This window comes from Cucurbita pepo, chromosome 1, assembly GCF_057944985.1.
Source record: "Cucurbita pepo subsp. pepo isolate OVF chromosome 1, ASM5794498v1, whole genome shotgun sequence".
NCBI lineage: Eukaryota > Viridiplantae > Streptophyta > Magnoliopsida > Cucurbitales > Cucurbitaceae > Cucurbita > Cucurbita pepo.
This window is the reverse complement of record NC_141798.1, coordinates 14,865,550-14,937,638: the sequence shown is the minus strand read 5'-3', so window position 1 is coordinate 14,937,638 and position 72,089 is coordinate 14,865,550. Positions and strand designations below refer to the sequence as shown.

The 72,089-nt window shown below is 35.8% G+C and overlaps 2 protein-coding genes across 2 annotated transcripts; one reads left to right on the top strand and one right to left on the bottom strand.

Moving 5' to 3' along the window:
- The first annotated feature begins 46,194 nt into the window (after positions 1-46,194).
- On the top strand, positions 46,195-48,253 carry LOC111799622 (transcription factor HHO2). The gene is made up of 5 exons (XM_023683041.2): positions 46,195-46,594; positions 46,672-46,967; positions 47,045-47,309; positions 47,421-47,497; positions 47,828-48,253. The coding sequence occupies exons 1-5, from the start codon at positions 46,450-46,452 to the stop codon at positions 48,131-48,133; spliced, it is 1,089 nt and encodes a 362-aa protein (XP_023538809.2). The 5' UTR covers positions 46,195-46,449; the 3' UTR covers positions 48,134-48,253.
- An 8,588-nt stretch (positions 48,254-56,841) lies between these two features.
- LOC111799723 (GDT1-like protein 4) lies at positions 56,842-67,331 on the bottom strand. Its single transcript, XM_023683176.2, has 13 exons — positions 67,065-67,331; positions 66,898-66,966; positions 65,726-65,785; positions 65,568-65,615; positions 64,913-65,001; positions 64,752-64,788; positions 64,621-64,668; positions 63,970-64,041; positions 63,839-63,883; positions 63,694-63,755; positions 58,402-58,474; positions 58,220-58,310; positions 56,842-57,119 (listed from the first exon to the last, which is right to left on the bottom strand). The coding sequence occupies exons 1-12, from the start codon at positions 67,083-67,085 to the stop codon at positions 58,239-58,241; spliced, it is 696 nt and encodes a 231-aa protein (XP_023538944.2). The 5' UTR covers positions 67,086-67,331; the 3' UTR covers positions 56,842-57,119; positions 58,220-58,238.
- Between the last annotated feature and the right edge of the window lie 4,758 nt (positions 67,332-72,089).

The following is a 72,089-nucleotide window of genomic DNA, read 5'->3' as shown; positions in this document are numbered from 1 at the left end:
GTTGCATGTTAAGGCTAAGTTTATAATAAACATCTTATTTGTTAGTTATTTTGAAAAGTGGGACAAATAAAAAAATTATAGTTTATTTAGCCTAAATCGTGTGTTAACCATGCAATAGAAATAAAAAAATTAAAATTGTTAATCTCTATCTTCACGTGGCTTTCATGAGTTAGATGAACACGACTCTTCATAATGGTATGATATTGTCCACTTTGAGTATAAACTATTATAGCTTTATTTTGGGTTTCTCCAAAAGACCTCATGCGCTAACGGAAAGAGTATTCCTTGATTATAAATCTATGATAATTTCCTAAATTAGTCGATGTGAGACTTTCATTCAACACCATGCGCGTATGACGTAATTCTAGGATTATTAATAAAAGAAAAATTATGATCTCTTAATCACTTATGAATTTAATATTTTGGAGGTTGCCATCATCATTCGTAGCATCTACTTTTTACCCTTTCACTATTGTTCCTTTTATTTAAAATATATATATATATATATATTGTAATTTATGGGGGGACCTCGAAATGATCTACTCTTTGTGAAGCTGATAAAAAAAAATTTGCCGAAAGAATTGGAGATAGAAATAAAATATGCATTTCTTGTGTTCTCGACCTTATCCATCTTCAACTTGAGGTTTTTAATATCTTTGTTATGTTAATTAGTATTTTAGTATTGTATTATTAGAAGTTAGATAATTTTTAAAATATTATATGATTTGACGTTTAACGTTTCTATCCCGAGTGAAGATTATGACTCTTAACTCCTTTTTTCGATGTAGTAGTGCTTTAAGTTATGAATTATATTCAAGTTGGCCAACCATCTCAATATACCGACCCACCTCTATGTTGAATTAATTATCGTAATTAAATTAGGGATAAATTATTCGTATTTTAACGCTATTAAATTTTCTTTCATTAGAATGTTTAATATATATTATGTTAATTTTTAAAAGTTAATGTAACACTCCGTGTCTAGGATTCGAATCCGATATTTGATTATTTTGGTATTCACTTACATCCTTTGCGGCATTATCTACTTGTTTCGAAGTGCTTCTAAAAGTAAAAATTATACCACAAACAAACATCGGTCTTTTTGGCATAATTTGTCCTTACTCATACGCTTCCTACAAAAATTCTCAAAAGATCTCTCAACATATAATTGCTCTAAGATAAGTATACTTAACTTTGGAAATCCTATGAGCCATGGAAAAGGATTTTGAATCAAAATTCAAAATATGAATTTGGTACCTAGTGGCATCGACATGGGACATGACCACTTTACATATATCATGACCCAATTTTTGAGTTCGCAATTGAGTTCGCAACTAAAGACTAACACACAAAACAGGAAAGATTTTTTTTCATTTAAAGAAAAAATGATATAAAAGATAAATATATTTTATTTACGTATCCAAATTAAAATTATGAGTTTGAATACATTGGGGTTAAAATACAATAGAGTCAAAACAGAGTCAAGTACAATAATTATGAGCCCATTTATATTTATTTTTAGTAAAATGATTTAGGTGTTCTAGAATAAACATAAATTTGTAGGAAAAAAATTTAGATTTTGTGGGAGTACGCTGAGCATGCTCTATAAATACCTCTCCACCCTACCTAGGTTTTCATTCCAAAGAAACCAGTAGTATTCTATATAGTGTTTGTATTCTCTTCTCGATTGATATTAATAAACAGTGCAGTATTAATAAAGAGTGCGAGTGTTTCCCACAGAGAGTTGTGTTCAACAATCTGGTATCAGAGCGAGGTTGATGTAGGTTGTCTGATCTCTTGAAAATCTTAGTATGCTCTATGGTTGCAGCGTTGTCTGATCTTCCACAGTAGAAACGGTTTCTTGCGATTATTAGTGAGTGAGTTTCTTTGTATCGTGAGTAATTCGTGACTCTGCATGTTTTGTGTCGAAAATACTTGTTTAGTATTACTGAGGTATTGCAAACACAATGCGTGACTTCCAAATCGTAGGAGGAATCAATAAACTCAACAACAACAACTATAACACGTGGGCAACTTGCATAATGTCCTATTTACAAGGACAAGACCTCTAGGAGGTCGTTGGCAGGAGTGAAACTACACCGCTAGAGGAGAATTCTAATGGCGCCTTGCGCAAATGGAGAATCAAAGCAGGCAAAACAATGTTTGCCCTTAACACTACAATCGGAGAAGAGATGTTAGAACATATTTGGGATAACAAGACACCAAAAGAAGCATGGACACGTTCGTGATGTTGTTCTCAAAGAAGAATGATACGAGGCTACAACTTCTGGAGAACGAGTTGTTGTCAATTTCACAACGTGACAAGACGATTGCTCAGTACTTCCACAAGGTCAAGTCGATCTGTTGGGAGATTATTGAACTAGATCCGAAGTCCGCCATTGGAGAATCTCAAATGAAGAGAATCATTATCCATGGATTGCAACCAGGATATAGAAGCTTTGTTATTGCTGTATAAGGATGGCTTGCTCAACTATCACTTGTAGAGTTCGAAAATTTGTTAGTCAGTCAAGAAGTCATGACTAGACAAATTGGAGGAATCACATTAAAGGGTGAAGAAGAAACACTCTACTCAAATGAAAGTGGGAGCAACAATAAGTCGTCTACCAAACGTGGATACAAAAATGGTGACACAGGAAGAAACAACCAAGGAACTGCACAATGAGCGAATGCCCAGAAGAACGACAATAATAACTCTTAAGGGAAAAGATTTGAAGGTATTTGCTACAATTGCAGGAGAAAAGGCCACATGTCCAGGGATTGTTGGTCCAAGAAAAAAACTGTTTAAAGTAACGTGGCAACATCCAAAAAGAAGATAGAAGAGAAATGGGATGCATGTTGAAGCTAATAATAGAAAAAGTAGTAATTTGAATTTAGTTACTACGGAGAACGAGGAGGTGAAAGCAATTTCATCCACAAAAATCCCAACCAACTCCGGGAAGCAATAAAATCCCGTCCTATAAAATGATCTCTCTTTCAATCATTCAAATCAATCCTCCCCTCAATCTCACTTCAATTTTTGTTGTCACCAACAACTGGTATCAGAGCGATCTTGCAGCAGCAAGAGTGGAAGCAAAAAAACAAGTTGAGAGCTACGTTCAGCCCGCCATCCCGAGGTTCGATGGTCACTATGATCATTGGGCGATGTTGATGGAAAATTTTCTCAGATCAAAGGAGTTTTTTGATATGGTGGAGACGGGTTATGAAGAGCCAAATGAAGGCGAGGTACTCTCAGCTGGTCAACAGCAACTGTTGGCAGCATCGAAGTTGAAGGACCTGAAGGTCAAGAACTATTTATTTCAGTCCATTGATAGGACTATCTTGGAAACAATGCTTCAGAAGAAGACATCTAAGAAAATTTGGGATTCTATGAGGAGGAAGTATCAAGGCTCAACGAGAGTAAAGCGTGCTCAACTTCAAGCAGTTAGAAGAGACTTTGAAATTCTCCAAATGCAAAAGGGAGAAACGGTGAATGATTATATTGGCAAGGTTATGACTCTTGCAAGTAAAATGAGGATGCATGGTGATTCAATCACGGATGTGGCAGTCGTAGAAAAGATTTTGCGATCACTAACTCCAAAGTTCGATTACATTGTATGTTCTATCGAAGAAGCAAACAATGCCGAAGAGATGCAAATAGATGAACTCCAAAGCTCCCTGTTAGTACATGAGCAGAGGCTCAATCGTACAAGTGCAATAGAGGAGATGACAACCTTAAAGATATCCACACCAAGTGAAACTTCAAGCTCTAGAGGTAGAGGGCAAAGAAGAGGCAGAGGTCGTGGGAGAGGCAGTCGAGAAAGAAGTGGAGATGTTGGCAGGTCAGCAGATCTAGTCAGAAACGATTATGACAACAAAGGCAAGAGACACTTTGACAAGTCTAAGGTGGAATGCTATAGATGTGGACGCCTTGGACATTACAAAAATGAATGCTATACCAGGCTCCAAAAGGAGAAAAGAGATCAATCCAATTTTGTGGAGAGAAGAGAAGAAGCAACATTGTTAATGTCATTCCATGCTATGAAGGTTGCAGATCAAGGTGTATGAGTCGTAGACTCCGGATGCAGCAACCATATGACAGGTTGTTAGGAATTCTTCTCAACTCTGGATGAAAATTTTCATACTACGTTTCTCTTGGCAACAATTCAACTATCCAAGTGATGGAGAAAGGAACCGTAGATATCAAGACTAGAAATGGCTTTGTGGAGTCTATTTCTAATGTATTCTACATCCCTGATCTGAAGGCCAGCTTACTTAGTATCGGTCAGTTACAAGAAAAGGGGTATGTGATCACATTCCAAAATGATGAAAGTTAGATTTATGACTCCAAAAGAGGATCGATTGCTAAGTTGAAGATGACCACCAACCGTCTATATCCGTTGACTTTAAATATCGTCGCCAAAAGTTTGATGGTGAAGAAAGAAGATACCACCTGGCTTTGGCATTTTAGGTATGATCATCTACACTTCAAAGGATTAAAGACGTTGTCTTCAAAGAAGATGGTAACTGGGTTGCAAGATATTACTCCACCAACAGAAATTTGCGAGAGCTGTGTACTAGCAAAACATGAAAGAAATTCTTTTCCATCCGGAAAATCAAGAAGAGCTCAAGCAATTTTAGAGTTGATTCATTCACACATATGTGGTCCCATCTCTCCAGCATCAAATGGTAAAAAGAAATATTTTATGACCCTCATCGATGATTTTAGTTGAAAAACATGGACTTATTTCTTGCACACCAAATCAGAAACCTTTGATTGCTTCAAAAAAATTTGTGCTACTATGAAGACGGGAAACTCGAAGAAGAGTCAAGGCTTTAAGAACTGACAAAGGTGGAGAGTTCTGCTCGAACGAGTTTATTAAATTTTGTGAAGAGAAGGACATAAGGAGGCAGTTAACAACAGCATATACACCACAAAAAAATGGTGTGGCCGAAAGGAAAAACAGGACCATTCTCAACATGGTTCGAAGTTTACTAAATTAAGGAGAACTCTCAAAGGAATTCTGGCGAGAAGCTGTCGTGTGGTCCGTTCACATTCTCAACCGGAGCCCTACTTTTTCTGTTAGAGATATGACTCCACAAGAAACATGGAGCGGAAGAAAACCTGCAGTAGACCACTTTAGAATCTTTGGGTGCATAGCATATGCACACGTTCCTGATGAGAAAAGGAAGAAACTTGAGGACAAGAGTTTGAAGTGTGTGTTCCTTGGAGTAAGCGAGACCTTTAAGGCGTACAAGCTCTATGATCCTTTGACAAAGAAGGTGGTGGTAAGTCGTGATGTAGTCTTTGACGAAAAGAAGACTTGGACATGGGAAGAAAAGATTACTGTGAATTAGCAGATTCTTGTAGATCTTGAAGAAGAGCAAACTGAAGCCCCTATTCAGCCTCACTATGAGCATGGAGAGAGCTCATCACAAGCTCAACAAGAAGAACCAGTAGAAGAAGATCATGATCATAATCAAAGAAATCCAAGAACAAGAAAGAGACCAAATTGGATGATTGATTATGAGATGGACTATGAATCAAGTGATAGTGGTTATTTTGCATTCTTTATGGATAATGATCCAATTGTCTATGAAGAAGCGGTAAATGAGAAGAAATGGAAGGAAGCTATGGACAGTGAAATCAAATCCATAGAGAAGAACAAGACTTGGGAGCTCACTGACCTTTCTAGAGGGCAGAAAACAATCGGAGTAAAATGGGTTTTCAAAATCAAGTTGAATGAAAACGGTGAGGTGGATAAGTACAAGGCGCGACTCGTTGCAAAATGATACAAACAGAAGTATGGAATTGATTATAAGGAGGTATTTGCACCAGTGGCACGTCAAGATATTATCAGGCTCATAATTTCTATTGCAGCATAGAAATCTTGGCCTATTTATCAACTTGATGTGAAATTGGCCTTCTTACATGGAGAGCTTCAGGTACATGTGGAGCAATCAGAAGGTTTTGTTCAAAAAGGCAAAGAGGAAAAAATATACAAGTTGAAGAAAGCTTTGTATGGTTTGAAGCAAGCTCCGAGGGCATGGTACAGTCGCATTGATTCTCATTTTGAAAAGATGGGATTCACTAAATGCCCGTATGAACATACGTTGTATGTGAAAACTGAAAAGGGAGGTAACATTATCATTATTTGCTTATATGTTGATGATTTAATATTTAGTGGCAATAATGAAGAAATGTTTGAATTTTTTAAGAAGAGCATGATGAAGGAATTTGAACTGACAGATCTTGGTTTGATGAGATATTTTCTTGGAGTAGAAGTTATTCAAACTCCTGCAGGTAACTTTATCTGTCAGAAGAAATATGCTCAAGAATTACTTGAAAGATTTAAATTGGATGAGCGCACATTTGGAACTCCATCAGAATTGGGTTTGAAGTTGCACAAGGATATTGAAGGGTGAGAGGTTGATAATAGGTACTTCAAACAAATTGTGGGAAGTTTGATGTACCTAACTTCAACAAGACCAGACATCATGTATGCGGTTAGTATGATAAGTCGTTACATGGAGCATCCAACAGAAAAACATCTCAATGCAGCAAGAAGGATACTTCGTTATGTGAGAGGAACTTTTGATTTGGGGGTATTCTACAAGAAAGGAGATAATCCGAAGATGGTTGGCTATATAGTTAGCGACTATGCAGGTGATATAGATGATCGTAAAAGTACTTCAGGAAGTATTTTCATGATGAGTTCAGGAGCTATTTGCTGGTCTTCAAAGAAACAACCTATTGTAACACACTACAACTACAGAAGCAGAATTTGTGGCAGCAGCAGCATGCTCGTGCCAAGCAATTTGGTTACGAAAAATGCTTGAAATTCTTAATCAGAAGCAACCAGGTACGACAGTTATTTATTGTGATAATATGTCAACTATTAAGTTGTCTAAAAATCCTGTTTTACATGGAAGGAGTAAGCACATCGATGTTCGATTTCATTTCTTGCGTGATTTGTGTAAAGAAGGCATTATTGAAGTCAACTTTTGCCGAAGTGATGAACAAATCGCAGACCTATTCACAAAGCCCTTGAAACAACCATTGTTCGAGAAGCTTAGAAGAAAGATGAGGATGTGCAGAATCCAAGATGTATATCAAGAAGATGAAGTGAAGTCCTAAACTGATTTTTGCAGAATTCAGTTTAAGGGAGGGGTGTTGAAGCTAATAATAGAAAAAGTAGTAATTTGAATTTAGTTACTACGGAGATGGAGGAGGTGAAAGCAATTTCATCCACAAAAATCCCAACCAACTCCGGGAAGCAATAAAATCCCGTCCTATAAAATGACCTCCCTTTCAATCATTCAAATCAATCCTCCCCTCAATCTCACTTCAATTTTTGTTGTCACCAACAACAGAGGCAATATGTGTCATAGAAGAAGACGAGCTAGCGCATATGACGATGATGAAAGAACATATCGATTACGATGATGACTAGATTATTGATTCAGGATGCTCAAACCATGATTGACGATCAACGTGGTGTAATGGAAGCGGGGTGGTCCTCAGAGGAAGTATTATCAGGCTTAGACAACATTGGAAAAAAATTCTTTCATAGAAGGGGGTAGAAAACTGAAGAAATTCGTCCACAAAAGACGGGGGAGCAAATTGTATACATTTGCTTAAATTCTGATGTGCTTGGAGATTTGAGGGACACTGATGTTGATGCGAGGATCCAGCAGGTTTATATGGAGTGTTTGTGGACGTAATAAGGTGGGGGTGAGTGTCCTGTTCTAGCTTGACGAAATAAGCTTATTCCTCACTCGCCCTGCAATAATGCAGTTACCAAAGGAAATGCCACTACGCCTTTGGTGTTGGCACTCAGTGGATGGAGCCTTAATTAAGATTCACTCTCTGATGATATGTTAACAACTACGTCAACCATCACATTCAGAGAGCTCCAACTAAATCTTTTGTAAGGAGTTAGGTGGGAGCTTATTTGTAGTCAAACGTCAAACGTGCGTATCTCTAGCAAGAAGTGACTCAACCAAGTTAACCTAGTGAAAAGGAAATGGCACCTCAACAACTTAGACAATCATAAATAATCCAAAAGCCAAATCTGAGTATGCCAACAGAATTATTATAAAAGACAAAGTTAAAGCGCCAAAGACGTATAAAGAAACAGTACACAATACGGCTTGGCAGCAGGCAATGGATGAAGAAATTATAGCCTTGGAGCAAAATCAGACTTTAGAACTAGTGCCAAAATCAGGAGATGTTAAATCTATCATTTGCAAGTGGCTTTACAAAATAAAGTGTACCCCGGATGGATCAATCGTGAGATACAAAGCTCAGACTGTAGATTCAGGGTTCGCTCAACAATATGGACTAGACTATGATGAAACGTTTAATCCAGTGGCGAAGATCACTATCAACAGATTCCTCTAGTACTTGTAGTAAACAAAGATTGAAAATTTTGGCAAATGGATATGAATGATACAGTGATGCCAACTATGCAGGAGACCACAATACCCTAAGATCAATCACTGGATATGTGTTCAAGCTCGGTTCAAGAATAATTTTTTGGTGTAGCAAAAGACAACCAAGAGTATCATTGTCAACTAGAGAAGTAGAGTACAAAGCAGCGGCTGAAGTAGCTGAGAAAAGTACATGACTGAAACTCTTGATGAAAGATTTGCAACAGAAAATTGACTATTCAATATCACTTCGTGACAATCAATCTGCAATTCGCCTAGCAGAAAATTCGGTGTTTCATGCTAGACAAAGCATGTGGAGATGCATTACCATTCATTAGAGAGAAAGTCCTAAAGGAAGAAATCGAGATGCAGCAGATCAAGACAGATGACCAAGTGGCAGGCTTGTTTACAAAAGGGCTGACATGAGATATTTCGTTGTCAGCTCAACATGGTGCAACGATTGAGGACTAGTGTTGAGGGGGAGTGTTAAAATATCATCACTAGCCCAATAAAGTCAAGCCCAATAATTATACGAGCCCATTTATATTTATTTTAGTAAAATGATTCAAGTGTTTAAGAATAAAGATAACGAGATATTTTAGGAAAGATATCTATATATTTTAGGAGTAGATTGTGTAGGCTCTAGTATAAATACCCCTCCACCCTACCTAGGTTTTCATTCCAAAGAAACACAAAGCAGTAGTATTCTACAAAGTGTCTTGTATTCTCTTCTTGATTGATATTAATAAAAAGTGCGAGTGTTTCCCACAGAGAGTTGTGTTTAGCAATCATACCACTTGTCACAATCGCGTTCTTATGATAGCGGGACAGCAATTGTGCGACACTTGTTCTAACCAAGTGAACAAGTCAGCCTTGAGAAATTTGGATGTTGCGAACAACATCGGTGTATATGCAAGCCTCGAGTCACGTTACGAGAAAAGATTTAGAAAACATGAGCGAGAAAATACATTTGAAACTGGTTTGAAGAATTGAAGAAATCAGTGTTATATGACTATAAGCAAAGAAATGAATATCACGGCTTAAAAAGCATATAACTCAAGGCAGGAAAAAGTGACAACTCTATTGGTATGAGGCTTTTTTGAGAAGCCCAAAGCAAAACCATGAGAGCTTATGCTCAAAGTGGACAATATCATACCATTGTGGAGAGTCGTGATTCCTAACATGGTACCAGAATCATGCCCTTAACTTAGCCATGTCAATAGAATTCTCAAATATCAAACAAAGAAGTTGTGAGACTCGAAGTGTAGTCAAAAGTGACTCAAGTGTCGAACAAAGGGTGTACTTGTTTCGAGAACTCCAGAGAAGGAGTCGAGCCTCGATTAAGGGGAGGCTGTTCGAAGGCTTCATAGGCCTCAGGGGTTTCTCTATAGTGTACTTTGTTCGAGGGGAGGATTTTTAGGAGGTTGTCCCACATTGGCTAATTTAGGGAATGGTTATGGGTTTATAAATAAGGAATACATCTCCATTGGTATGAGGTTTTTTGGGGAAGCCCAAAGCAAAACCATGAGACTTATGCTCAAAGTGGACAATATCATACCATTATAGAGATTCGTGATTCTTAACATTGGGCTCAATAAAAAAACAACTTACAACATTAAAACAGCTGATAACATGGAACTTACAACATTAAAACAGCTGATAACATGATGTAGCCCTATATGACACCTCCATATTTGCTAGAATAAGTACTAAGTAGCCTGCTTGTAGTCTCTTAATTGTATCTATAGTGGATGCTAGGGTACCACGCTCATTTCTTTTCTTGTTCTTGTTTTTGTCATGAGAACTTAGGTCCTTAGGTTTTTTTTTTATTGAGTTCTGATTCTTATCATGGTTTTGGCCCGAGGACCTTGTTCCTGAGTTCTGAGTTCTTTAACATGGCTATGATCTAAGGACCTTGGTTCTACGGTTATAGATTCATAGTTTTGAGAATTTGGATCTCGATACTTGTTTGTGTTCTTGTCCTTGGTACTTGGTTCTTGTCTCTTAGACACTCACTTTGGTACTCACAATCTTGGAGACTTATATTTGGATGTGGACCTCGATTTTAATTTTGGATTTGACCCATGATGGTCCTAACATCCCCTTGAGTTAGAATCTGGATTCGTCCTGTGACTACCTTAGCATCCCCCTTGGGTCGAGATTCGAATTTGGCATATGGTGGACCCGATGTCCGCTTGGATCGAGATACGGATTTGGCCTATAATTGGTGACCCTGGCAATCCTCTGTGTTCCCCATGACATGGTCATATGATTTTTAACTACCATGGTAGATCATAAATTGTTTAGAGTGGCACCTAGTAATCTTCATGACATGATAGGCTTTAAGACTTCGGTTGTGAATTCTTGAATGTCATCCTTCTTGGAATATCCTTGACCATAGAGCATTATTTTAAGTTCATGAGGTCTTAATTCTGGGTCTTAATTCTGTCTCTAAGGGTTCTTAAAAATTAGAGCATAACTAGAACATGAGTTATGACATGAGATTCTTATTTCATGCACTGGTTATTCATAAGTGTCATGTCATTATCATACTTCTTGGAATTCATGTTTTCTCATGAGGGTATTTTTGGCTCATTGCTAATGTAATATATTGTCTTATGCTAACCAAGGATTTATCTTAGTGTCTTAATTTCTTGTATTGTACGTCATAGCATGTAGTAAACCTGGTAGTTGTGCCCATCATTCCCATGACTACCCTCCATGAAGACCTAAAAAGTCACATGAGTAGTGATTAACATGAATGTGACATCTTGCAAAAATGTGCCGAGATATCATAAACATGGGCAGGATGAGAATACAAATATGGGGCAAGTCAAATCTCCAAAGCATAGGAGGACATCCCGTAAATATATGGTGTAAGTTGTCACAATCCATGGTGTGATTGTGCCCCCGAAAAAGTTATCGAGGATGATGACTAGTTTAAATGTAGGAGAATGTTACAACAATACTATAAAAAGAGTAGGTTGTGACCCTCACATAGAATCAGACAAGGTGGCGACCCTCAAGTGTCATGATGAGAATGAGGAAGATTTTGTATCATCCAACACAAAATATAAAATTTGCGTTGAAGCCAAGATGAGGCATATGCAAGATGAAGGCAACAAGTAGATAAGAGGAAAAAAGATAGGTTTGATAAAAGACCATATGACTATTCGCCAAAATCATATTTACTCCCAACATACCAAAAAAGCTGGATAATGTACATTAGTGGGAGGCATGTTGTCCACTTGTTGAACACAATTCTCTGTGAGAAATACTCGCATTCTTTATTAACACAAATTGAGAAGAAAATACAAGACACCTTATAGAATACTATTGCTTACTATTTCTTTCGGATGAAAACCTAGGTAAGTTGGAGAGGTATTTATAGTAGAGGCCACACAATTTATTCTTTAAATTTTTCAACATTTTTCCTAAAATATCTATATCTTTTTCCTAAATAATTAGTATATTTATTCCTAGAATACCTAAATCATTTTCCTAAAATATAGAAGTATCTTTATTCCTAAAATACCTAAATTATTTTCCTAAGATAATATATAATGAGCTCATGCAATTATTGGGCTTGACCGGGCTAGTGCACCTCCTCATGTTTTTGTTCTAGCATGAAACATCAATTTTTTTGCTAGGCGAATAGCATATTGGTTATCACAATCAAATGGTATTGGATAGTCAATTTTCGGGTGTCAATCTTCCATCTAGAGTTTCAGCCATGTATTTTCTTGAGTTGCTCTAGTCACTGCTCTATACTATGCTTCTCTAGTTGACAATGACAGAAAAAAATTATTCTTGAACCGAGCTTGAACACATACCCTTTGGGTATCGTGATATCCTACATAGTTAGCATCACAGTATCCAACTAGCTTGCAGTCTTCACTTCTTTTCTACAAAAGACCATAATCAATTTTATTTTTGACATATCCCAAGATCTGTCGAGCCGCATCCAAATGAGGCTTCTTCAAACTTTGCATGTATTGACTAATGACTCTAACTGCATTCTCAAATTTCTTTGGTTGGTCCATGTAGATCTTTCTATTTAACTTTTTGTAACAGAAAGTATTTTTCATATCCATCTGCCATAATTTCTAATCTTTATTTACCACAAGTGCAGGAGGAACCTGTACGACAGTGATCTTCGCCACTAGACTAAACGTTTCACCATAGTCTAGTCCATATTGTCAAGAGAATTCTCGAGTTACAAGTTGAGTCTTATATCTCTCAATTACTCTATTTGGTCGACGCTTTATTTTGTAGATCCATTTGCAAGAGATGAGTTTTACATCTTCTAGTCATGGCGCTAGTTCCCAAGTTTGATTCTACTCCAGGGCTATAATATCTTTCTTCATTGTTTGCTGCCAAGTCGTATTGTGTGGTGCTTCTTCATACGTCTCTGGCTCTTTAACATCGTCTTCTATAATATTTGTATTGGTATACTTTGGATTTGGCTTTATGATTCCTTCTGACTGTCTAAGTCGTTGAGGTGCCATTTCTTTTTCACCAGGTTCGCTTGGTTGAGTCACTTCTTTCTCACCAACATCAGTGTCACTTGGATATTTAGACACATCAGTACTTAGCAAATGTGTACAGTTTGCTCCCCCATCTTCTGTGTAAAAATTTCTTCAATGCTGCCAAAGCCTGGTAATACTTCCTACTCTGAGAGTCATCCCACTTCCATTGCACCACTCTAATCATAAATCATGTTGTTTGAGCATCCTGAATAACTGATCCAATCATCATCGTAATCGATATGTTCTTCCATCATCGCCATGAGGGCTAACTTGTCTTCTTCTATGACACATATTGCCTCTGCATCCCATTCCTCCTCTATCTCTACGTTGGAGGATGCCACATTGCTTTCGACAAATTTTTCTTGGACCAACAATCTCTGGACATGTGATCCTTCTTCCCGCAATTGTAACAAATACCTTCAAATCTCTTCTTTGGGGAGTTATTGTTGTTGTTCTTCTGGGTTCTCCCTAGTTGTGCAGTTCCTTGGTGGTTTCTTCCTTTGTCACCATTTTTGTATTCACGTTTGGTAGACAACTTATTATTGCTCTGACATTCATTTGTGTAGAGTACTTCTTCTTCACCATTTAATGTGATTCCTCCCATTTGATCAGTCATGGCTTCTTGAATTGCTAACAAATTTTCAAACTCTACAAGGGATGGTTGAGAAGGCCATCCTTGTACAGCAATAATTAACCTTCTATATTCTGGTCGCAATCCATGGATAATGATTCTCTTCATTCAAGATTCTCCCATTGTAAGGACCGGGCTGACTATATGACTCTAAAGGGACGAGTAAATTTTTTGCAAAATAAAACAAAGGAATTAAAACATAATTTACATTATATCAAAATAAGGTTCATACATAAGCATTTAAAACACAACACAATAGTTAAAACACATAATAAGGAACGACACAAAAAAGGTTGAAGGACGACCGGTGAGGTTTGTCTATGGCACCGGCTCCAGAGTCCACTCTTGACCTTGACCAGCTCCTTGTTACCTGAAAAAAATGAAAAATAAGGAATGAGTATAAAGACTCAGTAAGCAGCCTACTTTTAGGCTCTTAATCGTGTCCTTAATATGCTAGGGTACCATACTCTTTCTTTTCTTGTTCTTGTCGTAAGTTCTTGTTCTGTTTCTTAATTTGTCCTCCAAGACACTCCCCTTAGGATATTATGGTATTATTCATAAACCTGTCAACTTGTGTCCGAGGCTTCATGCGCTCAAAGTGACACAGTCTTAATACCTACGCTCAAGGCTTCATCTGTTCCAAGCAGCGTAGTCTAAGTCATGAGCATGATGTACCGTGGGAGGTCTTAGGAGGTTCTTGATTCTTGGCTAAGGTAACTTACTCTCTTCTTGTTCCATCGTGACCTTAGACTACTCCCCATGATAGACCTTAAAGGTCACGTGATCAATGCATGCATGAACAGACATAGACCATAAAGGTTTCGTGATCTATGCATGCATGAACATCGTATCTTGCAAATCTTTGCGTACCCATAACATGGAGCAGGGCATCTCATCTTGGTGAGGAAAACATGAGACCAAACATGACATCCTGCAAGGGAAACATGGTGCAAGTCATCCCACCTAGAAGAGGAAACATGGCCTCTGAAAGCACCGTGTGGTGGGAGGTATGGGCCATAATTGGACCTGCTTAGAGTACTACCTAGCATTCTTTAGTTTTCTAAGTTTGAGAACCTTGGTCCCTTATCCTTGAGTGGTACCTAGCATTCTTCTTGCCTTGGTAGTTAGAGCTTGTTTGATGTTCTTGGTTCTGAATCTTGTAAGTTTCTAAGTTCTTATTTTCTGAGGCATAAGTTGTAGCATGCATTTGTAATCCTATGAACCCATATAACTAACATGAGTTATTCTAGAAAGTCATAGATTCATAATGGATTCCTTAGAGGGTTCTAGAAAGGTCTTGAATCTTGAGGTATTTCCGCGTTTTCTTAAGTTCTATCTTGGTTTAGGTTCCAAATTTGCTCATATCAACTTGAAATCTTGAACTTATCATCATGTCATATAGAATAGGCCTTATAGAAAATATTTGGTCATTTGGAGCATGTCTAGGCCTCGAGCTAAGATATGACTTCTTGTTTCGTTTTTCAAGAACTAAACCTTAGAGGTTGTCATGTCATGTATCGTATTTTAGCCCTGAAAACTTTTCCAAAGTAACCCTCAATTTTCTCCCCATGAGTGCATAGGTGACATCGTCATAATTGTGGCATCCTGCTAGCAAATCGTGATGCAAGGCATCTCATTTAGGTGAGGAAAATAATAAGTCCATCATGACATCCTGCTCATGATACATATAGCAGGGCATCCCACATAAAGAGGAATAGGGGCCTCGTGGTGCCCTTCGTGATGGGAGATCATGGTTACCTCGGGCATGGATCCTAGCAAGTTGTTAAGCATGATATTGACATTAACCTAGGTGTTCACTTGGATTCTTGGTGATCCTAGGTTTTGTGCATAATGTCTTGGGTCAAGCTTGGAACTTAAAAGCTCTTCTTAGGAATAGCTCAACGTGATCTTGTGCACATAGAATCTTATTAGCGACCAAGGGTACAAGTGGGGAATTTCTTATTTCATGGATACCTCGTTAGTCATCCTAGGAGGTAAAGTCATATGGATCGTGAAGAGCATTTTTTCCCATATCTTGGTTTTGCTACCTAACATTTTCCAATGATTCCCAAACTTCATTACCTTATACAACCTCCTAAGATAAGGATTCATAGAACATTTCATAAATATTTGAAGGTCATTTAGGGCTTAACTCGTAGGTAGTCTACCTCAGGGACATTATGGTTATTTTACCCATAGTTCTTGGTTTTGCTACTTAAAAAGTTCCAATGGTTTTCAAACTTCAAAATTTCATCAAAAATCATAAAATAAGACCTACTATAGAGTTTCATAGTATTTCGAGGTCATCTAGGTCATGAACCGAAGGTAAATTACCTTAGGGGCATTAGGGTCATTTTACACCGTTTCTTTGTTTACTACTTATCCTTATCTAATGACCACCAAATTTCATATATAACCTCAGTATACTCAGCATTAAATTTAAATAGAGTGGGTTATTAACCTTACTTAAATCCCGACCAATTTCATTGGTTCAAGGCCTTAACTCACGGTTCTTTGAGTTTTTCTTTCATATATTCTCAGTTCATACTTGGTTTATGGTTCATATGAAAATCCAAGCAATTCCTACAAGTATTTCTTAAGAAAAGTTCTAGGTAGCTACTTACCTTGTCGTTGATGTTCGGGACTTCCATTCTTGAGCTTCCGGTATCCGAACTACTTCAAATTTCCCTCCAAAGACTCCTTATTGTCTCTAGTTTTTGGAACCATAAACATTTTCATGAGAATTGGTCTGGAAGATGGTTAAAATTGAGAAAAATGAAGGAAAGGCCGGATTTTGGGTTGACTTGGCCAGTTTAGTTGAACTGGCCACATCATCGTCTTCTTCCACTCGACAAGAAGAAGACCTGCATTTGCATCTTGCCGCCGTCTGAAACTCAAGCTCCAAAGCTCTCATCATGTTGTTTCTCCCCTCAATTTCTTCAGGAAACTTAAAAATGGTGTTACACTGAAGAGTTAGGGATCGATTTCATACCTTCTCGTGGATCACAGCCTAAGATATTCACCTCTAAAGTTCGTCAAAAAACAGATTTCTCGCCAGAGCTAAAACAAAAGATTTCTTATTGGGTAGTCGATTCTAGGGGTTTTCAAGGTCTGATTTCTTCATGGAACCTCTTCCATATCCTTTCCTCAAGCTAAAGGAATTAATTTTGAGGAACGTCTTTGAGTTTGGGACCTTAATTTCCAGAAATCGTTCTCGGTATGCAACTCACCCGAAACACTAGATTTTTTATCTCTTGGGTAGCTTATTCTACGACGTTTCAGCTCTCGATTCATTCAAGTTACTCAACTTCTTCCTCTGAAGCTAAAAGAATCCAAAATTTGAAGGAAAAGAGGCCGTAGAGAGAAATTCGACACTTCCCCCCAAATTCTACCGGGAACAAATTTCCTTCAATTGGGCACGCTCTCGAGGTTATTTCTCTTCGTGGTCTTCTATGGAAAAACCCCTTGGAGAGGCAGAAACTAATTGGGATTGTCCTTCCTCGACGAATTTTCATGTATCCTCGGATTAGATTTTTTAGTTTTCCTTGAAGCTCTTCAATGGCGGATCGGATTGGGGGAATGGTTTCTAAGCACTTTTAGTACTATATTCTTTCATAGAACTTGTGGGTAATCTTGTTTAGAAATTGTAGGAACAAGTTTGAAGAGAAATGGTGGAGAATTACTCTCGAATTTGGAAGAAATTCAAGAGTATAAGACCCAAAATCTAAACGCTTATTGTCTTCGACTAGGAGCTCAACCTTGCTCGATTCTTGTTCCCTATTATTGCCCCAACTTCAGATAGGAGAAGCTTCCACCGACGTTGAAACCTCCAGAATCGAGATGGAACTTTCTAGATAATCAGTCATAAATACTAGCCACTGGATGTGATGATATGTGCCTGTTCTAGATCATATCTAATTTTGGAGGACATCCAACAGCGTAGATTTGAGTATAAAAGGATTTTGTTCATATGGTCACCGTCCATGCTCTGATTCTGATAAGAGGGGCATTCTGTAACTAGGCTTTTTTCGTAATTTACCACTTTTTAAATATTTTATTATTATTTTTCTTGAAAAATCCATAATTTGTTTTAAAATTCTTCCGTCCGTCATTTTTTCCTTTTTGCATCTTGAAATTCCTTCCAGATAAGAAATTAAAAATCGGGGAAGTTCCTTAAAAATTGGAAAAATGATCTTTTGGCCCTTTTAGCTTACTTTTTTCCTTTCCAATCCTTCTCCATAGGCCTTAACTCTATAAATATAATTGTTAGGGTATAAGAATGACTTGTTTAAGATCCTCGTTCTTGCTTAATCATTTAATTTATTTCTTTGGGTCCCATGAGTCATACATGGATGACTTATTCTCGTTGGAGCTAATTCCATTCATTTTTGGGTATTGCACCAATGGCGTACTTCGGGTCTAGTTCAGTAATCTCCCGGAAGATCAACTTGACTTTGTGGAAGTACTAAGAAATCGTCATGTCACATTGTGAAATTGACAACAACTCGTTCTCTAGAAGTTGTAACCTTGTATCATTCTTCTTTGAGAACAACATCACTAATGTGTCCCATGCTTCTTTCAATGTTTTGTCATCCCAAATGTGCTCTAACATCTCTTCTCCGATTGTGGATATCAAGGCAAACATTGTTTTGCCTGCTTTGATTCTCCATTTGCGCAAAGTGCAGTTAAAATCCTCCTCTGGCAACGTAGTTTCACTCCCGCCAACGATCTCCCAAAGGTCATGTCCTTGTAAATAGGACATCATGCATGTTGCCTTATGTGTTGTAGTTGTTGTTGTTTAGTTTCTTGATTCCTCCAACGATTTGGAAATCAACCATCATGTTGATAATACCTCAGTAATACCAAACAAGCCTTTTCGACATAAAACTTGAAGAGTCACGAAATACTCACGACACAAAGAAACTCACTCACTAATAATCTCAAGAAATCGTTTCTAATGTGGAAGATCAGACAAAGCTGCAACCACAAAACACACTACGAATTCTAAGAGATCAGACAACCTACACAAACCTCGCTCTATACCAGATTGTTGAACACAACTCTTTGTGAGAAACACTTGCACTCTTTATTAAGACCAATGAGAAGAGAATACAAGACACTTTGCAGAATACTACTACTCCTTTGTATTTCTTGGAATTAGAACCTAAGTAGGGTTGATGGGTATTTATAGTAGAGGCTAGACAAACTTTTTTCCGAAGATATCTAAATCTTTTCCTAAAATAGTTAGATATTTTTATTCCAATACCTAAATCATTTTCCTAAAATAAATATATGATGGGCTCATACAATTATTGGGCTCGACCTTGTTGGGCTATTGGGCTAGGTGATGATTCTGTATCATCCAACACAACATATAAAGTGTACATTGAAGCCAAGATGAGACATATGCTAGATGAAGGCAACAACTAGATAAGAGGAAAAAAGATAGGCTTGGTAAAGGATCGGCGCACTTGTATGGAGGACGGCGGCATCAGAAGCAGAAACTATGGCACGTGCATAGAGTAGACTCATATTTAAATTCCTAGTCTTAGGTTAGAATAGGTTGTTTTGCATTTCATCATTTAAATTTTTTTTTTTATTTTTTTTTTTTTCTCAATTTCAGTATTTCGCATTTTAACACGTAAGACCATGGCTGTGTTTTCCAGAGAAGAAGTTATTTTAAGCGTTTTGGAGTTTATGTTATAAATGATGTTCATTTTAAGAGTTAAATTTCCGCATTAGAGATGAGCATGAGATATTAGTAGCGATTCTGAGTATGTAGAAATTTAAGGTCGTTACAGTTGATATCGGAGCTCGGTTTTAGATTCTGTAGACTAGCGACTATGAGGTAGGCTTAGTACGTTCCATGGTCCCAATGATAATGCCCCGTCACCGTTAGGTATGCCTTACATAAGATAAGAAAACAAAAATGTTTTCAAACTCGCATGCATTTTTCTGTGGATATTACTGAAATTGTTGTGATAGTTCATGTGTTTATTAAAGAGTATGATGTGATGTATAGCATGGAGTGTTTTATTTCTTTGGCGCTATGATCTGATGTTAGCATATGTATTTTATAGTATATATGCGTAGAGATGAGCCTTATACTTAAGTAACCTTACCTTAGTTTCTAGAACCATGTCATCCAGACCACGCGAAAGAAATTATAAAAAAAAACGTGAAAATAATAATAATAATCAGTAAATAAATAACTAAAAATGATTACTTAAAAAATAAAATAAAATAAAATAAAACTTACCAACCCCTCTACCTCTCATCCCAACCCCATAATCTCTTCAACCAACCACCCACAATATTTTCCTACGTAATAAAGAAACACAAAAACAAAAAAACTTCATATCTTAGAAAAATGAAAATGGTTTTCACTAGTGGACTCAATATGATGGAGATTTACTCGGAGAGATTTTCGTCTGTTTTTACTAGAAATCCTATCTCCGAATTCTTTTCCTTCCTTTATCCAATATTTTTACAAGATACTTAAAAGGATCAGATCTCATTTTCCCATATCTAATTAATTAGATTTTTGTTAGCATTTATAAGTTATATGAAATAAGTTTAGAATCAATAAAATTTTAGTTGGCAGTCTTGTAAATCTATAAGATCAGTAGCCCAACATGTTGAAAATAAACGCTCGCTCTTATACTAATTTGTTAAAATAACACTTACAAAACTGTAAAGAAGATGTGGAGAGGGGAGAGACGAGGAGACAAGTAATTCTAAAAAATCCTTTTTTCTATTACACTCATACTTAAATGACACAATTCTCTCTGCTGCTCTCCTCCTTACTTACAAGGTAAAACAAGGTTTTTTAAAGGCTAAAAATGGCTATCATCATTATGCCATCATTTTCTAACTCACTATTTGGTAAATAATTCTTATCGTAAAACAACCCCATTTATACGTTTTTCTAAAGCTAAAAATGGCTATCCATCATTTTCTAACCCACTATTCCATAAATAATTCCCACTATTTCTTAAATAGTTCTTTCAATTTTCAGCCTTACTCTTTAACGACAAGTTTGAAAGCATACTAAAATTAACAAAAATTAAAACTATCCTCTTCATCTGAGTTTATTTCAACAAAACTCCCCCATAAACTTAAATGATATATTCAATGACTCCTCCTGCGCCGTTTTCATTTTCTTAAGCTCAGTCGTGGTTTCTTCAATTTCCTCTCCTTATTCTCGAGCCGCAAACTGAGCTTGTCCTTTTCTGATAAGACTTCATTGGGAGCTTCTTGAGAACAACCCATTTGAGACATCAACTCCTCAATTCTCCCGTTCTCAGCCACGCTCGACTCAGACGTCATACCTTCGTTCAGTTTACTCAATTCCCTTCGCAAGTCATCAATGACATTTTCAACTTCCATTTTTGCTTCCTCCATTTCGGCTTTATCACGAGTGAGTATCTCAATCGTATGTCATAAATTCATTGTCTCCTTTTGGACTCGATTCAGGTTCACGTCGAGTGAGTCTCTCTGTTGAGTCAGCATCTCTATATCTTTCTCCTTCCTCACTAGCTCGTCCACTAGAGCATCAATCTCCATTAACAAGTCATTCTCTTTCTCCACACCTTCTTCAACTTTCTTCACAAGTTCAGAGATTACCTTCCCATTCTCTTCCTTCTCCTATTTGAGATAAGAGGAACTCTCACTCAGCTCTCAGCAATTTCCTTCTCTAATCTTTCAACCTTCATTTCTAACTCTTTCTTTTCTTCTTTCATTTTCTCTTCCATTCTCATCCTCTTTCTTCTTTCCTCCTCAAATTTCCTTTCCAGCCATTGGAGCTCTCTCTCTTCGAGCTTGGGCTCTCTGTTATCCGGTTGTTCATCTATCTTCGATTTTCTCGTCTCTGCCATCAGGATTTCGCCACATCCGTTGTGTATCACCTCATTTCCAATAGTTTCCACCATCTCACGACTATCGTCATCGTCTTTCGCGCTGCCGTGTCCTGGGCCATCAAGATAATGTCTCCATTTGTTGCGTCCTCCTGTAGAAAATAACAATCCGCTCTGATACCAATTTGTAGAAAATAACAATCCGCTATGATACCAATTTGTAGAAATAAACGCTCGCTCTAAAACTAACTTGTTAAATTAACACTCACAAGGCTGTGAAGGAGATGTCGAGAGGGGAGAGACAATGAGACAAAATAAATTCTAAAAAGCCCTTTTCTATTACACTCTACTTTCACTCTTGCTCTCCTTTTTACCATGGAAAAGAAATTAGTTTAATGGGCAATCCCATGACCCACTCTCTACTAAAATGATTAATTATTGGCCATTCATTTTTTTCTTTGGTCTTTTCCTCCTTACCACTCAATTTCAAAAACCTTACTAAAATTAACAAAATTAAAACTACCATCTTTTTCATTTAAGTTTATTCCCAACAAAACTCCCCCATAAACTTAAATGTTCTATTCAATGATTCCACCTGCGTCGCTTTCGTTTTCTCGAGCTCAGTCGTGGTTTCTTCAATTTCCTCTCCTTGTCCTCGAGCGGCAAACTAAGTTTGTCCTTTTTTTATGAGACTTCATTTGGAGCTTCTCGAGAACAGCCCATTTGAGATACCAACTCCTCATTTCTCCCGTTCTCAGTCACGCTCGATTCAGATGTCATAGCTTCGTTCAGTTTACTCAATTCCCTTCGCAAGTCCACAACGACATTTTCAACTTCCATTTTTGCTTCCTCCATTTCGACTTTATCACGAGTGAGTATCTCAATCGTGTGTCGTAAATTCACTACCTCCTGTTGGACTCGATTCAGGTTTACGTCGAGTGAGTCTCTCTGTTGAGTCAGCATCTCTATATCTTTCTCCTCCCTCACTAGCTCATCCACTAGAGCATCAATCTCCATTAACAGGTCATTCTCTTTCTTCACACCTTCTTCAACTTTCTTCACAAGTTTAGAGATTACCAGCCCAGTCTCCTCCTTCTCCTATTTGAGATAGGAGGAACTCTCACTCAGCTCAGCAATTTCCTTTTCTAACCTTTTAACCTTTATTTCTAACTCTTTCTTTTCTGCTTCCATTTTCATCCTCTTTCCCGCCATTGGAGCTCTCTTTCTTCGAGTTCGAGCTCTCTGTTATCCAGTTGTTCATCTTTCTTTGATTTTCTCGTCTCCGCTATCAGGATTTCGCCACATCCGCTGCGCATCACCTCATTTCCAACAGTTTCCACCGTCTCACGACTATCGCCATCATCTTTCACGCCGTCGTCTCCTTTTATTTTCAGCTCTTCATTTTGGGTCATCAAGAGAATGTCTCCGTTTGTTGTGTCATCCAAGGCTAGGTTGATCATTTCTTCCACCTTTTCCTCGGCTCGACAATCTCTTGCATAGTGACCCATTATGCCACAATTGTAACATTTGTCGGGGTTACAATTATTTGCATAGTGGCCATATTTTTTACATTTGTAACACTAGACGTTGGAATTATATTCTTGACCGCATCCTTGATTGCGTCCTCCTTTACGCCAATTTGATTCGCTCGATAGTCTCTTCTCCTTATAATTTTCTTCATAAATGTTGCCTTGACTACCTCGACCATTCCTGCGATTTCCTCGAACTCTACCTTGAGTATTTTGATAGTAGAGTACCTTTTCATCCTTTATTAATGCCTTAGTCTGATGCGCTTGATCAAGTGTCCCCTCCTTCTTTTTCTTACGATGCTCATATGCCTCGATAGAAAATAACAATTCGCTCTGATACCAATTTGTAGAAAATAACAATCCGCTCTCATACCAATATTCCTCGAACTCTACCTTGAGTATTTTGATAGTTGAGTACCTTTTCATCCTTTATTGATGCCTTAGTCGATGCGCTTGATCAAGTGTCTCCTCCTTCTTTTTCTTACGTTGCTCATGTGCCTCGATAGAAAATAACAATCCGCTCTGATACCAATTTGTAGAAAATAACAATCCGCTTTCATACCAATTTGTAGAAATAAACTCTCGCTCTGAAACTAACATATTAAAATAACACTCACGAGGCTGTGAAGGAGATGTCGAAAGGGGAGAGACAAGGAGACAAGAAATTCTGAAAAGTTCTTTTCTATTACACCGTACTTTAACTCTTATACTCTTGCTCTACTTTTTACAATGGAAAACGAATTAATTTCTAGGTTTTCTAAAATCTAAAATTGGCTATCCCATAACCCACTCTCTCCTAAAATGATTATTACCCTTCATTTTTTCGTTGGCCTTTTACTTCTTACTACTCAGTTTCAAAAACCTTACTAAAGTTAACAAAATTAAAACTACATTTTACTTCTTACTACTCAGTTTCAAAAACCTTACTAAAGTTAACAAAATTAAAACTACCTTTTTTTCATTCAAGTTTATTCCCAACACATCCAAGCCTACGTTGATGGTTTCTTCCACCTTTTCCTCCGCTTGACAATCTCTTGTATAATGACCGATTCTATAACAATTATAACATTTGTCGGAGTTACAATTATTCGCATAGTGACCATATTTTTTACATTTATAACATTGGATGTTGGAATAATATCCTTGATTGCATCCTCTTCCACACCAATTTGCTTGGCTCGACTATCTCTTCTCCTTATAATTTTCTTCATTTCTGCTGTCTTGACCACCTTGACAATTCTCGCGACTTCCTCGACCTCTACCTTGAATATTTTGAGAGTAGAGTACCTTTTCATCTTTTATTGATGCCTTGGTCTAAAGCGCTTGATCGAGTGTCTCCTCCTTCTTCTTCTTATGTTGCTCGTGTGCCTCGAGAGAACCGGCGAGCTCATTGACCGTGAACTCTATCGCACATACAAAATTCTCGAAGTTCTCAGTTAATGACCTCAAGATCTTCTCCACAACTCGCGTCTCGAGTAACATTTCTCCGTTTCGATTTAGTTGATTTGCCACGGTCTGTGCGCGTAATGTAGTCATATACATTTTTTGACTCCTTCATCTTCATGCTCTCCAACTCGCCATGCAGAGTTTGGAGACGCACTTGCTTGACTCGGTCGGTTCCTTTGAACACCTTTTCTAAAGTGTCCCACGCTTCTTTTGAAGTAGTTTCCCTTGCAATATTCTCAAAGCTCGACTCGTCAACAGCCCGGAACAGCATGTATAATGCTGCCTTATCCTTTGATCGCAATTCTTTTAACACCTTGTTCTACGGTGCCGTATAACTTGTGGTATCCTTTGGTTCTTCGAAACCTTCTTCGACCACCTCCCATGCGTCTTGTGAACTGAGAAGAGCTTTCATTTGGAAGCTCCAATTCTTGTAGTTTGTCTTCATTAATCGCGGTAGCGGCATTTGACCCATCACATTCGCCATCGGCTCTGATACCAATTTGTTAAAAATAACGCTCGCTCTGATACTAATTTGTTAAAATAACACTCACGAAACTGTGGAGGAGATGTGGAGAGGGGAGAGACAAGGAATTCTGAAAAGCCTTTTTTTTCTATTACACTATCAATTCTCTCTACTTGCTCTCTTGATCTCCTCTCTGCCAAAACAAACTATAGGTTTTTGTAAAGGCTAAAAATGGCTATGTCATCTTTCTCTAACCAACTGTTCCTAAAATAATTCCCACAATCACTGCAATAGTGTTATTGGCCTTTCACTTCTCATTTTGTCCTTTTTCCTGTAACGTCTATATTTGTTTAGAGAATGAAAATCATTACAAAGGAGGGAAGATTGTGGGAAGATTAAGTAAACATAACTTAATAAAACCGGAAATACCAGAGAGCAAGGAACTCCATCAAATTTTGTCCGCAAACAATATATTCCCACAATTGTAAGAATAGAAAATAAGATATTCAGCGAAAATAGCATTATATATATATATATATACACACACAACATTTCCATACTTTTACATTGGTCCACAAAATATATATATATATATATACACACAACATTTTCATACTTTTATAGAGTTCAAACTTAAAACTGATGCCATAAGCTCACATAGGTTGACTTGGATTTCCAAGGATAGAATCGAACTTTCATTACAGTGTGATGTCTTCAATGATATGTTTCAGATATGATACGAGAAGGATACACTAAACGTAATGTAATGATAGAAGTAAGATATGTTCACGAAACGTTAAGGTTAGGTTACGTCTCGAATTGCTATGGATATGAGACATTGATAAAAGAATATGGTTAGGATATGGGTAGAAAGGAATGAGATTATGATAGATTAATAGAACGATAGCGTTAGGGTACATTCATGTAATGATATGACTGTGATAGGTATAAGAATGTTAAGCCTATGATAAGTTAGGGGACGATATGACCATGAAGTATTTACGATATGATGTGATTATGATACGACATGTGAATGATGGATGTGAATAATGGATGTATATATACTGTGATATGATAGGAAGACGATATGAAATATGTTATGGTATGATAAATTGACATGTTTATGATATGATATATTGTGATGCGATATGTTATGGTATGATATGTATATGATGAAAATTATTATGTTCGGAAGCATGGAATGTTATGATATGATACACTTATGTAATTTGGATGATATGATATGATTGACATGCAAAACGGCGATCTAGCATGAAATAGAACTCCAGCGTATGCATGAAAGACATGGTAAGTGATATGAAAAATGATATGAGATGTACGGAACGCTAGCGGAGTTGTATTAAATGATAATGAAAATGAAAAAATGTTGGGACTTCATGCATTATTGTGTGCTCATCCATTGGGGGATACCCCTTACCCTTCACGATAGTACGGATGCGTACGTTACGAGGCAGGAATACGATCATTATGGTTATCATAATGCTGCGATGACCGAGCAGGAATACGATCATTATGTTTATCATAATGCTCCGATGTTGAGGTAGGGGTACGATTATTATGGTTAACCTAATGCTACCGTGACGGTTACTAGTTCTAACGGGTGTCTAGCCTAAGAAGCTCTCGGAGTATGCTCGCCTGACAAGAAAGGTGGTCCAGCGGTGTGTGAACTGACTAATGAGTCCATACTCGCACGTATGGGCTATGTATGGAGTATATGGTACACATCCAAATTACCTGTTAGGACAGTACCGTAGGAAAATAGATTTAAATGATAGGTCCTGTCATTGCATTCGCATGTCCTTGCATTTAACCCCAATAGTAGGGTCACTTACAGAGTATTTCTTTAAATACTCAAGTCATGTGCTACTACATTTTTCAGGTTAAGGCAAGGCATTTCTGTACGGGTGACGACGACATCGCAACTCGAGACCATGACACATGCCTAGGGTAGTCATAATTATTATTTAGACTTAGTTTAGAATATGATATTTTTAATTTAAACGTGTATTTATTTTATTTAGCCTTTTGTTGTGTCGTTTTTAAATATGTTTTCAAAATATGTAAGTTCATGGCTGTGTTTTAAGCTTGAAGGTTATGTTTTATGAAAGTTTAAATGAAGTATTTTCGCATTCAATGTTTATGATATGTATACAGTAGCGACCATAAATTAAGTAAAAAAATTTGGGTCGTTACATGAAGGGAGCCCGCCACGAGATCAGAAACAGGGTTCGAATTAGAACCCTTATTTCACGTATTGTTGGTAAGCACCCCTGCGAGGGGAGACCTAGTAACTAAGCATAGAGTAAAGAATGATCAAGCAGTAGTAGCCGACCACTAAGCATAGACCTAATAGTAGTAAAGATGATCGATTTCAACGTAGTAGTATGCATGAATTGGCTAGTTGAAAACCGTGCTAGTATAGACGGTTGCAAAAATATATATATTTTTTCACCACGAGTGTGTCCTACTTTTACTACTCACCAAATCCTAATAATAAGATAAAATATAATATACTATTAACCAAATCCTGAAAATAAGGGAAAAATCCTAACTAATTACAGCTAAATAAAATTTTATATCTTAAATCAAATTTCATAATACTACCAGGTGGGGGTGAGGAGGAGTGTATGTCAATCACAACCTAACTTATCTTTCAGAAAATCAAATCAAGATAACTCTAAACAAGTATTTGTTGATGATCAGGACACACTAGTTTTCTTTATACATTCCCAAGAAATAATTGAATTTTCCAGTAAGATGCAAAACTCAGAAATAGATCGACTGGTAGTTCGACAACCACCCCGATCAAAATCGCAATATGCTTGTAATCTTAAGTTGTTTTCAGAGGGTAGTAAAAGTCCTTGACAAGGAGTACCATTGATGTATCTCAGAACTCGAAGAGTTGCCTCTCAATGTAGTTTTCTTGGTTCATGCATAAATGATTTACTCCAGGCCTTTTCCATTTATTTCATTGGAACAAGTGAATATCCTGGTTGATCACTTCTTCGTTCATGCATAAATGATTTACTCCAGGATTGGTAACCTATCCCATTTAATTTGATTGGAACAAGTGAATATCCTGGTTGTTAGAACAAGTGAATATCATGCGGATCAAAAGGGTGAATGTAATAAGGATGTGTTAAATCAACCTCCAAAATTTGGAAGCTAAATTTAGTTGATTCTGTCAAAAAGAAAATTTTGATGTTTAAGAACACCAAGATGGATGTTCCCCTTGAATCACCTAAGAGGTTTATGCACATGAGTTACTCTAAGCATCAAGTTCTTGATTCCTTTAAAGAAGTTTCAGATGATAACACGAACAAAGATATCTCATCACTTTGGCCAGCAGTCTTATGTCACCTTCATAAAGATCTTGTTTACAGTCAAGTAGAAGCAGTTGGAAGGAAAAATAGGTCTTGAAGCAGTTGGAAGGAAAAATAGGTTGACGGGTATTTCTAATGATGAGCATGTGCCAAAGATAGTTGTTAGTGATAATGGAGAGAGGTCTTTTAACTTGAGGGCTTGCTCATCATCTAATCATTCTATTACTGAATCTCGTAAAGATGTTGTAAAAGAAAATACGAACATATTGAGCATGTCACCTTTGAGCTTTGGTGAGAAATTTGAAGACGCTTATAACATAGTTTTGGTATTGGACAACCGAGAACTGTTTGTCGACCACAGTTCTCGGTCTAGGAGAATGATTGAGAATATATGTAGCCAATTAAGACCCAGATTTAGATTAGGAGTCTACCTATAGGTGACGGAATATGGATAGCTCGCCACAAACATCTTGATAATGAATATGTTCTTGATTTTATTGTCGAGAGGAAAAATATGGATGATTTGTAGTGCTCAATTAGGACCAATCACTACAAAGACTAGAAATTAAAACTTTTGAGATGTGTGGGCTTAAAAGGATGATATATCTTGTGAAAAGTGATCCCAATTCATCTGTCGTCCTCTGTTCCGATCTCTATCATTTTTTCTTTGCTCGATACCATGTTAAGGATGAGAAATAAAATTGGGAAAGAAAGTCCAATCTATATTAATGTTTACAAAGTATAATAGGATACAAGCTCCCAACTAACTCCTACAAATAAGAGAAAATATGACAAAATTCTCAAACTAAGATAAAATATAATATACTACTAACCAAATCATGATAACGAAGGAAAAAATCCTAATTGATTAGGGCTCTATAAAATATATTCCACAACTAACTTTCTATCCTAAATCAAATTTCATAATAGAAGGTTCTATAACTAGGACAAACGCACAAAAGCAACTGTGCAACCTCCATGATATGTGAATCATTTTAGACCATGATGGTCACTCAGCAAGCCAACAACTCGCAATCTACGAGAGGGTTGAGATATTTAGAGGACTTTAAACGGTAATACCCGCGTCCATTCACTGAAACCATCGGAGACCCAATAGAAGCCCAAATGTGAATTTCGTCCATGGAGATGATATTTTTGCTTATGAAATGTTTAGATGATCAGAAGGTGTCTTGCCCGTCTTTTATGCTGGAAAACGATGAGAAAGTATGGTGGACAAACAATAGGGATAGTCTCAATCCCGATGGGGGAATCATGCCTTGGACAAGGTTTAAGGAGGCTTTCTTAAAATAGTACTATCGCAAGGTGGCCCGACTCAGAAAACAGCAGGAGTTCATCCATTTGATACAAGGTGGATATTCAGTAGACAACTATGATCAGGAGTTTATGAGACTGAAAAGGTTTGCACCATCACTAGTAAACACTGAAGAGAAGATGGATGAGAAATTCGTCATGGGTCTAGACTCAGGGATTCGCCACATGGTGGAAGCTATATACCCGAAGACATATGAAGAAGCGCTGAGAAGGACCAAAGTCCTAGAGAAGCCCAAAGATGAGGTACGTCGAGAGAAAACAGTTATGGTTGGACACAAATGGTCATATGACTCGAGGGACTCAGATCGTTGGCCACCACCGAGTAAACCTCACTACGCCAACCGACCTGCTCCTCAACAAGTTGAGAGGTATCCAACCCAATGTACGGACAAACACCCCAGAAACCAGGATGGGGTTAGAGGAAAGGGAGAGATAGGGTTCAAGATTTGTAGGAAACTACATGGAGGGAGATGTAAGGCCAAAACTAGGGCTTGTTTTCAATGTAGCCAAAAGGGTTACATAGCCATCAACATCACGGCCAAGAATACTGAAAAATCCACCTAATCCACCAAGAGCATTGGAAGAGGTTGACAAACGTGTGCATACTCATGCTCAAGCTAGGACATATGCATTCACCAGCAGAGAATGTGGGAGGTTCGACACCATGGTGACAAGTACACTATCAGTATTAGGACATTACACTATATTTGATTTCCGTTCTACGAATTCTTTTATATATGTTCCTTTTGTTACACAAGCAGGTTTCGAACTAGAATCCTTATTGCATGTATTTTCTATAAGTACCCCCAAGGGGATAAACTTAATAGCGAAGGATAGTAAAAGATGGTCATGTAAACGTAGCTGATCGAACCCTAAGCGTAGAACTGATTGTAGTTAGCATGAAAGACTTCAATGTAATGCTACTATGGATTGGTTAACTGAAGACAATGCTAGTATAGACTGTCATAAAAAAGAAGTAATATTTTTACCGCTGTCTAGACCCAATTTTAAGTTTAAGGGTATATACACCGAGACTACCCTGAAGATAGTCTCGATGACGAAAGCTAAGAGACTAGTTCAAGAAGGGGGGTTAGGTTATATTAGCATGTGTCATAGATTTAAGAGGAAAAGAAAGAACCTTAGAAATAATACCAGTAGTGAATAAATTTTTGGACGTTTTTTTGGAAAACCAACCAGGAATACCCTCTTCCCGAGCTATAGATTTCGCCATAGAAATCAAGTCGGGATCTTGGCCTATTTTCAAAGCACCATATCGCATGGCGCACCTAGAGTTGAAAGAACTCAAGGCGTAGTTACAAGACCTACTGGACAAGGGCTTCATCCATCTTAGTGTATCCCTCTGGGGCACGCCAGTGTTGTTTGTTAAAAAGAATGATGGCTCGATGCACCTGTGCACATCAATTATAGAGAACTGAATAAGAGGACGATAAAGAACAAGTACCCCCTCCCTCATATTGAAGACCTATTTGACCAGCTCATAAAGGTGACGGTATTTTCCAAAATAGACCTTCGATCAGCGTACCACCACATTAAGATTAAAGAAGGAGATGCACCAAAAACAGTATTTAGGACAAGGTACGGTCACTACGAGTTTGTAGTGATGTCGTTTTGCCTCACCAATGCCCTAGATTTGTTTATGGAATTAATGAATCGAGTATTTAAGAAATGTCTAGATATGCTTATTATTGTGTTCATAGATACATCTTAGTATAATAAAAAAAACGGACCAAGAACACCAAGAGCACCTCCAAAAAGTCTTAACCAGCTTTAGAGAGAACAAGTTGTATGCCAAATTCTCCAAGTACGAATTTTGGCTACAAAAAGTCTCGTTACTGGGACCTATGGTATCAAAGTGGGAACATTCAACTACTGTTACAAAGGTGCGGAGTTTTCTGGAATTAGTGGGATACTATCGAATATTCGTACAGGACTTCGCTAAAATAGCATCATAACTTACCCAACTCACGTGAAAGGGTGTACATTTATACAAAATGATGTGTGTGAGACAAGCTTTCAAAGATCTAAAACAAAGGTTGATAACAGCCCCAGTGCTTACAGTACCAGAGAATTCAGAAGGATACGTAATTTATAGTGATGCTTCCAAGATGGGACTAAGATGTGTGTTGCCTACGCGTCCCGTCAGTTAAAGGAATAGGAGAAGAAATATCTCACACATGACCTAGAGTTGGTCGTGTAGTGTTGGCATTAAAAAATTGGCAACACTACTTATATGAAGAGAAGACCCAAATTTACACCAACCACAAGAGTTTGAAATATTTTTTAACCTAGAAAGAGCTAAACATGAAGTAACGGAGGTGGTTGGAACTGGTGAAGGATTACGACATAGACATCCAATACCACCTTGGCAAAGAAATCTGGTCGTTGATGCCCTAAGTCGAAAGATGGCACACTCGTCGGCCTTCATTACTAGAGAGGTATGAGTCCAAAGAGGTTTTGAGCGAGCTAACATAGTTGTAGTGACTGAGGGAGTCATAGCACAGATGACTCGACTCACAGTACAACCCACACTCAGACAAAAAATTATTGAGTCCCAACGAGAGAGCCCTAGCCTACATAAGATTCTGAGTCAGCTAACAGAAGGTCAAGTGGACGGGTTCTCAAAATCCTCAAATGACAGACTATTGTGTCAGGGGCACCTATGTATCCCAGCAATAGAGGAATTAAGGAAGGAGATATTGACGGAGGCTCATAACTCGCCATTTCATATGCATCTAGGTGGTACTAAGATGTACTAAGATTTAAAACAGCATTTCTGGTGGCGGAGCGTGAAGAAGTACATAGCAAAGTTTGTAATCAAGTACCTAGTATGCCATAGGTAAAATCTCCCAGAAAAAAGACGGTGGGGATGTTACAACCTTTGAGTATACTAGAGTGAAAGTGAAAAAATATAGTCATGGACTTCATCGTAGGACTACCCAGAATGCTGAAGGATTGTACGATAATCTAGGTAATTGTCAACAGATTGATAAAGTCGACACACTTTCTACCAAGAAAAACAACATATACAATTGATGACTGGGCTCAGCTGTATGTGAAAAAGATAGTAAGGTTGCATGAAGTCCCAGTATCGATAGTTCGGATTGAGATCCACGCTTTAGGTCAACATTTTGGCACAAACTTCAGAAAGCGTTGGGTACTCGCCTCGATTTCAGCACTACCTTTCACTCTCAAACAGATAGTCAAACAGAGCGTTTGAATTAGATCCTAGGGGACATGCCACATGCTTGCGTACTAGACTTCAAGGGGAGTTGGGATTCCAAACTACATCTAGTGGAATTTTCATATAACAATAATTATGAAGCAACCATTGAGATAACAAATTCGAGGTAGGGGACCTAGTATTCCTGGGAGTGGCACTAATGAAGGGTGTCTTGAGGTTCGCGCGTAACAAACTAAGTCCTCAATTCATTGGGCACTTTAAGATTCTGAGCAATTCGGCCCATGGCCTATAGACTAGCCCTACCACCCTCCCTCTCTGGTATACACAATGTATTCCATGCGTCAATGCTAAGGAAGTACATAACGGACCCTATCCACATAATAGATTACAAGCAACTTTAGGGATATATGAGTTGCATGATAGGTTCCTAGAGGCCACCCTTACGATTGTTTTAACGATAGGTTTAATTATTTTTAATAATAATAATAATAATAATAAAGAAAAAACCTATTAAATAAGCTAATTTTTAATTGTCAGAATTTTTGAACGAGTCGTATATTATTTAAGACTTCAAAAAAGCTAAGACGAAATTTTTTTTTTTTCTCATAGGTCAAATATCAAAAATTTGAAAACAATATCAAACCTAATTTATTAATTCTAGATGGAAATGATCTTTCTTTGCTTTTTTTTTTTTTTTTATTGAATAAAAGTGTGGTAGATAGAAGTCAATATTAAGCATAGGAGATTTAGAAAAATGAGGCAAATGAGGATGAGTGTATGTACAAATTTTGTGTTACAGGTGGGTATAATGTCATCATCTTTTCATCTATGATGATCCAGAACTAACTAAGGTCAGGTCAATCATGAACTCACACCCTCTTTAACTAAATCGTAGGAGAAAGATTCTTTAATACGATGTGAATTTCAATTCCTTTTCAAATAAATGATACCCCTTTATTTCCAAAGTCAAATATTGTTGGTGTTGGATTAGATGGACCTTTCTCATACCAATTCATTAATCATGTTTAAATTGACATTTGCATGTAACCCATAAAAGTATTTGAATTCACATTTTTAAGATAAATTATATAAACTTAATGTAATTCTTTTTCTTTTAATTACTAGAGTTCAAATATATCTACCTCACTAATAAATACTATATTGTAGTTATTTAATTTGATTTGTGCTCAAATTAGATGATGAAAACTTACTTCATTTATGACTCTTTTGTGATGGCGGAGAACTATAATATGATTAAGACTTAAAGATACTCCCCATTGAAGTTTTATATTAGAGTATTATTCAATACGCTTACCGACTAAAAAGATTGTAAATTATTTTTAAAAAAAGTTGATTTAAGGATATCATCAACTACCACGAAAACTTTAGGTCACATCTTAATAAAAAATGTCTTTGAAAATGATGGATAGAACAATATTTAAGTTTGTTAATGAGAAACAGAGGAAAGCTTATTTAAAATTCCAACCATAGATCACTATTTAAACTATAGCCTTTTGTTCTCCGACTTTATCTTAAATTATATTTAATTGATTTAATATTGGTCATACTTATCATAATATGATGTAACCTATAATGAAAACTATTGGATATTAATTAAATATATCACTAGCGATATCTCTGTCAATGCATGCCCACACACGTCGGCTTAGAGATGTTTGTGTGTGTATATATATTAAAGGATAGTTTTAGTTGACACGAATATTTCTTTAGTTTGTGGAATTTATAAATTGTACCCTTACATTTTAATTTGTAGGCATGTAAATTAAAAATTAAGTACCTATACAAGACAAGAGATGTATTATTTGTTTGTGAGCTTCTGTCTGACTCGATTTTCGAGGCTTTGATCTTGAACTGTAAATAAAAAGACAAAAGACCAAAAATAAATAAAATAAAATATGAAATTTTGATAAAATTTAAATTAAAATTAAATAAAAATCAAATTCAATTAAAAGATAGTAAGGAAAAAAATGGGTTTGTGATAAAAATATAAAAGACTCAAATACAAGATGGACTAACGTTCCGGAACGATCTCTTTTGTAACTGCACATCTCTAAGCGCTCTCCCACCTTGATTAGCAATCTATGAATACCTGAACAAAAAAGGGGTGAGTATAAAAATATACTCAGTAAGTAACATATTTGTAGGCTCTTATTGCATCCTTCCATAACCTAGTAAGTAACAATGGTTTTTTTTTTTTTTTAAGCTTTGTCCCATTTTTCTATTCAATAGAAGCACTCCCTCGTGTGTCTACCCATGTAGTCCCCAGTCTATTCCAAGACCAGTTAATAGAGTTGCAGCGTCAGACTTATCTCATTCCTATACTCAATAGGCACCTTCGCCTAAACACATCTACCTATATAGACAATAGTCCCATTTCAAGACTAGTTTACAGAGTCGAGGCGTCAATCATAACTCGTTTCTACACACAATAGAAATACTCTCTCATAATATCTACTCATGTAGTCCCTAATTGATTTTCAAAATTTGTTTATGGATTCGCAACTTCCGTCTTTATCTGTTTCTACACACAATAGATTAACTTACTGCCCGTGTAGTCCCTATGCACTTTTCAGACCGATTTATAGAATCGTAGCTTTCGCTCTGATTCGTTTCTACACAATGGTCTTAGGGGTTCAAGTGAAATTGTTAACCCTACTATCATGCTTATTGGGCTTTCTTAGTTATCTTTGTTGATGAAGTCTACTAGATTCTTTGGGTGTCCAAGCAGTGTAAATCTCGTTTCTCATTTCTAGCATGTTTGGGATGAACTCTTCAGGACTAATCCCCTCTCTAGGTGCACTCGAGTGTATATCTCTGATCAACACTCACGATCCTATGATGCTTAGTCAACTAGAAACATATTGACCTAAGTCAACTCTATAACGCTCTAGCGCCCAACATTTAGTTCATGCATGCTTTACTAGAAAGATATTTTATAAATCTCCTAGAGCATGGAAATGTTATTCTAAACATTCATGCATGCTTATTAGAGATATTTTATCAATCACTTAAGTGAAGAGTGTAACACTCGAAATAAGAATAAATCGCTCATTTGAGACTCAAAAGATCCAAAGAAAAGAATTAAAGGATTTAAGCAAGAACCAGGGTGTTAAGCAAGTGGTTTCTATAGTAAGTAATAAGTAATTTTAGGGACTTGGCCTCCAGAGATGGATAGGAAAAAAAAAAGTCTAAATGCCAAAAAAGTTCATTTTTCCAATTTTTAAGTAATTTTTCAGATTTTTAATTTCTTATCTAAAAGGAATTTCAAGATGTTAGAGTAGAGAAAAATAACGATGAAAAACTTTTAGAAAAAATATAATTTTTTTAAGAAATAATATTAAAATATTTCGAAAATATCCCTAAACTTCGAGATAATTACGAAATTGCCACAGATCAAAAAATCATATTCGCTAGAGAGGTAAGAAAATTCTTCGAATCTTCAAATCCAACCGTTGGATATTTTCCAAATTTGAGTATGTTCTAGAGGCACACAACTCACCACATTCAACGGCTAGAATTCAAAATGAAAGTCGGTAGCTCACTAATCACAGATGATATTTTTGACAGATAATCCAGAAAACTCATTCTCAAAATCACGAAGATTCTAGAGGTTTCAATGTCAGTTTAAGTTTCCCCTATAGTATGGAACAAGAATCAAGCTGAGTTGAGCTCCCAATCACAAGTAATAACCATTTAGATTTTGAATCTCCTACTCTCGAATTTCTTCTAAATTTGAGAGTAATTGTCCACCATTTTTCTTCAAGTTTATTCCTACAGTTTCTAAACCAGATTACCCACAAGTTTTATGAAGGAACCGAGCGCTAACAAAGACTAGAACATATTCCCCTAATTGTGGCTGCCATTAAAGAGCTTCAAATGAAACTTAAAAAATATAATCTGAGCGTACAAGTTGATTCATCAAGTGAAACCGATTCCAATCAGTTTTTGCACCTCTAAGGAGTATTTCTATATAAGAACACAAAGATAAATAACCCAAAGAACGTGCTCAATTGAAGAAGATCAGTTTTGGGTAGAATTTGAGGGTTAAGTATCGATTCCTATCTACGGTTCTTTTTTCTTCAAATTGAAGATTTCTTTAGTTTCAGAGGATCAAGTTGAGTGACTTTGATGAAAGAATCGAAAGCTAGAACGTTGTAGAACAACTACCCAAGATAAGGAATTTTTGCATTTTCGGGTGAGTTGTAGACCAAAGACGATTTCTGAAAAATTAAGGTTCCACGCTTAAAGATGATCCCCCAAAATAATTCATTTAGCTTCTGGGAAGGGTAAGGAAGAGATTTTATAAGAAATCGAGTCTTGAAAATCTCTAGAAATGGCTACCTAATAAAAAATCCTCTATTTTGAACTTGGGTAAGAAATCAAATTTCTCATGAACTTTGTAGGAAAATATCTTAGGCTACGGCACGAGAAGGTATGAAATCAATCCCAAGCTCTCCCTTGTAATGCCATCTTTAAGTTTCATAAAAAAATTGAGGGGAGAAACGTCGTGATCTAAGGACAAGCCCTAGATGCGGGTTCAGACTACGTCGCTTGGAATGCATGAAATCTTGAACGTATAAAGCCTTGGACATAGGTTATCAGGTTCATGACTAATATCGTAAATCTGAGGGGTAGTGTCTTGGAGTAACGAACCAAAAACAGAACAAAAACCTAGAAAGTAACAAAGAATGAGACAACAATCAAGGGCTAGAACATGGATCAAGATCCATGTTCTAGAGAAAAGAACCTAGAACCATAGTACGAGGCCCTTAGATCAGAACCAAGGTTTCAGAAACAAAGGACCAAGGTTCTCAGGATAGATCATGATAAGAACCCACAAGTCAAGAACCAAAAGGTCCAAGTACTTGCAATAAGAGCAAGTCAAGAACGTGTGTGGTACCCTAGTATATCAAGAATACGATTAAGAGCCTACAAGTAGGCTACTTGGTCCTTGTACTCACTACAAATTTTTCATGTTTTTTAGGTAAATAAGGAGCTGATCGAGATCGGAGCGGACTCTAGAGCAGGTGTCATAGACAAGCTAAACCCGTTGTCCTCTACGTCTTGTTATTTTAAATATTTTGTGTTGTAACTATTCTGTCGTGTTTTAACTACTTATGTATGAACACTATTTTATTATAATATAAATATATTTTAAATTACGTTTTAAATTCTACGTGTTTATTTCCCAAAAAATTTGCCCTTTTTTTAGTCATCAAGTCCCCGTTATATACAAGTATTCACCTGCATCTAGCTTAAATCAATAAATGCAATTCAAACATGTTCAACGGTGTGATAACGTCCATCAAAAACTTGGACCACACATCACATGATTTTTTCATCCTCCTTTCTAGCATAGCGGAAAGCATTAAATAGGCATATTTCATCAATTCTCATTCTATGGGCATTTTCATAATTTTTCATAACATGCATAATCATTCATCCATAACTGTCCATTAGAGTGGATGAAGGATGACATGAGTAGATAACATGGCGAACTACTACTCTGTGTAAAACCCCCTCTTGAGAGGGTATGAGAGATTGTCTAAGTAGATAACATGAGAAACCACTATTATATGTAGAATATAAATCCACCCTGAAAGAGGACGAGAGACTATATAAGTAAATGGCATAATTAGAAGACATGAGGAACTACTATTGTGTGTAGAATAAACTCTCCTTGAGAAGAGAAGAGAAAATACACCAGTAGAAAGCATGAGGAGCTAATATTGTATGTAGGATAAACTCGTTTTGAGAGGGCACGAAGAACTACATAAGTAAATAATTCAAAAGATACTATTGTATGTAGAATAAATCCGCCCTAACCGGAGATGAACTACTACATAAATAGTTCAGCTCATGAGAGGTACCACTAGTAGGAGGATTCTTGAAGTAGGCCCAAACTTCTTAAAGCTCAAAGAAAATTTGTGGCAACTTACTAGGTTGGATGAGATGAGTGTAACGACCCTAAATTTCCACATATCTAGAGTCGCCACTAACGTCTCATGCTCATCCCTAATGCAGAATAAAAATCTAAGCATGCTCATCTTTATTAGCGGAAAAATTTAAAAACTTCAGAATACATTAAAACATTGGAAAACACTGTCGGACTTACGTGTTTCAAATATCGTGCTGGAGTTCAAAAAGATAAAATAAAACGATTACAAATTAATTAATATAAATGAATGAAATGCAACGCCCTATCCTAACCAAGACTAGGAATAAAATATGCAACTATCCTATGCACGCGCCACAGTCTCTGATCACGATGCCACCGTCAACCGTACATGGGAGCCTTGCCTTTACCTGAAAAACAATATGGCACACGGCCTGAGTATTTCGAAGAAATACTCTGTAAGTGACCCCACTATAGGGGCCATGCTAATGCAAACACATGCAATCATGAATAGGGACCTATCTCTAATCATCTTAGGGGTGGCCTCCAGTCTCGGACAAATTGGATGTGTAGTACTTCCCTACACACGACTCACACGTGCGAGTGTGAGTCCCCAGGGCGCTCGCACACCCCCTGGACCCTCTGGTCATGCTAATCTGTAGCGACGTCCGGAGGTCAGCGGAACCCCATAGTGTCATGCGCCTCATGAACACCCTCATCTGTGTGCTTTCGCACCTGTGCGCATTCGCGCTCATCATAAGGTGCGCGTCTGCACTCATCATCTCTAGGGGAAGTAGCCCTATGCTTATGAACATACAAAATGCATGAGGTCCCTCTGAATCCATCGTAATGTCTCTTCGGACACAACCCTCTAGTCTCATCTCTTTGTTACTCTAGGTAACGTATATCGTGGATATTTATATTAATATCATTTTCATGCTCTTAGGGTTGTGTCCTACGTCGATCTAACGACATGATGCAGTATGGCACTCATCATCATCTAGCATGCTCAATATGAAAAACATCATCATATTAAGGTAAAAATCATGCAATCATCATGCTCATCATAATGCCACAACGTGCGTCAAACATATTAAGCGTCACTCAACAAAATATGTATAAACTGGCACATATCATCAAGCATCATACAATCTATTTAGCCTATCCTATAGTAAGGCCACTTACTTGGTTGGCCTCGGCCGAAGTACTCCCTAAATAGCTAAACGTAAGCTCCCGTTCCGTGAGAGCTGCTTCCTACTTCGCTGGGTTTGTTTCCTATCACGCCGTTCACCACTTTCCGTTAGTATTTCACAATTAATTTACCTATAATTTAATAAATGTGAAATACGGCTCTAAAACGGCCTCGGATACCTTAATCGGGGCCGAAAATAGATCCGGGAGGGTCGAAACAGTGGAAACCGGGCTGAAAACAGGTGAGCCGAGCCGAACAGCCGCTGGAGCCGCCGGAGGAGCCGCCGGAGCGTCACCGGAGGGAGCCCGAGCCGTTTGCGCCGAGCCGAGCCGAGGACTGCCGCGCCGCTGTGTGACACGTGGCAGCAGCAAAGAAAGCCACGTCGGGCGGTAGTGTCGGGTCGAAGCGCGGGTCGGAGTCCGGTTCGGGTCGTGGTTCGGGTCGAGGGCTGTGGAAGGCTACTGGGCCAAGGCTAAACGTTGGGCCTCGGCTTACTGGGCTGGGCCGCAAGTGTTTGGTTTGCAGGCCGGCTCAATTGGACCGTGGGTCTAGTCTGGGTTGGTTCAACTGAACCGTAGCTTCTGGGCCGGTTTGAGGTTTGGGCCGCTGTAGTTGGGCTGGGCCGAAGGCAGAGGCCAAGGGAGGAACGGGCTGGCTCTCCCGGGTTCTGGGTTCGGGTTGACCCGGATCCGTGGATCTCGTCTTCCTTACCCGACTTTGGCCGATTTTCCGGCGAGCTTTCTCTCTCCTTCCCGCGGCGTTTCCGTTGCCGATTTCGGTCCTCTTCCTTCCCTTTTTCTCTTTGTTCGTCGTTCTTCTTTCCTTTTTGGGAGTTTTGCGGCCTAAAAGCTCCTAAACGCCATAGATCTAAGAATCGATTAAGAAACCAAACTTTCCGACCTCGGTTACCGACGACGACGCTTACGAAATAACACAAAACGCACCCTGAGTTATTGTGCTTTCGTTAGGGATCTCTCTTACGGTAGTAATAGGTCGTTTGGTGTCGGTTTAAGGGTGGTTTGAGGGCTCGTCGGAGAAATTGGACACTCGCCGACGTTTGTCCAAACTCTCTCTCTCTCGAAATTTTCTCTCTTTTCTCCCTTTGCAGGCGTTCTGAAGATGCTGGGCTGAGGGTGGGCGTGCTGTGGCCGTTGTTTCGCGTGGGTTCCGCGAAACTCGGCGGTCGCCGGAAAACTCGCAGGTTTTCCGGCGACTGAGTTTCTTTTTTTTTTTTTTTTTTTTTCGTTTTCATTTGTGATGTCCCACATTGGTTGGGGAGGAGAACAAATCACCCTTTATAAGGGTGTGGAAACCTTTCCCTAGCAGACGCGTTTTAAAGCCTTGAGGGGAAGCCCGAAAGGGAAAGGTTTAGGTTTAGTTAGGATTATTTTTACTCACCATTTCCTCTTCTTTTCTTTAGGTGTTTGCAAGTTGTTGTTTGAGGTGGAGAATGTTCGAGAACAGCGCAGTTAAAGTGGGGATCATTCCAGAGTGTCAATCCATCTTTGTATTTGGAATCTTATGTAATGGTAAATGTATTACAAATACCCCTTTCTCTTTTGTAATAAGTTTGAACAACATTTTTATAATTGAATTTTGTTTTTTATTTAATTGTGGTTTAAATTTGTTTTTAATAAACAAGATCATCCCTAAAAAAAAAAAAAATTATTCTCAATTAGACCAATTCTTACCAATTAAAACCCAACTTTTTGCTTGGGAGTCATGATACTTGAAAGTAACTCATTTAATGAATTCCTCTACTTATTTAATGGATGACTTATTATGCTATAATAAAATTTATGTAAAGTTTGGCGGACATAAAACATGTTTAGAGCCTAAACCAAAGATATCAGGACCCGATTTTCACAAGCGGTGACTTATTAAAAACTTAAAAACATAAAAAGACACGGTAAAAAGAACAATTTTTTTTCTTTAAAACAAAATATAAGTACATTTATATACAAATCTAAAGTAAAGTTTGAATACATTAGGTCGGTAAAAAAAACAACTTAAAACATTAAAAAAAGTTGAAACATGGTTTGATTTTGTATGGTGCATGCTCTGAATTCACTTCTACCCTTGACTAGCTCCTTCTTGTCACCTAAAAAATGAGAGAATAGGAACGAGTACAATGATTTATAAAGTAACCTACTTGTAGGCTCTTAATCGTGTCATTAAGATGTGCTAGAGTACCATCCTCTTTCTTCTAATGTTTTTGTTCTTGTCTTGAGAACTTAAGCTCTTAGGTTCAATTCTTGAGTTCGTGTCACGATCTAGCCTAAAAACCTGGGTCTTGGGTTCTGAGTTCTCCTTGGTTTTGATCTAAGGGCCTTAGTCTTGAGGTTTTGGGTTCTTAGTTCTAAGAACTCGGATCTTGATCCTTGTTTTAGTTCTTAATTTTGATTCTTGATTCTTGATCCTCGTTCTTGTCCTTGTTCGTAATTCTTGTTTCTCGTTCTATTTTCTATAAAACACTTCCCCTAAAATTTACGGTACAAGCCATAAACCTGATAACATGTGTTCTGCTTCATGTGTTCCAAGTGACAATAATCTGAGAACATACATCCAAAGCTTCATGCATTCCAAGCGATGTACTCTGAATCTACATCCAGAGCTTCATGCATTACCTGCTATACAGTCTGAAACCTACACCCATGGCTTCTCACTCCAAGCGGTGTAGTCTAAAACTTGCATCCAAGACTTCATATGTTCCAAGTGACACAGTTTGAAATTTGCCTCCAAGACTTCTTACGTTCCAAGCTATGTAGTCTGAAACCTACATCCAAGGCTTCTTACGTTCCAAGTGATTTAGTTGAGTTATAAACATGTTGTACCGTGGAGGTTTAGGAGTTCTTGGTTGTTGGCTAAGATAACATACTCTCGTGAGCTAACCATATACTATCTTAGTTTCGTTGTTTTCTATATCGTGAGACATGGCATGTGGTCAACCTAGTAGCTATCCTCATCATATCCCATGACTACTCCCCATGAAAACCCAAAAGATCACATGATTGGTGCATAACATGGATTTGACATCCTCAAAGGTAAATATGGTGTAGGGCATCTCATCTAGGTGAGAGAAAACATGAGGCCAAAGCATGACATCGTGCTAAGAAAGACATGATGTAGAGCATCCCACCTAGAAGAGAAAAACATGGGTCTTGAGAAGCACCAAATGGAAGAGGTCATGGGTCATCTTGAGCATGATTAGAGTATTACCTAACATTCTTTGAGGGTCATGATAACTTTAGAACGTGGAGTGTGTAATGTTTTCTTGTTCATGTTCTTAAAGAAGTAAATCTTGGAATAACATCATGAGTAGACCTAGGGTAATGCATATGTGTGACACACTAACTTAATCCCATGCTTAGAATTCATGGTCCTAGAATAAGCATAAATGTATTATTGATGTAACATATCAACCTCATACCTCAAAGTCATTCATAATATCTTACTTTTCATAACATAACTCTTAAGGTCATGAAAATTTCGTGAATTTTTTTAAAAAGTTCATTAGGGGTATTTTTGTCTTTTATTACTTGAATCTTGAATCATATCCGAACATGTTCTTATCATTGTAATATCATGCATAATTTCCTTGTAACATTTCATGTCATGTTCTAGTGACCTTGGGACTTGCATAGACTCTAGAACACAACCGCGCACAAATCTTATCATATCTTCTTAAACCTTAATCTAATCTCAAAGGTGATGTATATGTGAATTGTCATATTAGTTTGTTCAAGTTTTTATAAGGATCATAGTATGTTTTTGGAAGTACTTAGGCATATGTTTTGAACTTGAGAGAGCATAAGGTTATCCTAGGGGCACTTTAGTCAATTTACCCTCCATCTTACTCTAAAAAAGAGCACGAAACTGAAATACTCAATTATTGCAATAGTTAATGCAACAGCAGCCCACTGCTGAGCCACTCAACCCATTCATTCTGTCAGCCCAGCCCAAATGATTTGGTGCCATCTCCGACCCACTTATCTCCCCAAACCTCTTCATCATAATGCCTCCTATCAAACCCTTTTCAGTTTCCATTATCTCTTCCCAAACTATCTAATTAAGTAAATATCTTATTAACTTATATATCATATCTTCATTCTTCATTTAACAATTTTAATTTAATTTTAAAGTTTTTGTTTTCCCCAAAGTTAAATTAAATATCAGTAAAACCGAAACGAGCATAAAATAATTAAAAAAAAGCAATCCTAATAAATAAATAAATAAATAAAAGAGAAAAAAAAATATACAATCTCTCTCCTTCTTATGGACCGCATCACAACAGATGAAGTTTCGGCCCAAGATTTAGGCCCAAATTTGAAATTTAAATTTAGGGTATTTTTTTCGAAGTATTTTATAAAAAATAATTAGTATAAACTTTAGTTGTATTATATTTAAAAAGTAATTCTACTCACTACAAATATTTTTTATATTACATATTTTTAAATTTTCGATTAATAACTTCAAATTCATTTTTTATAATTAATTTTTAAGTGTTTCTTCCAAAATAGTTTTTAAATTAATCTAATTTTACTATTTTTTTTTTTAAAAGCGATTTTAGTCTTTAAAAGATATTAATAATTATAATAAAATAAAAATAAATAAATGTTAGATACCACCTGACCTAGAAAAAATTGCTAATTCCATTTTGGGTAATATTTTTCTTTATTCAATTTTAAAATGTCTATATTGTAGCCAATAAATGGGACAGAGAGGCTTTTGTTTTATTCTTATTATTATTATGATTATTATTATTAAGAGAGTTAGCCATATTTATTTTATTATGATTATTATTATTATTATTTATGCATTTGGTGTTCAAAAGCCTCACATACATGTAGCCTTTTATATATATACATATTCTTTAGGGTTTTAGTGGAGCATTCAGTCATGGATGCAGCATCAATTGAGTCTAGTCCCTATAACACTTTTGAAATATTTCCCAAAGTACAAAAAAAATAATAGTGAAATAAAAGGGTATTTGTGTAAATATCCCCATAAACAAAATTCTACCATCATTTCCAATCTAAAATTGTCGAGTCAAGCTAGATAGTTACCAAAAAAAGATATATTTTGTTGTTATAGGCATATCTTTAATCTCAATCACTTTTTTTAAATTAATTGTATCTCAATACATATCCACAACACCTGCGCTGCGTTGAATTAGAAGTTTGAATATTTATCTAAATTATAAGTTTGAATATGTAGAAACAGATCTTCGATACATTTAAAAATAGAGACAGCTGTTGCTATATAAATTATTGAATAAGATAGGAAGCATACGAGAATATTGTAATAAATAGGATGATAATGATATAATAAATGTAAACCAATAAAAAGAAGAAGAAGAAGAAGAATTATTAATATTGGTATTAGTATTTTATTTTGTGAAGGGTAAAGAAAGAAAATGGTTGAGAGTGGCTTTGGAGAGCATGAAAGGTCAGAATTAGGAGGGAGAGGAGGGGAGGGGGAAAGGGCCAAAATGAATGATTAGTTGTTGGTGGGTGTGCACGGCCGTACTGGATCACACCCCAAGATTCCTCTATCCTTGTTCGAATCTTCGGTATATTCTCTGGGGGAAAAAGGTCTATACATATTTTCTTTTTTTTTTCTATATATATTTAATTAAAAAAAAGGGCATTGAGGCAGATGGCAGTCATGCTTTTGGGTGGGAAGGCGCTACGTCACCGACACCACATAGATGGGTGACCCAAACGGGATCCAATCGAATATTCACTTTTATTTTATGTTTTCTAATTCTCTTTTTACTTTTAAAATTTTCCATAACCAAATAACTTTCAAAAATATACCATTTCATTAATACCCTTAAATTTAAATTTTAAAAAAATTTAAAAATATATTTTTCATTAATATCATATTTAAAAAATAATGATGAACTTTGAAGAGTAACATTAAAAAGTTTGGAGATAACTTGTGAGAGGGAGATAGATAGTTTCCGTCAATATATTAATATTATGATTTTTTTTTTCAATTTTATTTATAAAAATGAAGAGGCTAATACTACTTTTAATTTATTTTATTTTATTTTTTTTTTTTTTTGTTAAGTTGAAGGGTATTAATTAAATTTTTTTTAAAGCTTAAGAATATTTATATAATGTTAGAAAGTATAGTAGTATTTTGTAAATAATTAATAAAAATTGAATTCACTGTAGAAGTAGTAGATAAGTATTGTTTGAGAAGAATGAGAGCTAAAAAAAAATTGGCGTTGGCTTATTCAAAAGGGCGATGGAATAATAGAGAGATTCGTTCCACTACGCGACGCCCCGACCTCGATATTTTAGTCTCTCATCCCCCCTTTCTCCGATCAGCCTCCCATAAATTCTCCCCTGGGTCCACACCATTCTCTCTCAACCCCCTCTGTTTTTCTTCCTTTTGTTTGTTAGTTCAATGATCCTACAGCTTCCTCCCCCAAGTTTATTCCTTCCAGTGATTCCATCCTAGATCCCATTTTCCTTCTCTAATCCACCCTCCTTCTTCCCATTTCTCTCCCCCTCTCTCCTCATATCAATTTCAGACCCATTTTCGCCACAAACTCTGTTCTGGGTATCATGATTTTCTCCCACAAAATGCAAGAAATTGCATTTAAAATGGGTTTCACTCTCTCCGATTTCGCCCTCACTTTGGAACAAGAGCGCCGTAAAGTCCTCATGTTCCAGCGCGAGCTCCCTCTCTGTTTGGAGATTGTTACTCGCGGTACGACCCGACCCGACTCCATTAACTCCCCCTGTCTTCTTCTTGGTTTTTCTGATTTCTCTTTTGGGTTTTTCCAGCCATTGATTGTTGCAGGCATCACGTGTCGGAGACTACGACGGAGAATCGTCTATCGGAGTGTTCGGAGCAGACTTCCAGTGACGTGGGTCCGGTTCTTGAGGAGTTTATTCCGATTAATAGATATGGGGTTTCTGATTCTGAACAACAACAACAACAACTACAACGACAAGAACAACTGCCCTGTGAAACTCAAACGGAGAACACTGACGACTCTGATCGAAATAATTTGAATTTGTGTCCGTCGGATTGGCTCAGATCTGCCCAGCTTTGGAAGGATCCTTCTGCCTTGAATCAGGTAAATATTTTCCTCTGTTCTACGGATTTCTAAATTAGTCTCGTCGGAACTTTAGAGGTTATTGGGTTTTGGTGCAGGACCTGCCGGAGAAGACGGCTGTTGTTGAGGTCAAGAGTAATGGCGGAGCTTTCCGGCCATTTCAGAAGGAGAAAACCGGTGGCGGAGGAACGTCATCGACTTCGACTCCGGCTGCGACGAGCTCCACTGCGGAAATGGGGTCCGGTGGAAGTAATCGACGGGAAGAAAAAGAAGCGCAGAATCAGAGGAAACAAAGACGGTGCTGGTCACCGGAGCTACACCGGCGATTCCTTCATGCTCTTCAACAGCTCGGAGGTTCCCATGGTAGGGAAGAACATGAAAATGGACTTTCTTTTTTTTTTTTTTTTTTTTTTTTTTTGGGTTCTTTTGAGAAATTGAATTTTTAATTTTTGATTATTGTGAACGGAAATGCAGTGGCGACGCCGAAGCAAATCAGAGAGTTGATGAAGGTGGATGGTCTTACCAACGACGAAGTGAAAAGTCATTTACAGGTTTGGAAATCTAGAATTTTCTTTTTCCCCCTTTTTTTTTTTTTTTTTTTTAATTCTATATTTTCTTTTCTTTAAAAAAAAAAAATTAATTTTATTTATTTGGTGGGTTTGGTTATTGGCTATTTGTACTTTTAAATTTAGGTTAAGATAAGATATCATGAAAGTTTTGTCAGTACTCCCACTTTTATGACCAATTTGTCCTTCATGCAATTATCTCATTCCAATATTTTCATAAATATAACAATTTAATAACTTATGAATTAAGTAAAATTTTAATAAAAAAATTGTAAAATTGGTTGAGGTTAATTATGGAATGAAAAAATTGTTCAGAAATATCGTCTACACACGAGACGCCCAAGTACAACAATGCACCACGACGACACCGCCCAGACGCCGCAGTTCCTGGTTGTGGGCGGCATATGGGTACCGGCTGCGGAGTACGCCACCACATCCACCGGAGAAGAAGTGAGAGCAGCCACCACGAACGGAATGTATGCACCGGTGGTTAGGACGACGGCACAGGCATTAGCGAGTACAGTGGCGAAGGCGAAGGTTATAGTATCTGGGGGTGCGGCGGAGTGTAATTCTGCTACTACATCGTCCTCCACACATACGTCATCAGTTTCACCTGCTTGATGAGGGTGTAATTGGAGTTGGGAATTTTGTGTTTCTTTTTTTATTGTGTGAATGGTGTGTGAAAGTTTTGTTACAGAGCCTGCTCCATAGATAAATAAGAAAATGGTGACACTAATTCAATTTTGTGTTGGTTTTTTTGATCTTTCCCAAAATAATGATACTAATAATGAACAAACATACATGATAAGGCAACAGAATTCATACCTGCTATGCAACAAATCGCCATTTCATTGCCCACACCCTTCACAATCCTCATCATCCCACTGCCAGACACTGTAAATTCCATAGCAGCACACAAAATAAAAATCCATTTCTTCCCTTAATCACTTAAATGGTCTATAGTATAGTATATTGCTATAAATGATTTGATTCAATTTGTTCTAGTGGAGACATGTGAGTGAAGGTATTCTTATACAATGAGTTTGTATAAGAATAGACTATCAAATATTTGATCTCTTAATATTTCACAGGATAATCATACGTGACTTGATCTGAATTACGAACATTTTCTTTAATTTACATTAACTCACTCTGTAATTGTTACAAATGATTTGATTCAGTTTGTTCATGTGAAAAATGACTTTTGTAACTGATTCAATATGCCAAAATATCTCCCATGGGTGAGAATGACTTTTATAGTTGATTCAAAAATGACTTTTGTAACTGATTCAATATGCCAAAATATCTCCCATGGGTGAGAATGACTTTTATAGTTGATTCACTATGCGTAGGGGACTTGATAATTTCACGAGATAGAATTCATTACGGAGCTACTTGACCAAATAGGGAGTTGGGAACATAATTTCATGAGATAAAACCCAAATCCACTCCTTCCCATATAGAATAAGTAGATCAGTACTACTCACTTGTAATCATGAATAACTCGTGAATGATCAAATTGCTGGTAATAATTAACCAATTAACTAATTTGGGACTCCAACAATACATCCTTTGTTCAACATGTGAGTCACTAACAATACACCTTTCAAAGTTCACATGTTCTTCCTTTGATACTTAAAAATGCTATTGATATGGCTAAGTAAAGGCATGTGGCTTTGCTTTTGATTTCCTCTATAGCCATCATACCAATGGAGATAATGTTCCTTATTTATATACTCATGATCTTCCCTTAATTAGCCAATGTGGGACTCTAAAAATCCTCAATCCGGTAACCTCTTGGAAACTTAACCAGTAAGCATGTGAGTGAGAAACGAGAAGTAAGTAACGTGACTGTATTGGAGGGGAATTTCAAGGAACACAAGTGTCAAATCTTGATTCGAAATCCTAATATGAATTCTGGGAATGAGGCATGAGAAGGGGTACATGAATGAACCAATACTATATATGAATGAGAGCAATCCTGAGAATATGTTAACTAAGAAAGGCTCAAAGGAAATGAAACTTACTACCTATATCAGAAGGTGCACCCTATATTAGGTGACCTCTTAGAAATTTTTCTAGGATACATGCGAGTGAGGACAAAATATGGTTAAAGGACTTGTGTTGGTATGTAGAGATAGTCTTCACTCTTAAAAACGAGAAATAGGTAACGTGATCATGTCATAGGGGATTTAGATGAATATCGAGGCCATTATATGCAGAATACGAATTTCGAATTCCAATCTGAATCATGAACATGGATTGTTACATATCATTATAAATAGTGTGAGTGAGTATAAAAATATTAAGTAAGTGGTCCACTTGTAAGATCACAATACAATAAAAATGATAGTCATAGGCTCTTGTTATTTAGTAGTCATTGGAGATCTAAACGCCCATTCATACATGTCATGAAACATAAATGTCATATTTGTAGGCATATCTCCTTCCTATTGAAGTAGTTGACGACCTTCTAAAATTCTATCATAATAATTTCATATGCAACCTAGTTCTTGAACCAATTAAAATACATATAGGCCAAAACTTGGCATAAGAGTAATTTTTAAAGATTAAAAAATCATTTTAGTTTAAATACTACTGAAAGTTATTAAAATATAAGCTATTAAATGGTTTTTGTTTTTAAACAATAAACACTAATTAAAGAGTTTCTAAAATATTATTCAAATTTCGCATGCTAATTTCTAAAACACACCATTTTTATTTAAATTTTAGTATTATAACTATATGGAGTCTAACTTAATAAAAAAAATTCATAACCTTTCTATTAGGTCTGAGATATATCTCTATAAACTTTCAAAAGTTGCAATAACACCTTTAAATATTAAAAAAAAATACCCAGAAAAGTTTAAAAGTTTTATTTTTTATTTTTTATTTTTTTGAAAATTTAAGTCTTTTTTAGATTTTTTAAAAAATTTAAAAATATTAAATGAAACTTTTAAAAGTTTTAGAAATGTTTTTTAAACGAAAGATCAAGAGTATTTTTTTTTTATTATTAATTTGACATATATATTAAATTAGTATCATATTAGTTGACCATGAAAAAGCATGGAAACAACCATATTTAATATGAATATTATAGTTGATGGTCCCCAGAAAAACATTATATGAAAAAAAGAAGAGTGCGCGCAAAAATATAAAGTAGAAAAAAAAAAAAAACATGCTACAATTACAAATACATTTATTTTGTAACAATTTAATACACGTAATTTTTGTCAAAGCACGATCCAACTTTATCTAATTATTTATTTTTTTTTTTTTTAATTGAGTTGACATGATTAATATAATGATACAATTAAAAGAATTGATTAACCCAATAATCTCATACAATATTTTTTTTAACGAAAGTATTTATAAAAAATTGTTCAAATATAAAATCATTCCCAAAATTAAACAATACAATTAAAACTTTGATCTGTAAAGCTCATTAACCCAAGCCATTAACAGCTAAGAACTTTTATTTAAAAAATAAATAAATAAATAGACTCTCCAAAAATTGTTTTTTTTTTTTTTTTAATACATCCATTCAATTACTTAAGAGCCATAGAACTCTTTTCTTTCTTAAAAAAAATTGAAACCCAAGCTACCTAAATTATTAAGAGTTTGTGCAAAAAGACAATTTAATAATCATATCATATGTAACACGATATCAAACTATGATATTTTATATCAATTCATGCGTAGCTCCGCAACTAAGACATTTGTATTCTTGATTAAAGAAATTAAAAGGAAAAAGAAAAAAAATCCAAATCTCACAAAATATTCTAAAACTTTAGAATATATTTTTAAAAGGTTTCTACTTTTTTATATATATAAAAAAAAAAATCAAATTACTTTATGATTATTTTTTAAGATAAAAAGGTGTTAAATAGAGTTTTTTTAATAAAAAAAATCACTAATCTTATTTTTCACGTAAAGACAAAGATCTGGGTGATGCTCATGGCACTGAAAGTGGTAGTGTTAGATTAGGGTTATTTTATTTAGATTTTACTGTTTTCAATTGTAATTGTTTTAAAATTTTTATTATGAACTAGTATATGCATCCTTTGAAATTGATGCAAGTAATAACAATTTAATTTCAATAATAAAAATAGGGTGGTAGGAAAATAATAATAATAGAGTCTAGGTTGTATTGGTAGTATAATATATGTTTATAGAATTAATATAAGTAGGTTGTTTTGTTAGCAGCCTCGAGTGAAAGGTAGAAGAAGTAGTGAATGAGTCCACACCCATTTAAAATATTAGTGCATATGACTTCAAAAACTATACTTTATTGCATGAGAGAGGGGGAGAATGATTCATGAATTAATTTAAATTATCCCATTTCTATGTGATTCAAATATTTTAATATATCTAATTTAAGGTGTTTTTTAAACTGTCATCTTCAATAGATTTGGAACGAAATTGGATAAACTTTGCTTATAAACTTTGAAAATCTAAAAAAAAATCTCAAATACATCACTCCATATTTGAAATAACCCTATAGGAACAAAGATAATCTATACATTTTTGGAAACATAGTAGAGATAATTAAATATTCCTTTACAATATTACCATGTATTCACGACTTAAATAAAATATCTTCTCCAAATAATTAATGTGGTAGATGCGAATAATTGATTTCAGACATGATAACTACTTTCTATATAAATATTTTCTTTTTACTTTTTTTTTTTTAAATAGTTTTTATAACTGTGGTTGTACATAAATTGTTTTGATCTATATGTGTGGCAAATATCTATTAGTGTATAGATATTTCTTGCTTTACGAGTCACGATCTTTTCACTCAAATAAATTCACCATTGTTGTCATGTGAAGGTCCTCTAACTTTTCACTTGTTTGGATTCTAGTAACAATAGTTGACACTATCTGTAAGAGAAAAAAAGTTTGCCGGTAAAATTTGTTAGTCCGATCAAGGATGAGAAGATGATGAAAAGGATCGGTTGTGTTCATACTTCCTCTATTGTTTTGCATGAGTTTGCATATCTAACCCCAACCGTGGTGTGACTTAAGACATGTGCTATCTTAGTTTTTCAGGTAAAGGTAAAGCTCCTACGCACGGATGACGATGAACGCTGAGAAGGTCATGAAAGTCAAAATGGGGCATAATAGGACAGTTGAATGTTTTGAAATTTAAATTAGTAGATGATAGGTCGAGTTGGATTTCAATTAGTCATTGTTTGGTGTTTTTCTAAAGTTTGGTTTACATTTAAAACTATGTTAGGTTGAATTTCATGTTCTGAACTAATTAGGTAAGACTATGGCTTTATTTTAAAGATGTTTATTATGAACTTTCACATTTATATTTTAAGCATGCATGGGTTGATGTCACTAATTAAGTTAAGAAAATTAGGGACGTTATAGACCATTTTCTTCACTCACGCGAAGTTCTACGAGACCTCTATTCCTCCTTTAGATGGGATGTCCTCCACTATGTCTCATGAGTAGGATGTTATGAATGACCTCCAATTTTTCTCATCTAGATGAGATGTCCCGATTAGAATTTACTAATAGGATGTCACGATCAGCACACTCATGTGTTAACAGGGAGAGAATTAAAGGTTATTTTAAGGAATAGTTTTCAAAATTGTCAAGTTATTAAAAACCCAATAAGAGTTAACATCTTAGCTTAAGGTTGCAATTAAGAGCCTACAAATAAATACATATAAATTACATAAACATTCCCCGATTATATACAACTCGAATTTAGTGGTCCTCTACACCAACATTCCCGAACGCTCCCATAGTAAGTAGCCAATTGCGTCCTATTATTTATGTTATGATATCGTAATGAACTATGTGATGCATGTATTTTCTTTTATGTTTTTATTATGATACTATGTTGATGTGACCATTTTTATGTCTGGCGAGACATTATGATGTACCATGTATGATAAGCATAAATAAAGTTACATGAATATGTATGTAAGCTTCAGAAAGAATTTACATCATAATAAATATGGAAGTATTATATGTATCATCTCATTGAACCATGATTTTAATATAGGACCTCATGCATGATGTGTGTGATATTATCATGGATTATTTTTTTAGCATGCTATGCATAGGCACTTATTCGTGTACTTTTTTTCTTTTTTTTCGTTAGTGTTCAGTAGTGCGAGCATGCACTAACCCATAGTCAGACCTAAAGGGAATGAACTTTTTGTCCTTATAACGGAAGCAATGGGAATCATTTTGATTTCATTAAGAATTAAAATAAAGAATTTAACATAAGAGGAAGAACTCCACATTTGTAGAAATTATTGGAGGCAAACCTCCTTGGTTTGTTCCAACGACGAAGAAGTTCCTCATGCAAGCGTGTTCCAACAGTGTAGAAATTCCTCATGCAAACCTTTAATTGTAGCATAAGATGACTAGGAATACAAAATACATCTTGGAACACCCTCATGCAAACCACATGCTTGGAACGCCCACATAAGATGACTCAATTAAATGAACAATTAAGCTCAATTTATGTAAATTGATATTCTTTTCATGTTAAACCATGATAGACGATTCTATGCTTACTAATTAGAATAAATGGAACAATTAATAAGAAAATGGTTTGTATGAGTGCAAAATTGATTACGAAAAAGCTTGGTATAACTATACTTTTGTAGAGCTATCGGTGACCTATCCTTCACTGTTGAGATTTTCTTTCTAGTCAGAATAGGGTTGGATATATAGTACTTTCTTACGCATGACCCACACATGCGCACATGGACGAATCGAGCGGGTTCATATACATACCCCTAAGCCTGGCTCATCAAGCTAGCACATGCTCACACTATCAGACGCCATAGAGGGTAAGGGCCTACAAAATATCATGGCGAACATAGATGTTGTAAGATATGCATTCATACTAAACATTACGGGAAAGTATCCCGATGCATATGTCATACAAAATGCATGAGGTCCCATAACATTAAAACATGACATATATTCTTGAGGTTAGACATACCTCCATTCTTTTTTTAACATACCGTTTCTATGAGACATACATATGTGATACTTTTCATATTATTCATGATTAACATACCTGGCTTTTTGACATTGAATGGTTAATATGACGTGGCACAATAAGGTTCATGCATCATAAAACATCAATAACTTAACATAGTTTCATGATATAACATAATCATATTATAGTATAACTGATAACATAGCATCGTACGCGACATAACATATATCATAGCATAAATATAACATAACGCACATCAATCATAAAACACAACAGGTACAGGGGCCACATAGCAAGTATCATTCATACAACAAACAAGTCATCCAACCAAGCCAACATGTAGTAACAATCTTTATCCAATCCTTTTCCATTTTTAAAATTAATTTCACATACATTTAATTATTCAACAAGTTGGAACAACAAAAAAGAAAAAAACAAAATCATTTCGTTCATTCGTGTTCATAAGAACGAACAAACATAAAGCAATAGGTAGAAAACTTGACAAGATTAGTAATGTCCAAAACATTAGAGTTAAGTGTACAAAGACATTAATAAATTAAACATAACATCGAAGCTATCTTTTAAAATAGAAAAATAGGCGATATGTTCCACAAAATTAATGGCAACATTTGAAAGGAATCTTGTTAGAATATTCGGATATATTTATTTGGAAAGGTCATAGTCATAGGAAAATGAAGCACAATATAGAAGTTTATCCTGAGAAAGAGCCAATTAAAGCCTTCCTAACCCTTAAAAGTATATACCATAGAAGAAGACTTGGGAGCAAAAGAATAATAAAATTGTGATGTCTCAGAATCTTTCATTGTCAAAGATACCCATAGCCCCCACTTGGATCTAATGGTCTCAAGTATATAACTTTTTTTGAGAGAGAAAGGGGAAATGGTCCCTTGGGACAACCAAAAGCCAATTCGCCAAAATGGCTCTTTTTATTCATAAATTATAGCATTTTGGGTTTGATTTCAATGAGGAAGAGAGATTATCCATATGGGAATATGTCCTAATTGGAATAATTAAACCCTTTGTATCCACTTTTTGGGAACGTGCATAGGAACACAAATCAACTATATTGTAATATTATCAAACATGTTGGAATCAATTTAATAATTTTAAATTATGGGCTTAAACCTTTTTTATTTAAAAAATATTGATACATAGTTAAGTCGTATCAATTTGTTAATTTTGATTGAATTGTGGAAACTCTGAGGTCATATCACTTCAAATGGGTAAAAACTAATAATTTAAAAGATTAGAGCTTTAATGTTTTTAGTTTAATGATGAGAATAATAAGAAATAAGAAGAAGAATAGATCTATATGAACTGAACCACATATTCAAAGTTAGGGGACAGCCTTTGTTATGAAACAGACTACAGAAAGCTTCTTTTGTCCATTGCCAAACCCAATCTGGACGTTAACGCAAAGGCACTCATTTCTAGAATTGACCTTCTTTTCTTTCTTGGATTTTCTTTTTATAAAATTAATTGGTTTTTGTATTAAATTGGTCTCTAATTTTTTTCAATTTCAATAAATTATTGTACTTAGTTATAACTTATGCTTCTAAGATACATTTATTTTATCATGTCTTACCTTTCGTAACAAATTTGTTTTTGTTTTTTAAATTTTAAAAAACAAAGCTGTTCAACATCTTTTTTTTTTTTTTTTCCTTAAATTATAAGTTTCAAAAGCCAAAATCTTACCTTTTTTAAAAAAAGAATCATTGATGTCTATTTTTCCAGATATTTTCTTTCTTCCCTACTTTTCTGTATCTGTCTCTTATAGTAACGTATCTTTCATTTTCTCCATATACATAATAGTTTAAAGTCTTAAGGAACTTATTTGAAAAGACCAAATAACATTGTCACGCTTTATTACACTCTAATAGTATCAAACAACCTCATATTTTTGTCCATTATTTTTGTTGTTGTTTGATATCCTGATATTATTCAGAATCATGTGTATGAAAAAAACTGACAAAATATACACAAAACAGTCAAAATATCAGATAAATGACAGAACCAAGCATCATGACAGCATAACATAAAAAATATTTACCAAGAACTAAAATGAATTAATTTGTGAAAGTTTTTAATTACATGTGTGACTAAGAATAGATTAAGCTTGTAGGTTTTAAAAATTACAATGCATGCTTAAACATTTACTCGAATCTAAAAATGTTATGAAATTTTCTATGAAAATTAAAAATTAAAAAAATAACACATCCTCCAAACGCTAAATGGCAAAAACTCAAAAACAAATATTCCACTTAAAGAAATAGCGTTTTCTGTAAACTACGGGCATTGAACACCAACATTAACAAAATATTATGTTAAAAAAAAGAAATATATTTATTTTGAATTATTCTAATCAGATTTGATATATTCTCTTAATATGTTGCTACAAAGACCTAAGACCATCTAGAACAGCTCTACGAATATCTTCACTATACGAACTAAGAACTACTGCAACCAATGTCCAGCAAGCTACTACCACTGATACAGTATCTGGTAAAACATGTTATTGGCTCTTTAAATGGGTCTTAAATTCGTCCATCGATGGCCAATATGGAGGGCAGGTGTGTGGCAACAATTCGGCCAAGCACCCTTCTATACCTGCAAGCGAAAACAATGACTTGAGATACAATGTGCCAAAAAATGAGCTGAACCTTTGGAATGACTTATGAAAAGGTAAAAAGAGTACATTTAAAAATTTTGATGGAATTGGGTGACATCGTCGGTTGTGCTTTTAAGGATCCTAAGTATCTGCCATTGTTCAGTCAGAAGGTTCGCATTTCCGTCAACTTTTGTGTCTGGTAGGGAGTCAAGACATAGCTGCTTTAATAAACCTAAAGACGCCTCATTTCTGGGCGTTCGTTGTTAGGCTCCTAATCCTCCCTAAGAGTCATCTAGTGGTTCTCTTTTCTAGCATTAAGTGTAGTCCTTGCCCCTCTTCCTCCCCTTTATTTTTTCTTGCTATGGAAGGTTAATGTTTCCATGAATGTAAAATTCTTTGGAGTTGTCAGTTTACCAGAAGTTGCACTGGGGAATCAACAAAATGGATTGGATTCCGGAACACACTTCCTTCCTATTAGGGCCGCAATGGTGTATTCTCGGTAGAAAGATCAGGTCAATTGCTTTGGGGTTGTCAGTTTGCTCATCATATTTGAAACTGCTATTCGAGGTTTATGGAATTTGTTTGTCCAGGAACAGGTGAAATTTTATGATGGAGAAGGTTCTCCTTCACCCTACTCTTAAGGAAAAGGGAATTGTTCTCTAGAGAGCTAATTTTTTTGCAGTTCTATAGAGAATGTGGATTAAGAGAAATAATATGATCTCCATGAATGAGATCTTGGTAGGAGGTTTGTTCCCAAGCCAAGTCGAACTCCCTGATTTCAGTCTCTGTAAGATAGAAACCCTTTCTACTATCGTTAGGTTAGTTCCTATTTGCTCCTCTTTGGCCACCATTTTTGTAGGATCATGTTGCAAACCTCTATTTGGCCCTTTTGTATCCATTCATATTTCAATGAAGGCTTGATTTTTCAATTATTTTCAAGCGAACGAAAATAGAAGTACATGAGTATGTTAGTTAATCAATTCCATCACGAAAGGGAACTACTTATCATGCTGAGCTTAAAAATGAAAGAATAAGCCCTACTAAGAAAGAAATAAGATTCCAAAAGCATGCCAGAACTGAAGCCAGTATCATAACTAACCATAATGAGCTTGTAAAAATTATGGTTCAACAGTTGAGAGGAAGGACTGGATTCCGAAAACAATAAATAACAGCCCACCTGAGAGAGCAACCTGAAAAGGAGAAACGAAAATTTAATTTTTCTGCTCAACAATGATAACAGTAAGCAACTAGCATGAGAAGAGTGAATCAATTGTGGAGTACTATTTTCTCAGATATTTGTGATGCCAAGCTCCTTCCTCCAAGGACTGCAGCAGTTGTACACAATGCCTGTCCCCTGAGAGAGAAATTATTAATGACATTTAACAAATAGGCAGATGTGACAGGATAAATGCAGTAGGAAGTAGGTGACTAATTGTGCTGTTGTCCATTCACATCCATTAAGGTTGTCATCAACACAAGATAAAAGTAGGTTCCCCATTGAGACCAATTACTTGCAATAAAACTTCCATTCTTGCTTTATAACAAAATTAAAGTCGGCAGCAGCTAGTCGACCAACTATAAAAATTGTCATTAAAAAGAAGTTGGGAGGATAGAACAATTATGAAGTAATGCAATAATTGGAAAAGATAAAATATGACATTTAACTAATTGAAAAGGATAAACAAGAAGTAAGGAGGTGGTTGCCATAATTGAAAAAGATAAAATATGCAATGCAGCAATGTATACTAGATGGTTATGATACCTGAACTTTCTGGAGGAATCTTGCTCATAATTATGCAAAATACAGATATCTAATACTTTAAGCAATGAGGCTCTATCATGCACATAATTTTTTTTATACAAGAAACAATTTCATTGATGTAAGAAATTTACAAAAATGAGATTTCAAAAAGCTCTCCCAATTAACTACAAGGGAAGCATAAGAGTAAGAAACAAAGAGATTTGAACATTTACACCAGGAAATAGCATAGTAGATAACGGATTAAAGAACAATTCAAGGAATTGCACTTTTTCCCAGAAAAACTATTCGGTTTCATCCTTTCCAAAGAATCCAATAGAAAACCCTAGTAATGTTCATCCACTGTAAAGCCTTGATATTCTTGAACAAGTGCCCTAACAGAATTAAGATGAGTAAATCCTTAACATTTCTAGGAGAAACCAAAGTGAGAAAAACTAATTCAAGAGTATTCCAGAATCTACTTGCAAATGGACAGTGTTTGAAGATGTGACTCAGGGATTCATCAACGGCTTGCCAAAGAGAGCACCACGCAGGGGATAAAGCCATGAATGGCATATGCCTCCGAAGAACATCTTTGGTATTGATGGCTCTCAGTGATCGCTCCCAAAGGAAAATTTTGATTTTCTCTGGGTATTTTATTTGACCTTCCATGTGGCTTTAGACAAAGACTCAAGGAGGCAAGTGCCATCACCCATGTCTGACAAAAAAAGAGATTTAATAGAGAATTGTCCATTGGGATTAAGGAGCCACCTCCAAGAATTCTCTACTTAAGTGAGGACATTGGGGTCAAGATCGGGGCTGAGGTCTGCCCATTCTAATGTCTCTTCATCTTTCAAGTTTCTCCCAAGTCTAAGGTCCCAGAATCTGTTGGTATTGTTCCAAACTTCTTTAACCGTGGCCACTTTGCAGTGAGAAATCTATACATGTGAGGGTAACGAGAAGCGAATGAGGAGCTAGTTACTCAAGAATCAGTCCAGAAAAGATATTGGCACCATCCCCAACTTGATGACAAATGCAGCTTGTGATAAGATTTTGCTGCTTACCAATAGCTCTCCAGGGGCCCCTTCAGTGGCTCATATAGCCCACAGTTTGAATAAGTCGATGACCCAAATTTTCCTTTAACAAGGCTTACTCCACAAAGCATTTTTGTCCTGGTTATACCGCTAAACTCGCTTTGCCAAAAGAGCATTATTTTGGCCCCTCGTGGAATGTTGTCCAAGGCCTCCTTGATCTATCAGATAAAGGATATTGCTCCATCTAACAAGATGCTGTCGACTATCATTCAAACCCCCTTAAGAAATCTCTGAACAATCTTTCCATCTCCTAGCCCACCTAAATAGGTAAATGAAACAAGTGTAGGAAGATTGGATACCGAACCCTGGAGTGTGAGTCTTACTCCTTTGGATGTAAATGTAGATCACCATGCCGATAGTCTTAACTCACTTTTTTTCCCTATAAGTGGAGCTCAGAAACCGCTAGTCTTGGGTGCACCATTGAGAAGAAGTCCCAAATATGGCCAATCACCTAACTTACGCCCATATTACTGTGGTATAACCTTGATCACTGTGGGTTCCACGTTGATACAAATAATCTCTTATTTATGAAGATGGATACTGTGACCCAAAGCCTGATCAAAAGTATTAACCACCAGGAGCAGATTATGAACTAATGACTCATCTTCAAACTCTGAAAAAGGATTGTGTCATCCGCAAACTGAATGTAATTGATACTCAAGTGGTATTGGCCGACCCAAAAGCCTCTGATATGACCTCCATATTCAGCTTTGGTGAGCAAACGGCTAAGATTAACCATTATATGATAAAAAGAAGTGGGGATAAAGGATCCTCTTGTCTAAGGCCGAGAGATGCAAGAATTTTACACAAGGGCAGCCATTTATCAGTATTGAGAAGTTTGCTTTGGAGATACACTCCAATCCATGTTCTCCATTTTAATCCAAAACCTTTAGCAGAGAAGATTCATTCAAGAAATGCTCAATCCACCTTATCAAAGGCCTTGCAAGTATCAAGTTTAATGATCACACCATTTCACTTCTTTCTTTGTCATTTATCAATGAGATCATTATCCATAATTGATGCATCAAGAATTTGTCTAATTTCAATAAAAGTTGTTCGGTAATCAGTAATGGCCACCTATCAAGCATCAAGTTTCTTTGGAATTAACTCTATATAAATTTCATTTAAACTGGCATTAATAATCCCCTTCTTAAGAACAAATCTTGAAACAATTTCATGATATCATCTTTAAGGTTGATCCAACATTTTTTAAACAATTAAAATATAAACCCATGTGATTTTTTTGAGCCAAGGAGCTTAACTACATTCCAAACTTCAAATTCTATAAACTCATCTTCCAAACTTGCTGATATATCTATCAATAGGACTCCACTCGATATCTATGGGGAAGGTTGTCAAATTATCTTTTGTCCCATAAAGTTCTCTATAGAACCCAATGAAGTCTGAGACAGTCTCAGCACGAATGGCATCTTCTTCTGGAAATCCTAGCCCATTAAGAAGGCTTCTTCATAGGTGGATAAGATTACCATAATAGTGTTCTTCTTTTCTTTGTGGCCATAATATGGTGGAAGAAGGTGGAATTAGTATCTTCGTCTTCAATCCATTTTTTCTTATATTTTTGCTTCCATTTTTGTTCCTCGTGGGCTGCTAAAGATAAAAATATTTGCCTTCATCGTCTTTCCTTGTGAAAGTTGTGCTAAAGAGATGGGCCCAGATTCCTCCAAGTTGTCTAGGATAGATATTTCAGTCAACAATTGAATCTTCTTTGTAGTTAGAACTGAGACTCTTTTTTAGATCTTTAAGCTTGATTATAAAGCCATGACTAGGCTAGCCTCGCGAGGGGGTGTTCTTCCACCAATAATCAGATAAAGGCAATAAAGAATGGTGTAGTAACCACATGTTTCAATCGGAAAAGGGAAGGACACCATTTACAGCTACCAATATAGAGAGTTAAGGAGGAAATGGTCAGATGTTGGGCAATCAAGTTTGTGAAATTAAAATCTCTAGCAATCAACCAATTTTCCGTGCATAAACGAGATCGGTTGTATAGTTCTTGCAAAAAAGGTGGCCTCTCTTGATATCTGTGGGTCATACACATTCGTGATCGAAAACTGAAAACCATCAGCAAGGTAAGGAGAAGGGAGAGAGGAACAAACCTTTGGTGATGTGAGAAGAGACAATGGTTGGACCATTCCACATGATGATGATCCCCACATAAGCATCTAAATGAGTCCAACTAATATTCCTATCGCTCCATAATGACTTAATGATAAGTCAATTGACATACGCCAATTTAGTTCCTATAGTATGACCGCAGTTGGATTGAATTTAAGGAGAAAGGTTTTAATGAGGGCCCTATTTTGCCAATCTCCAATGCCTCTTACCTTCCAAGTAACAATATCATGAGGTGACCTCCCCCCCAATGAGAGGTTTGACAAAGATTTTTTTGTAATTGATATTTGACGCAAGCCCCACCAGCTCTCTATACTAGCTTCCACTGGGAACCAGCAGTAGTCTTTTTAGCTGCTTCTACAAAACCTCCACAAGAGTCTCCAGTGGCTTTCAATGTTTCAGGGTACTAGCAATCTAAAAGGAGCTTTTGTATTTTAATCCATCCTCCATAAGATGGAAACACAGGGCATCTCGACTGTGCTTCTACACTATTGTTCGAACTTTAATTTATAACCTCCAATTTTTAGTCAATCCCTAGTGGAACAAAGAGATGGGATTTTCACACATTGATCACATCACACGCGGAAGGGATTTAAATGACGGGAAACGTGGAAGAGCAATTGAAGACAACAAGTGATCTTGTACCATTCGCCATGAAAATTTCTTCCCGTAAAAATCACTGCTTGGTCCTAGAGGGAAGTGTCAAGCAACTGTGCATCGAAAGGGTCCATAAAAGCATGGTCATTGGCAATCACGATTATTTTGAATGAGGCAACAAGTGCAAATGGGAGCTTTGTAGAGGTGGATCCATTTAATGAAGGAAGCACGGGGTTTTTTGGTTGGTGGGAGGGTTTACGAGAAGGCATAAAAGCAACCCTTGATGGGTGGAGGGTTTTGGGTATAGGTGATCTAGCTTTTATGGAAGGGAAGGGGTAGTTTGCTATAAGCTTATAAAAAGCATCTCGTTCTTTCTTTCTTCGCCCATAGGTATGAGGAGTTTGCTTACACAACCATTGTCATGAGGAAGGGTGACCTTGGCAAAGAGTACCCTTTTTGTTTGAATTTTTTTCAACCCAAATGGTTGCTTTGGAAAAGCGCTCTACCCTAAGGAACTTCTGGCTACAAGAAACAAAGAGCAAGACATGTGTAGTAGCAACAAGCCATTTCAAAGTTTCCAATGCAAAGCTATGAAGAAGGACTTGTCTCGATTAAACTCTAAAATCTTCACTCCACTCCCACGATATCTCTTGTCCAGCTCTATGGAGTACTTTCTTTTGATGGTAACAGTTCTCTTCTTAAAGGGTGGGTTTATCGCCACTGCAAGGGTAAGTGGTGGTAGGAGGGGTGAGTTTGGTCATGGTTACCAGAGGGAGAAAAGTGAAGGGTTGGGGTGAGAGGGAGAGAGAGCCAGCATTTATGCTTTTGAAGTTTCTTTTTTCTATCATGCACACAACGAATTCTATAAACGAATGCAAAACACATTTGACGCTCATAGGACAAAGTGGAGTCTATTGGAAAAACACTGAAGAAAAAAATATCAATAGGAATAGCCTCATACAAGAAGAACCGATCTCAAATACAAGGGTACAGTTCATAGGCACAACTTACAAAATTCCACCAAGAACAACACCAACTGGGTCTTCATCTGCAGCTAAGCCAATCGTTGCTAACTGACAAAGGCAGCAAAATCTTAGTACTTTGGAGTGAAACAACAAGTTAGATAGAAAGGGTCATTCTCAGTTTTGGTACTTACCTGACTCTTGTCACCCCATTCGCCAAAAAAGGTAATGGAAAATGCCTGCAGAAACTCAAGGGAAAAATTGGAAAGTTAATAAATCTTACAACTATATTTGACTGAATTATCAAAGGCTATAAAAATATAACCTTTAAATATATTGGTGACAAGAACTGCAAGAGAAATGACCGATTCTGTTTCTTCACATCATCATCATCAACCTGTCATGAGGTCAAGTGTTATGATGCCAAATTACCATGCGATTATCCATATATCAACAATTTCCACATGCAAATCCGTAAATGAAAATAGAAATACTATAGCTTCTCCTTACTTCTGTAAAAATAAATTCAACTAGTGTTTTATCCCGTAACAAAACAGTAAGAATAACAATCAATTTAGAGAGAGAGAGATTTATATCAACAATCTGCAAGAAGGTTTCTAAACTCTCAATCATCTTAATATAGTTGGTCTATGTTCATCTGAGATCAAAACAGAAAACGTTATAATAATTCAGAGATGGAGGGAGGTTAGGCAGACCATAGATTGCCTGTGAGAGAAAGCAAAGGATATGCGCTATCAAATGTGTAAAGAAGATATAAGAAAAAATGACTACAGGAAGCAGATTCACATCATGCATCTAGGAGTCCTCTCAAATCCTTACAAGATGTCAAGTAGAACTTGTTGAACTTTTTATATTAACACAATAGAACACAGTAAACTTTTTGAAATGACTAGACTGGATGACAGTTTATAAGGGGTAAGAGGACGTATAATCTCTTTCTGATAGTACAATATACCTTATTGCCATCTTTGGAACCTTTTTTGTTAGCCTTCAGATCAGCATCCTAAGAACAAGAGACACCTGAGTAAAGAAATGGATTCCCACCTGCGTGTGTGCAGAAGGGATTTAAAAAATTAAAAAACTAACCAATCTAGCTTCAACTTCAGCCAATTCTTCAGACTCCCTGCCAATAAAATATAAACAAAGCAGAGTCAGTGGAGACAGCTGTTGATTTGGTTACTTATATGCACACATAAAATTAAAGTACTATTTGGAGAAAAAATATAAAATAACAAAGGAATCATTACCCTCCATCATTAAATGCATCCCACAAAGACCACAGTCCAAAACCAAGGAACAATAGCGTTGTTACATGATGAGTCCATTTACGTGAAATCTGCATAAAATTAGAGTACATCACAATGCAAAGAAGAACTGGGGAAGAAAGGACCTGAGAGAGTCCAAAAATGATTCTTGTTCAAGAAAACCAAAGAAAGGGTATCATTTAGGCTTAACAATAAGAAAGATAGTAGCTAAATTGCCTAAGATGATATCAAGAGCTCAAAGAAGTACCATACCATTGCAAGTTTAAAACTCTCAAATTATTTGTCGAAAAGAAATTCATTCAGATGAATGCTTTAATACTCCAACTTACCAATGCCACATAGCATATCAAGACCTTATTTCTAATTGCATTCGTGAAGGCTTCTGCCCTTCAACAGAGCAAAAAAAAAAAAAATCTAAGTAACTTGACAGTTGGTTTTATACTTCAACATTGCAAATCTACTATTTTTGCATCCCACAATATTAAGCACAGACAACAAATAGCCATGCAAAATTAACATCTGCAACAAATGCATAAAGAAGCTGCACTTAAAATTGTCACTCATTCAAGCCCTAGCAGGTAAAAGAAATTAAACAGGCAAGTATGAAGCATTCAATTTGAGCGATCAATTTTCTTACCAGATTTGGTGCAGCCCAACCAACCAGAGCAGAAAGAATGGTCATTACCTTCAAAACAGAAAAAGTTCTAGTTAGATGCAATGACGTAGACAGGGAAGCTGGTAAAGGCACATGCAATGAAGAAACGATGTATGACAACTTTTGACAAACATACTTACAATCAAAGCCGACAGACAACCAGACAAGACAAGTCTCCTTGGATGCCGCATTGCCATGATCTTTAAACAGAGGATTAAAACATGAGAAGTGAGTCAGCATTCGGAATTTCGTAGAAAACTATTAGGAAAGCAATATTTATTCAAAAAGAGTTGAGAAATACATCAAAAAATTGTAGACAAATTTCGGCAGTTTAATCTTATCAAGACTTGAGTACAAGGACCCCTCTCTAAAACAAATCACAAATCATATGGTGCTAAAATGTCCTCCATGACGACTTGCGATACCTAGGTCTTTCACATAACAGATAAAACCAAATATATTACTTCAAATTCATGATTTTATGACACCATAGCGTCAAATGAAATTGCAGTGCTTGCATAAAAAATAAAAAATAAAGAAAAAATCAGTTTTTCACTTTCTTTTTAAAAATATATATTAAAAACCGTTTTATGAAAATAGCCCTGCTAGAACAATTTTTGCACCAGCTTCTTCCGAGTTTTTTTTTTTTTTTTTAACTGAAATGCATCAAGCCCCACTATGAGTCACCACTTTCCCAACTTGTTAATGAAGCATACAAGTATTTTGTTATTGGGTTATGCAGCTCCTTTAAGTGTGGAACACAATCGTCAGTAACTAAACAAGTCAAAAAGTTATAAGAGTGTACAATTCGGTATTCTCCTTTGAACATATCCATGTACGAATGTATCAAAAGAGAAACTTTGACCAACTTGGTGAAAGTGAGGAAAACAAGGGGGAAACCAACAGCGACAGGAACAATGTCTAGGCAAAACAACCGAATCGCATTTCCGTCACCAGGTAAGCGGGGAGAAAAGTCATCAAGAACGAGTAGAAGATCCACACCGCAAACGACTAAAAGTGCTTTATCAGGAAGGAACTTATGCTTGAAAAAAGGGGGAAAATGCTTCCTTGTGGGCCTCAAATAAGTCCCCACTCGCACTAATAAGCAATTAAGCCGATAACTACAAAACGTAATCCTAAAACAAACTTTAAAATCCACTAAGCGAAATGGCACGGCATACATATTCCATTTCGAAGTCAACTTTCGGATAAAAACGGATGGCTAGCTTATACCAGAAGACACTAGTTACAGATTTATCGAAAAAATAAATTAAAAAAAAAAAAAAACAGAAATTCACAAGGATCAACTAACCGCAGCAGCGAAGAATGTTTTATCCCCGATCTCGGAGAGCAGAGTCATCGCAAGCGACTTCGTAAAACCCTAAGAAAGCAAAGCAAAAGGAAGAAAAAATCATGAGATTAAATAGAGAAAAAAATCCGAAGAGAATCAGCGAAATTTGAATAAGAGAGATGAAACACCTGGATGATGGATGTGGCCATCGCGATCGGTGGAGAACAAAGGAAGTGAAGAGGCGAGTGAGGAGAAGAAGGAAGTGAAGATTAGAAAGGAGCGTCAGAGTATGGATTCTCCGACAGGCTCCGAATCCCCAAAGTGGGATGAAAGGGATCAGTGGCTGTGTAACTCACCAAGTCCCCTTGTAAGTTCAGAACGAGACGAAGGAAAAAAGAGGGATTTTGGAGAAAGGCCTTTTTGGCTTCTTCCTCTTTGCGAATGAAGAATATTTCATTTTACACTAAATTAATAAATATACTCCAACCATATTTTGTCCTTAATTAAAAATAAATAAATTATTAAACTTTTTAAACTTTTAAATTTTTTTAATGGTTTTGATACCATACTTCAGAAATATACAGCATTATTTTTTTAAATATTTTTTTAAAAAATTAATCTATCCCACTTTTCATTCGTTTGTCTCTAAACTCTTATTATTTCTTTCCTCTTATTTTAAATAAAATAATATTCTCTCGTTTCTAAGCATTTTAAAATATAATTTTAAGAAACTTTAATACCCACCTAGCCACCTTCTTTGGATTTATGAGCTCTTATGCAAACGTAACACATTTATACATAAATATTAAAATTCACAACGCCCTATATTAACTTAATGTCTAAGAATTTAAATTATGTTATCTTATGCATGTGTTATGGTCTTTACTTGTGATGTCGTCAGTTTACAGGCGTACCTTATCTTTACCTGAAAAATAAAAGTAGCACATGCCTTGAGTATTTTAATAAATACTCAGTGAGTGACATCATTATTAGGGTCACGGAATGCGAACACATGCAACTTAGGATTAAAAACCTATCGTTAAAACCATCATAGAGGTGGCCTCCAATCTAGACAAAATTGAATGTGTAGTACTTCCTTACACACGACCCACGCGTGCAAGCGTGAATCCACCAAGCGCTTCACACACTCCCTAGACCCATCTTAGTTGGGCTAGTTGTTTGTAGTTGAATGTCGAGAGTTCAGCAAATCTTTGAATATCATACAAGGCATAATCATCATCCTCATAGTGTATGCGTTCGTGTTCATCATCATAAATTGAGAAGTAATCCGAGGTAAATAAACCCACAATATGCATGAGGTCCTTGTAATTTTCATCTTAAATTATTCTTATGACACGATTCTATACATTATTCACATATTACTCTAGGTAACGTGCATACATTAACCTTCATACATTCTTTATCATTAACATCATCATCATGCATCTCATGTCATCATGTCGTCATCATCATTATCATAATATTATTATTATTACATCGTCATAATATCACATCATACTAACTCACATTATCATAACATCATGACATCATCATCATACATGATCATATTGTATAATTTTACATCATCATCATAATACATAAGTATAAATGACACGTGCAAATGCCACTGGACATGTGTCGTCATACATAAGAAAAGTTTTCCGACCGAACCGATAGTAAGACCACTTACTTAATTAGCCTAAGCTCGTGTTACCAATTTATCCTTCATGAAAGTTCAGTTTTGTCATTTGAAATCCAAGTCAACCTATGTAAGTCCATTACATAAATTTCAAGGTCAAACTTTTGCAAAAGTATTTAGCTAAATTTTATAATGATCCATGTGTTAGATTTTATGTGAACATTAGATATTTTGTATGATTAGAATTTTGAAATGTTTATATATTGTTCGAAATATATATATATATATATATATATTTTTTATAGAGCATAATTTATTTTAACCCAGGTTTAAATTGGGATTCAATTTCTCAATCTGCAACCAAACACATATCTCACAGCATGAAATACAGTTTTGCTTTAATTAAATTTCTTGCTTTCAAAGTATGTATTAAACATCGTTTCCATGATACCCAAAAATAAAATATATAAAAATAATAATAAAATGTAACCAATGTGTATATAAACATATATATATATATATATATATATATATATATATATATATATATACTAAATTGTATATAAAAAAATACCCTCCAACCTTCTCATTTGTTAAAAAAAAAAAGAAATAAATAAATAAAATAGCATCAAATTTTTATTAAAAAAATTAAAAACTGCTCTAAAAAGTAGAAATCCTTAAAAGGTTGAATAGAAAATTAGGAGGATATGATATAATATAATATAATATAATATAAATCATTATAATTAATTTATGAACATATTTTCCATTAATTAGTATTTTAGTTTATTATGATATATATATATATATATGCAATACAATTTATAATATGTATGGAATAAAAACATAAAAAAGTTATTTTTGTTACAAATGTTTAGTATTGGAGTAAATAAATTTGTAAAAGAAACACATATTAGTGGAGGCAATAAATAAATAAATAAATAAATAAATAATTGTGATTGTAAGTTGCAATGAATGAGAAAATAATTAAAAAAAAAAAAAAAAAAAAGGACGCTGGCACACTATAAAGTCTGGCAAACATCACCAACTCTTGGAGCAGTGGCAGCTCTGGCCATGCATAGCCCTCTTCCCCGTAACCCCTCCTCCTCTGCCACTCTTATTTCTTTTTTTTTTTAGGACTCAGAAACGGATAATTCTTTCTATAAAAGGAATGAGAAAATAAATAAATAAATAAACTCTTAACTATTGGATTCTCTCTTCCGATATAATATTTAGATAATATATTATAATAATTAGTTATATGATATATTTTAAATATAGGTTAATATTATTTTCTTAGTAGTATATTTTATTTTATTTTTAATATTTAATTAATTTATATTTTCTTATTTATAGTTATTAATTGGTAGCTTATTCCTATTTAAACGTTTTGAATATCAATAATTCTATTTCTCATTTTTAGCAATTTCAAATCTCACCCGTTAGATCATTTATAAATTTACTCTAAAAAGTATTTGTTGGGGGTGGTGTGGGGAGAATATCTATTAAACTCCACTTAATAATTTTTAAATAGAGATTCTAATTTTTTAAAAAAAAGTCTACACACATGGGAAGACATAATTGTATTGGGTTTTTGAAAGAAATCTACCCATTTGATGGGATGGTCTAAATGGATTCATTGATAAGTTTAATTTATATAATTATAGATCTACACGTGTAAATTAAGATTGCTTTGGATAAAATATAATAAATAGTATAAATTGATATCTTTACTTTAGGGTATAAGTAAATTTTTGTTATACTCCAATATAAAAGAGAGAAGTTCCTTGGCATTCCACTTGCACGATTCGAAACTATTATAAAAATATATATATATTTTTTTTTTACTGCTCTAGCTTGGCTTCTCGGTTGATCCGACTTGGGTCTTAGAATAACCCATATATTGTTTTCTTTGGACTTTTTCTTTCGAGCTTTTTCTCAAGGTTTTTAAAACGTGTATGCTAGTGAGAAGTTTTCACACCCATATAAAGAAGGCTTAGTTTCCCTGTCCAACTAAAGTGTGGTCTCACAATTCACCCCCTTTTGGGTTCATGTCTTTGGTGGCACTCATTCCCCTCTCCAATCGATGTGGGATCTCACAATCCACCCATCTTCAGGGTCCAACATCCTTGATGACACTCGTTCTCCTCTCTAATTGATGTAGAATCTCACATGTCTTATAAAGAATGTTTAGTTCCCCTCTCCAACTGATATGAGGTCTCACAATCCATTCCCCTCCCCACCTCGAGGCCTAGCATCACCATTATAAAGAATGTTTCCTTTGGGGCCACTGTCCTCGCTAACACTCATTCCTATTTCCAATTGATGTGGAATCTCATAGATCTTATACGTTCGGACCCTTGGGATAGGGATTTCACAACATTTTTGACTCTTTTGTAGTCATTTTTAACAATTTCAGAGACTAAGGTTAGTATTTTTGAATTTATGGTTTTTCATTATTAGTGTATTTTAACAAAACCTTTTATTTTCTTTTTATGTTAAATTTACATGATAACTAATTATGATCATAAATTATAAATGTTACCATTCTTAAAATATCGTTTATAGGATGTCATCAAATATAAAATTGCTCCAAGTAAAACACGTTTCATTATGAAATTTTTATGATTGAGCCATTGCAAAGAAAAGTATATTTTGTGCAACTTTCTTCGTATTAGCTCATAAGTTTTCCATTAGTAAGACCATAACACTTTCATATTTACCCCTACACTTTAAAGTTTCATATTCACATACGTTATTGACCCAAAAAAAAAAAAAAAAAAAAAAAAAAAGAAAAAAGAAAAAAAAAATTCCTTTGCACAACCACCTTAAATATTTACAACAACCTATAAGGAATTGTTGTGTACCATGTTCGTTGGTGGCCATTTCTCATTTTTTTTTTATTTGAACCAATTCACTCTTGGAATATGAGGTACATCACTCTTCATTTTTATGGTTATATGTAACGACCTTAGATTCTAACTAACCTAAAGTCACTACCATCTTCAATAACATATTTTCTTAAGCAGAAATAATCTTGCCTTTACCTAAAATATAGAATTGTGATGTGTCATGGTCTTTAATTGTGATGTTGCCATCAGCCGGAATGTCTTTCCTTTACCTGAAATATAGAAGTACCACATGATTTAGTATTTTAAGAAATACTCAATAGGTGACCCAACTATTGGGATTAGATGCAAACATATACAATCATGAATAAGACATCATTTAAATCTGTATTCTCTTAGGTGACTATCCTAAGCATGTCATTAGATGTGTATTTAGTATTCTACACACGGTCCAGACGTTCGAATATGGACCTACTAGTCGGTTCGCATACCTCCTAGGTCCCTTTCTTGGTTGGACTAGCATTCTCTAGTGCTCTTGCCAGACACCTGGTAGGAATAATCAGTGTCGTAGTTGTAATGATCCTAAATTTCCACATACTCAGAGTCGCTACTAGTGTCTCATGCTCATCTCTAATGCGGAAATATAACTCTTACATGAATATCATTTATAACTTAAACTTCGAAAATAAAAGCAAATATAACTCTTACATGAATATCATTTATAA

Excerpts from the sequence above, each read along its gene's own strand:
- LOC111799622 (XM_023683041.2), top strand. The coding sequence starts at position 46,450 with ATGATTTTCTCCCACAAAATGCAAGAAATTGCATTTAAAATGGGTTTC. Across the intron at positions 46,595-46,671 it reads TTTGGAGATTGTTACTCGCG|CCATTGATTGTTGCAGGCAT; the intron begins GTACGACCCGAC and ends GGGTTTTTCCAG. Across the intron at positions 47,310-47,420 it reads ACAGCTCGGAGGTTCCCATG|TGGCGACGCCGAAGCAAATC; the intron begins GTAGGGAAGAAC and ends ACGGAAATGCAG.
- LOC111799723 (XM_023683176.2), bottom strand. The coding sequence starts at position 67,085 with ATGGCCACATCCATCATCCAG. Across the intron at positions 63,756-63,838 it reads AATGGGGTGACAAGAGTCAG|TTAGCAACGATTGGCTTAGC; the intron begins GTAAGTACCAAA and ends TGCCTTTGTCAG. Across the intron at positions 58,311-58,401 it reads CACAAATATCTGAGAAAATA|GTTGCTCTCTCAGGTGGGCT; the intron begins GTACTCCACAAT and ends TCTCCTTTTCAG.